The 72089-nt window shown below is 46.2% G+C and overlaps 4 protein-coding genes across 4 annotated transcripts; all 4 read right to left on the bottom strand.

The window, feature by feature from the left end:
• Positions 1-17045: 17045 nt before the first annotated feature.
• On the bottom strand, positions 17046-18005 carry LOC146041460 (free fatty acid receptor 3-like). Its single transcript, XM_083161437.1, has one exon. The coding sequence runs from the start codon at positions 18003-18005 to the stop codon at positions 17046-17048; it is 960 nt and encodes a 319-aa protein (XP_083017563.1).
• An 18379-nt stretch (positions 18006-36384) lies between these two features.
• LOC146041459 (free fatty acid receptor 3-like) lies at positions 36385-37365 on the bottom strand. The gene has a single exon (XM_083161436.1). It carries the CDS (start codon positions 37363-37365, stop codon positions 36385-36387), a length of 981 nt encoding a protein of 326 aa, XP_083017562.1.
• An 18838-nt stretch (positions 37366-56203) lies between these two features.
• Positions 56204-57187, bottom strand: LOC146041457 (free fatty acid receptor 2-like). Its single transcript, XM_083161435.1, has one exon. It carries the CDS (start codon positions 57185-57187, stop codon positions 56204-56206), a length of 984 nt encoding a protein of 327 aa, XP_083017561.1.
• A 2041-nt stretch (positions 57188-59228) lies between these two features.
• On the bottom strand, positions 59229-60212 carry LOC146041456 (free fatty acid receptor 2-like). Its single transcript, XM_083161434.1, has one exon. It carries the CDS (start codon positions 60210-60212, stop codon positions 59229-59231), a length of 984 nt encoding a protein of 327 aa, XP_083017560.1.
• Positions 60213-72089: the final 11877 nt, after the last annotated feature.

The following is a 72089-nucleotide window of genomic DNA, read 5'->3' as shown; positions in this document are numbered from 1 at the left end:
AACTCAAATCGCTTTCAGCCTTCAATCTGATACCAAACTGGTCCATGTGGGTTAATTGGATGTTGCGGTTAAACCGATTTTTTCATTTCTGAAATGTAATTTCATGGCTGCTCATGTTCTTTGAGGGAAGATTTCTCTGGATCAGAGACCAGTTTCACGGGAATAAAATCATTCGGAGCCCACTCAAAAGTTCGTCACTATGATACTGGTTTAATGTAGATGGGTCAGTTGGTTCCGAAGATATAGCCGGTTAATGCCCCTTTCCCACTGCAGCCTTAAAACGGTATTTTGCCGATTTTTGAGGGCAAAATACCGTTTAAGGCTGCAGTGGGAAAGCGCCAGAGTTGAAATACCGTTTAAAGTTAAACGGTATTTCAACCCGTTTTCAGAGCAGGGTTTTGCACGGTAATCTACCGTTTAAGATGCAATGGGAATGCATCTTTAAACGGTAGAGATGATTGCTGATTTTTTTCAGCAATCATCTCAGTGTGTGTACGCTGCCGGGCTGAAAGATTAACCACTTTCAGCCTGGCGGTACGCCCCGCTGCCCCCCGCCCCCCCCCTCCCCCTCGCCCCCGTCCTGTTATACCCCTTTTACATGGGTCCCGTGTAAATGGCGGTGTACATGGTCCCGCTGCGGGTGCAGGCACCCACAGCGTGTCCACAGCGTGCAGCGCTGGGCAAGATGTGCCCAGGTGCTGCGGGAGGAGGGGGGTCCCTGCTGCTGCTGAGGGGAGAGGGGGTACCTGTCAGCCTGACACGGCGCTGCTGTATCTCCCCCCCGGCGGCCGCTGCCGCTGCTGTATCTCCCCCCCCGGCGGCCGCTGCCGCTGCTGTATCTCCCCCCCGGCGGCCGGTCCTTGCGGTGGATGTACAGTCAGTGTCGGCGGTCCCTCTGGCGCAGGGGAAATAGTACTTATTTCCCCTGCGCCAGAGGGACCGCCGACACTGACTGTACATACGCCGCAAGGACCGGCCGCCGGGGGGGAGATACAGCAGCGGCAGCGCCGTGTCAGGCTGACAGGTACCCCCTCTCCCCTCAGCAGCAGCAGGGACCCCCTGTAGTTCAAAGGCAGCATATGAGCCACAGGTTGCCGAGGGGGCTGTTAGCAATGCGGCACCCGGGCAGGTCATACCCTCTCCCCAGTGGACCCTTACTTGGTCTTGAACTGTACAGCGGGGGCCGCCATGCTTTATCCCGTCTACTAGCCGCTGTGTCCCCGGCATACAGTCCTTACACACGCGGATATATAGTACTTATTTCCCCTGCGCCAGAGGGACCGCCTGTACATACGCCACAAGGACCGGCCGCCGGGGGGGAGATACAGCAGCGGCAGCGCCGTGTCAGGCTGACAGGTACCCCCTCTCCCCTCAGCAGCAGCAGGGACCCCCCTCCTCCCGCAGCACATGGGGACAGCTTCCCCCCTCTACCCCCACAGCACCAGGGGACAGCTTCCCCCCTCTACCCCCTCCAAGCTGCCTGTCTATCCTTGTTGATAGATATATATCTATCTATATATATATAGATCTATATAGATATATATATATCTATATAGATCTATATATATATATATATATATATATATATATATATATATATATATATATAGACATAGATCTATAGATCTATATATATATATATATATATATATATATATATATATAGATCTATATATATATATATATATATATATATATATATATATATCTATCAACAAGGAAAGACAGGCCTGACCCATTGTAGTGCTGACCCACTAAACGTTTTGAAGAGCTAAAACGTTTTACCTGCAATGGGAATGGTACTTAAATGGCATTTGAAACTGTAATCTGCTGCAGTGGGAATGCTAAATACCATTTAAGAATACCTGTAAACTAAAACGGGTCTGCAGTGGGAAAGCAGCATAAGATATATAGCTGGTTAAAAAAAGAGAAAGGGGGGGGGGGGGGGGGGTTTCTCTCCCTCTCACACCAGAAAATACAATACATTGACTAGGCTGGTGTAAAAGGGGCCAACCTTGTCTCTGCATGATCCTGGGACCATATTTCCGGGTAAGTCCCTGCATTTCCTGGTGTGAAAGGGGTATTATTTCAAATAGCCAGGAACGTCAGTGCTCTGAATACAGCTGGGCAGCCTCCCGCTCTCTGCCTGGCTGTCAATGGCTGTCACTTCTGCCCGGTGGCGGCTGTCCCCAAGTTACCGCGAGCATGTTTTCCCCCTTGGCAATGAGCATGTAATCCCACATGGCAGTGAGCATGGAACCCCTGGCAATGAGCATGGGACCCTTGGCAATGAGCATGTAGATAAGCAGCACTTATGTAGCTTCATTTTTAATAGGCATTAAGGTGTTTGGCATGATACGTAATGGACATTAAGTTGCGGAACCTTTGCAATGTCCCTTTTTTATGAAGCATTTTGTGAATGTTGGCTCAATCAATTTGGCATCATGTGTAAGGGGCAAGTATAAAAGGGGTCGCCAAGGTGAGCCTGTGTACTTTAGTCGCCAGGGCCTATTTTCCGCCTTCTCTCTGCTCTCCTCCGCTCTCTTAATGGCACCATTAACACCCCCCTCCCTCTCCCAAACCCTCTACTATTATGGTGCCCCCCCTGTCATTTTCTTCTGGGGGCGTGCAAGAAACTTTTTTGGCAAGGGGGTGCGATATTTCTAGTTACGCCACTGCCTGAGACTGTATAATTACATAATGATCTACAGTAAAGCTGTAACGATGCACACACATTGTGCCCAGCATGTACGCACAGTGATGATGGAGACAATCACTCAGTGCATACACACTGGGGGTCATTCTTCTTCACACGCTCCCCTGTACGTTCGCACGGGGAGCAACGTTTTTTTCCAGCACAAGTGCATAATGTTTTATGCGCATGTACAGGGTCCCTGGGCGAACGGACTCGGCAATTTACATAGTCACAGGCCTGTGGGACCGTGGGGGGCCCAGGTGTCGCCCATGGGAACACCCAGCGTTTCATGGGCATCCCCATGAAAACGCTGGGCATCCCCATGGGGGTTCCGGTGGGAGGAGGTGTGCCGGGGCGGATGGCTGACATCACGTGACGCCCCGGACTTCAGCAAAACGGCTGCAAATATAAGTCAGACTCCACTGACTTAAATTTAAGTGGCCGGAAGGAATGATTTCTCCAGCAGCGGGACATGGGAGAAGATATGGTGGCGAGGGGGAGGGGTAGGGGTGAGTCGGCAGGCGGCAGGGCCGACCCTCTGGGACTTGGTAAGTACTCACCGTACACTCTGGGCGGATTTTGAGGTGAAAGCCGCTCAAATGGCCCAGTGTGTATTTACCTTTACTGTACGGTGCTAGATCATGGCATACAGCTATTATGTAACCACACCTCAGCACTGCATGCAGGTATTGTGTAACCACACCTCAGCACTACATGCAGGTATTGTGTAACCACACCTCAGCACTACATACAGCTATTGTGTAACCACACTTCAGCACTACATACAGGTATTGTGTAACCACACCTCAGCACTACATACAGCTATTGTGTAACCACACCTCAGCACTACATACAGCTATTGTGTAACCACACCTCAGCACTACATGCAGGTATTGTGTAACCACACCTCAGCACTACATGCAGGTATTGTGTAACCACACCTCAGCACTACATACAGGTATTGTGTAACCACACCTCAGCACTACATGCAGGTATTGTGTAACCACACCTCAGCACTACATGCAGGTATTGTGCAACCACACTTCAGCACTACATACAGGTATTGTGTAACCACACCTCAGCACTACATACAGCTATTGTGTAACCACACCTCAGCACTACATACAGCTATTGTGTAACCACACCTCAGCACTACATGCAGGTATTGTGTAACCACACCTTAGCACTACATGCAGCTATTGTGTAACCACACCTCAGCACTACATGCAGGTATTGTGTAACCACACCTCAGCACTACATGCAGGTATTGTGTAACCACACCTCAGCACTACATGCAGGTATTGTGTAACCACACCTCAGCACTACATGCAGGTATTGTGTAACCACATCTCAGCACTACATGCAGGTATTGTGTAACCACACCTCAGCACTACATGCAGGTATTGTGTAACCACACCTCAGCACTACATGCAGGTATTGTGTAACCACACCTCAGCACTACATGCAGGTATTGTGTAACCACACCTCAGCACTACATACAGCTATTGTGTAACCACACCTCAGCACTACATGCAGGTAATGTGTAACCACACCTCAGCACTACATGCAGATATTGTGTAACCACACCTCAGCACTACATGCAGGTATTGTGTAACCACACCTCAGCACTACATGCAGGTATTGTGTAACCACACCTCAGCACTACATGCAGGTATTGTGTAACCACACCTGAGCACTACATGCAGGTATTGTGTAACCACACCTCAGCACTACATGCAGGTAATGTGTAACCACACCTCAGCACTACATGCAGGTATTGTGTAACCACACCTCAGCACTACATGCAGGTATTGTGTAACCACACCTCAGTACTACATGCAGGTATTGTGTAACCACACCTCAGCACTACATGCAGGTATTGTGTAACCACACCTCAGCACTACATGCAGGTATTGTGTAACCACACCTCAGCACTACATGCAGGTATTGTGTAACCACACCTCAGCACTACATACAGGTATTGTGTAACCACACCTCAGCACTACATGCAGCTATTGTGTAACCACACCTCAGCACTACATGCAGGTATTGTGTAACCACACCTCAGCACTACATGCAGGTATTGTGTAACCACACCTCAGCACTACATGCAGCTATTGTGTAACGACACCTCAGCACTACATACAGGTATTGTGTAACCACACCTCAGCACTACATGCAGGTATTGTGTAACCGCACCTCAGCACTACATACAGGTATTGTGTAACCACACCTCAGCACTACATGCAGGTATTGTGTAACCGCACCTCAGCACTACATGCAGGTATTGTGTAACCGCACCTCAGCACTACATACATTGGATATGCAGAATATTTACATAAAACTACATTTATCTCTACAAAGTTAATTATTGTCTACTTCAGTAGCATCATTGTTCTAGTTATCAGCACTGAATCTTCGCAGCCTTGCGAGTCCATCAGGTGCCGCCTGCAGTGCCGGATACCCTAACCTCTCACACGCGCGGCCCCCGCACACCTGCGAATGGCCCCCCCGCACACTGTGCGAAGACAGGACAGGCAGCTGACATCCTATGATGCATGAAATGCTGGGCGTTCCCATATGCTAATAGGGCTGCCTGGCACCCCACCCCCGCCCAGGGCCGGATTTGTGCCTAGGCCCGTGAGGCACGGGCCTCAGGGCGGCACCAATTTAGGGCGGCATGGCAGACAGTGAATAAATGAATAGCTGGCGGAGCTGAGCGGTCAGCGGCGAGTGACGAGCAATGTCGCCGCCGACATGATTGATCATATGTCGGAGGCAGTGCCTCTCATCACCCGCACTGTCATCAGGGGCGTAGGGAGGGAGGAGCACACGCTCCAGGTGCCGAGCCATCAAATGGCGCCGGAGCCGTGCAGCCCTCCCCCCCCCCTCACCCGCTCTGCCCGGGGGGTGCAGAGTCGTGATGCTGAAATGTGAAAGCCTGGAGGCAGGCTGAGGCTGCTCTCGTTGCCACTCTGCTCCAGCCTCCCCCCTCCCTGCCAAGCCTGGCAATAGGGGAAGTCAAGGGGGACTGACGGTCCCCAGATGCTGAGCATGGCTGTGGCAGAAGTGACGTGCACCCGTCTATTGTGTGGTCCCGGCTGGCTTTCTGTGCCCCGCTGCCACTTGGCTGTACTGTACTGCCTGTGCCAAGGCCGCCGGGGCCGGCTCACTCAACTGTCTGTGCTGTGGCTGCGTGCGCTTCTGGCCGCAGGCTCGTCCGTCTGTACTGCTCCCCGGCTGCCTATACTGGACGTGCTCCCAGCCGCAGACTCGGACATATGTTCTGCACCCTGGACATCTTTTCTTCAGGCAGCAGAAGTCCTGGATCTGGAGCCAGGTGGGGAGGTGAGGTGGTGTGGCCGTGGCTGTAAGGTTAGAGGTGGGGTCCAAGGAGGGGAGGAGAATAGGGTTGAGATCTTTTATTAGTGAAGTGAGAGCAGGGTGAATGTAATTAGATTTAACAGGGAGTATGTATGCAATAAAAAATGTTTTTCACTTTGTTTGACTTTTGCCAATAGCCTAACACAAGCTGGGGACACCCTCCATTCTTCTCTCACTCTATTTTTTCCACCCCCCTCTGTCTCTCCATCCATCATTGTCAATCTGTACTTTCCCCTCTCTCTCTACCACTCTCTCCATCCATCACACCCCCCCTCTCTCCCTCTCTCTTAATCTCCTACCCATTTACTACCACCTTCACATGTATACTCTCTTTCCCTCCTTCTCCCCTCTATTTCCATTTCTCCTATTTTTTATTTTATTTACTACCTGGTGAAGTATGCCTAATGTTCCTAAGGTGTGCTCAGCACCTGTCTCATGAGCATCAGGAGCAGCAGCATCAGGCCTCAGGCTGTTTGTCCCTCTGCGCTCCCCTTTCCTTACAGTGTCTCCGCACAATGTGTCAGTTGTGCACCAGCACGCCTTTAGTGGGTCAGCGCACCCAGTGTGAGGAGACAGCACACCTTAGCAGAGTGTGTCCTGCGCTTTGTTGAGGTGACGAAGATCGCAATGCTTATAAGGAGAGGATGCCGCTATAACCATGCAGCACGTCCTGAACCCCGGCTGCTATCTCCGCTCGAGGGAGCTGGCAATCACCAGCTGAAAGTTATATATTATGTAATGGGCATTACATTTTGTTATATAGTACGTAATGGGCATCAGTTGTGGGCTTATGTGTAATTGGCATTACAAAGTTTGCTAAAATGTGCAATGGGCATTACGGTGTGTGGTATAATGTTAGGCCTGCCCCCTTTTCGCTGCGCAAGAGCCCCGCCTACTACAAATCGGGGGGCGCAAACATGCCCTTGCTCCGGGCACCTGGCACCTAGCTACACCACTGACTGTCATGCACATTACAGCATCTTTCGGAGTGATCCCACTGCGCATCCAGAGTCCGGAGGGCTCCGCCGCTGGGTGTGCTGAATGGCTGAGCTCATGCTCACTGCTGCTGGCACCCATTGGCTACTCTATACACACCGCCTATTGGCTGCTGTGTATACATTGGGGGGGTACAGCAGCTGAGCAGCGTGCCCGTCCCTGCACTGCTGCAGTGTGACAGACTATCCGTGTGTGCTAAGCTAACTCCTCCACCTCCCGGCCTCCCTCCCTCCAGGTCCTTGAAAAAAATATTGAGGTGGGCTAAAGTTTAATTTTATTTATATATATATATATATATATATATATATATATATATATATATATATATATACAGTGGTCGAAGTGGAAATTTTGAAGTGGGGGTATGGAAATTTTGAAGTGGGGGTATGGAAAAGTAAAGAGTGAATATAGTGCGCACCTTCGGACACCCCCCTGTCCATCAACGTCCCCTGCCAGACTGCCCCGTTGTACAGGGGTATTACAAAAGCACAATATGTGCTGCTGAGTGATCAGAGAGCATCCTGAGGGGGAAAAAAAACTTTTTTTTTTATCTTCAGATTAAAGTGGGGGTATGCCATACCCCCGTATACCGCCCCACTTCGACCACTGTATATATATATATATATATATATATATGATGTGAGGAACAATGTTTTAGGGCTAGTATGCCCTTTTTCAAGACAACTTGGCAAGTTAGGACTTATCATTTAATAATGATTATATTAAAATAGGGGGGGGGGCGGCCAAAAATGTTGTGCCTAGGGGCGGCCTGACCCCTAAATTCGCCCCTGCCCCCGCCCGCTGTATGGGTGCACATACCCTGCATCTACACACATAGCGTGCGCAGCACATTTCATTAGGGGGTGTCTTACACTACCATCAGCTATTCGCACTCGCTACAATATAATACATCTCTCAGCCACACCATAATCTTCTGCCTAGTTCAGTTTTAATCTTCTAATTACTCTGTGTAACGGTGCATGCAAATACAGTCATACACATATATGAATGACGCAGGTATGTAGGGATATGTATGTAGTGATATGTATGTAGTGATATGTATGTAGTGATATGTATGTAGTGACATGGGTGACGCAGGTATGTAGTGATATGACAATGGTCTAGTGCAAGTAACAATGCAAAATTCACATACTTGATTGATGGGCGCTTGTTTTATTGGAATACCAGTTCTAAAAAGCAAAAGTATATAAGGGTGGTCACAGCATTAGGTGGTGCCTGTGCACCCCTAACACTCCTGTGCATTATCCCATGCCCGCTAGCACCATCCCGCCAGTATAGAGATGTCAGAGATAGTGGCTGCTCCTGTGCATTATCCCATGCCCGCTAGCACCATCCCGCCAGTATAGAGATGTCAGAGATAGTGGCTGCTCCTGTGCGTTATCCCATGCCCGCTAGCACCATCCCGCCAGTATAGAGATGTCAGAGATAGTGGCTGCTCCTGTGCTTTATCCCATGCCCGCTAGCACCATCCCGCCAGCATAGAGATGTCAGAGATAGTGGCTGCTCCTGTGCATTATCCCATGCCCGCTAGCACCATCCCGCCAGTATAGAAATGTCAGAGATAGTGGCTGCTCCTGTGCGTTATCCCATGCCCGCTAGCACCATCCCGCCAGTATAGAGATGTCAGAGATAGTGGCTGCTCCTGTGCGTTATCCCATGCCCGCTAGCACCATCCCGCCAGCATAGAGATGTCAGAGATAGTGGCTGCTCCTGTGCGTTATCCCATGCCCGCTAGCACCATCCCGCCAGTATAGAGATGTCAGAGATAGTGGCTGCTCCTGTGCACTATCCCATGCCCGCTAGCACCATCCACCCCAGTATAGAGATGTCAGAGATAGTGGCTGCTCCTGTGCGTTATCCCATGCCCACTAGCACAATCCCACCAGTATAGATATGTCAGAGATAGTGGCTGCTCCTGTGCGTTATCCCATGCCCACTAGCACCATCCCTCCAGTATAGAGATGTCAGAGATAGTGGCTGCTTCTGTGCACTATCCCATGCCTGCTAGCACCATCCCGCCAGTATAGAGATGTCAGAGATAGTGGCTGCTCCTGTGCGTTATCCCATGCCCGCTAGCACCATTCCGCCAGTATAGAAATGTCAGAGATAGTGGCTGCTCCTGTGCACTATTTCATGCCCGCTAGCACCATTCCGCCAGTATAGAAATGTCAGAGATAGTGGCTGCTCCTGTGCACTATTTCATGCCCGCTAGCACCATCCCGCCAGTATAGAAATGTCAGAGATAGTGGCTGCTCCTGTGCACTATCCCATGCCCGCTAGCACCATCCCGCCAGTATAGAAATGTCAGAGATAGTGGCTGCTCCTGTGCGTTATCCCATGCCCACTAGCACAATCCCACCAGCATAGAGATGTTAGAGATAGTGGCTGCTCCTGTGCGTTATCCCATGCCCGCTAGCACCATCCCGCCAGTATAGAGATGTCAGAGATAGTGGCTGCTCCTGTGCACTATTTCATGCCCGCTAGCACCATCCCGCCAGTATAGAAATGTCAGAGATAGTGGCTGCTCCTGTGCACTATCCCATGCCCGCTAGCACCATCCCGCCAGTATAGAAATGTCAGAGATAGTGGCTGCTCCTGTGCGTTATCCCATGCCCGCTAGCACCATTCCGCCAGTATAGAGATGTCAGAGATAGTGGCTGCTCCTGTGCGTTATCCCATGCCCGCTAGCACCATTCCGCCAGTATAGAGATGTCAGAGATAGTGGCTGCACCTGTGCATTATCCCATGCCCGCTAGCACCATCCCGCCAGTATAGTGATGTCAGAGATAGTGGCTGCTCCTGTGCATTATCCCATGCCCGCTAGCACCATCCCGCCAGTATAGAGATGTCAGAGATAGTGGCTGCTCCTGTGCGTTATCCCATGCCCACTAGCACAATCCCGCCAGCATAGAGATGTTAGAGATAGTGGCTGCTCCTGTGCGTTATCCCATGCCCGCTAGCACCATCCCACCAGTATAGAGATGTCAGTGATAGTGGCTGCTCCTGTGCGTTATCCCATGCCCACTAGCACAATCCCGCCAGCATAGAGATGTTAGAGATAGTGGCTGCTCCTGTGCGTTATCTCATGCCCGCTAGCACCATTCCGCCAGTAACAAGAATTCAGAGATAGTGGCTGCTCCTGTGCGTTATCCCATGCACCATCCCGCATAAACACTGGTATCGTGTTGACTACTTTGGGTTCGGGTAGAAAGGGAAATTGCCTCCGGCCACAAGCCTCCTGAAGACTTTCAGGTACTGTACAAGATTTTCCATGGTTCCAATTTAAGGGGTGATTCAGACCGGCTCATTGCAGGCCGAAATTGGTCCCCCGGCCAATGGCGGGGCTCTGTGTATGTGTTAATATGTGCATTGGCAAACCCCATGAGTGAACACCTTTTTATCAAGTATCACACGCGCTGTTGTGATTGCTCTATAGTGGGCGCAATGGGGGTGAGCACGGGACTGAAGCTGAGTAACGCCCAATAGTTTACGCCCAGGGCGTGCCCATAAAAGCGCTGGGCATACTCCTTAATATGCCGAGAGTTTGGGTCTCTGACTTTCCAGCTTTGGGTCTCTCCAATTCTAAACCTGACCCTGTGCCTTCCAATCACTGTACGATTACTTTTGCATACTGCACCTCTCGATTTTTTACATGCAGGATTAGAGAGATGGTTGGACCCTGGAACTAGGAGGGGTGGCTCGGGGGTGCTGGGGGCCCAAACTGAAGGTTAGTCCCGGGCCCCAACATCACTAGTGGCGGCCCTGACTGGTGGGGAGGGAGGTCTACCTCTCACCTTCTGAGCAGCATAGCAGAGCAGCATTGAACAGATGCTATTAACAGGAGGGACTGGGGTATCAAAGTATCTTGAAAAGCACTGGGTATGACCCCAGCATGACACACAGACATGCCTCATTCCTCCAGGTCGCAACCCCTGGAGTAGAACTCTCCACCTTTCAAACGTTGGGTGGTACACGCACGCCATGATATATGTAAACTCTTTAGTATACAGCACCATACACCAAACATAGGACATTTGAAAACTCCTAACAGACAACAAGAGGGAAACCATTGAAACAGATGCTTGGAATGTCTTTAAGGAAGTTGTAAAGAAGTTCTTGTGGATCAATAAAGATACCAATTGCAAGATCATAGTAGAAAACATGCAAGAGAAATACATTCTGTAGGTTGGAAAAACTTTTTTTTAAATCTTGGAGCTATTAGTAAGAAACAAGAAGAAATATTCCACAATGACTTAAAGGAGATGGAAGACAGTACCATAAAGATGGGACATTACTGTTGGCTGCTGCACAGAGAAGATCAGAAAGCAGTGTACTGTATATAACAGTGGTCTTCAACCCATGGCCCGCGGGCCACGAGTGGCCCGTTGAGCTGATCTCAGTGGCCCCCTGCCCGCCGGCCCGCCATGCACAGGATTTTTTTTTTTTAAGTAAAAGAAAATGCTTCCGAGGGAGGCAGTGTAATGGAGTCCCCTTGGGTGCCGCCTACCCGATTTCCATTGGCTGCAGGCAGGGCAGAGGAGTTTATCCAGCGCGGCTGAGGGAGGAGGAGGCACGTCTGGTCACGAGCTGGGGAGTTGGGACCCGGCGAAGCTGCGGGAGGAGGAGACGCAGCTGGCGGGAGCAGGGGACCCGGCACTGGAACTGCAGGAGGAGGAGGCACAGCAGGCGGAGGGGACCCGGCGAAACTGCAGGAGGAGGCATGGATGGTGGAAGCAGGTGACCCGTCAAAGCTGCAGGATGAGGAGGTACATCTGGCGGGAGCAGGGGACCTGGCAAAGCTGCAGGCATTACTGGGGGCATTGTGTGTGGGGCATTACTGGGGGCATTGTGTGTGAGGGGCACTACTGGGGCATTGTGTGTGAGGGGCACTGCTGGGGCATTGTGTGAGGGGCACTGCTGGGGCATTGTGTGAGGGGCACTGCTGGAGCATTGTGTGAGGGGCACTGCTGGGGCATTGTGTGTGAGGGGCACTGCTGGGGAATTGTGTGTGAGGGGCATTGCTGGGGCATTGTGTGTGATGGGCACTGCTGGGGCATTGTGTGTGAGGGGCACTGCTGGGGCATTGTGTGTGAGGGGCACTGCTGGGGCATTGTGTGTGAGGGGCACTGCTGGGGCATTGTGTGAGGGTCACTGCTGGGGCATTGTGTGAGGGGCACTGCTGGGGCATTAGGTGAGGGGCACTGCTGGGGCATCATATGTATAAGCAGGAGTACTGCTGCCATTATGGTCTGTGGCATAATGGGCATCAGTGTGGGGCATAATGTGCAATGGGCATAATTTTGTGTGGATTAATGTGTAATGGTCATCACGGTGCGGCATAATGTGTAATGGGCATTATGGTGTATGACATAATGTACAACAGGTATTACGGTGTGTGGCATAATGTCTAATGGACACTATGGTGTGATGCACAATGTGTAATGGGCATTACGGATAAACAGTGTAACAGTGTATATTGATTTAAGTAGCCTTTCATTGTTTGGGTTTGATCTGTGAGGCATACTATTTCACTGTGTGGGCCTTCATGTTTATATGTCATTGTGCAGCCTTCAGTCAACTTAAGCGTGAGGACAACGACCATTCCTGCGGTAACCAATGTCTGGTCATGCACGTTGCAAAAGAGGTGTCAGGTAATTGTTTTCCTGCTAGTTCACACTCGTTATAATTAGACCACACCCCTTATAATTAGGTCACACCTGTTTTTGGGAGCGCGCCTACGGCGCGTGCAATTTATTCAATATCACATTATATATGGGGGAGGGGCACATATTTTACTGTTTGCACTGGAACCCAAATTGGCTGCTGATAACTATTAGGGTGTGTGTGTGTGTGTGTGTGTGTGGGGTTATGTGCTGAGTATGGGCGGCTGTGCCAACTATCTATGAAGGACTGTGCTGACGTTATAGGGGAGCTGTGATTCTATGGGGCTGTCCGAAATTCCGTAGGCGATTTTAGTGGCCCTCGGGCTTCACTGGATTTTTTTAGGTGGCCCGCGCTGTCTTAAAGGTTGAAGACCCCTGGTATATAAGAAAATGTCATAAAGGGAAAAAGTGTAACGCAATATGATAAATTGTGAAAGTAAGCAGCATTGTAAAATATTTACATTTTATGGACATCAGAATATTTTTGTAACTTTTGTTACTAAAATTAACATTTAATTAGACTACATTGACCAGGCTAATTTCCCATATGAATAGAAGGGGATTGACTTGCAAAGACGCAGGTCACAAAAAAGCAAAATGTGCTTTTTGGGCGCACTCTTTGTATATGATTATGTAATGTAGTATTGATTCATTAAAACGTAACTTTTATTAAGACTTTACCTAAAAGAAGGATGACTATCTAACTCTTCTTTGAAAAGAAAAATTCTCACTTGAAAGAGAAAAAGATTAATGATGGCGCTGGACTGACGAAGCCTACCGGCGAAACATGTTTCCGCGTCCTCCGCAGGCTTAACTCCCTCCGTTTGTCCTGAACTCCGGCTGCCAGGCTTAGAGTGACATGCCAGTAGCGTATAACAGACGCTACACCTCTTGATGTGAACTGAACAGCCGGCTACCTCGGACCCCCTCCCGACACGGCTATCCAGCCTGCCGGGTCAGGTACCACGCAACTGATCTCTGATTACAGAGTCAGTAGACATTCTGAGGCAGGAATCGTTTATATGCTTGTGGTTAGATAATAGCCTGGTGGTATATGCACACCATATCCATGTGTACACAGCACCTTTTTCGCTCTGTAGATAATTAGTTTTTTTATGTGAATTTGCCCCAAACAGCTGATGTCAAACAGCGATATTTGATAGGAGACTACAGGTTGTAGCCTGAATACAGCGATGCTAACTGTTTGATGTGACAGCCCAGTGGTGGATATCTGTATATGGCACAGGTGGCTGTATGGTTATAGCACCATTTCTGTGCAAATTGACATATACAGAGTATTTGACTTCTGGTGCTGCTTTATTTCTTAAAGTGGCAATATTGATCCAATCATCTCATGATGTGTATGCGCTGCAAGTAACCAACCTTGTATGTAAATCTACCCTAACAGCTGCAATCAAATAGCAGTAGTTGGTAGGGGATCACAGGCTGTAGCCTGACACAGTGGAGCTATCTGTGTACCATTTCTGTGCAAATTGACATATACAGAGTATTTGACTTCTGGTGCTGCTTTATTTCTTAAAGTGGCAATATTGATCCAATCATCTCGTGATGTGTATGCGCTGTAAGTAACCAACCTTGTATGTTAAATCTACCCTAACAGCTGCAATCAAATAGCAGTAGTTGGTAGGGGATCACAGGCTGTAGCCTGACACAGTGGAGCTATCTGTGTAGTGTGATAGCCCAGCAGTGAATAGATGTATATGATACAGGTGGCTATAAGGCTATAGCACTAATCAGTACAACGTATGTATGCAGAGCGTTTTATTACAGGTGCTGTTTGATCTCCAAAAGGTGGTGACATCGATCTAATCATCTTTTTATGTGCACAGAGGAGTTATAAGGCAGCTTCAAATAAGGAATACGTATTATTGTGGTAAAAGACTGTTATGACAAACGATTAAGTTTACTAAAAAATCTATGTGCACACTGGGAATATACCCAAAAAAATTACCCATGTATGTATGTGCACTGTTTGAGAGTATCTAATAATTCCCGGGATCAGCAGGTGACCAGCAACAGGCTCTCTCATTGGGGATTCGATGTATTAATACAGATCCTCAAAAGCAGAAGCCTTGGTACACAAGCAACCCGACTATACTCCAGTAAACTGTGATCTCTTCAACACTCTCTCATCCGGCCAGGTTATATGAATAGTTTCCCTGCACTGCTAGACGCATCAGGGATGACATATATCTGACCCGACAGCAGAAGTGTTCTATTTTTTCCCCACAGCAGTCAACCTGACATCGTATAACGGTGACTACAACACACAGTGTACCTGTATACCCCTAAATACTTCTATATAACAATAGAATATATAGGGGGCCAGACAAGTAATCAGAGGCCAAGTCCCTGGTGAACACCTGGTATGGTACACGCATGGTTGGTCATGACATGATGCCAAGGAGAAACCTACTGCAGGGAATATTTCCATCTGTGTGTGAGATTCCTTTAATGAATGCGAGCCAAGACTCCCACATGGCTATTTTGATTGTCCGTTGCACAGCGAATAATTAAACTAATGGTTCAAATACTTAGACCTATTAGACCATCAATACATAACCACAAGCGTTGAACACAAGGAGCAACCTGACAGTGACCACAATAGGACATATATTCCACTATTAGTCACAATAAAATTGTCAGCACTTGCCCTGAAAAATAATCAGAGGGAGTGAGTAATCACGGTTACACAACGCCTCAATAAATAGGCAGCGTTACAAAAGGAATGCCTATGACCAGTAACGTTAACTGCATGCCTGACCAATTTATGCTCTGACTCATTCATAGCAGAGCAAAAACTGGCATTTGCGGACATTTTAATCTTTTTCTCTTTCAAGTGAGAATTTTTCTTTTCAAAGAAGAGTTAGATAGTCATCCTTCTTTTAGGTAAAGTCTTAATAAAAGTTACGTTTTAATGAATCAATACTACATTACATAATCATATACAAAGAGTGCGCCCAAAAAGCACATTTTGCTTTTTTGTGACCTGCGTCTTTGCAAGTCAATCCCCTTCTATTCAGTTGTATTCTCTGAATGTTTGGGCGCACCACCAATTGATGACTAGGAGATTTTTCGTCAATAGTTTCAAATATTGGTCTTTCAAATTAGTCTAACATAATTACTTGATATGAACCATAGTCTGTGCGGATCCACCCTCCACTTACATTACAGTAATTTCCCATATGTTCATATCCATTTAGAAAAAAAAATTCTTACAGTATTTCTGAAGTTCGGAGCGGTCAACATTCACACCAAGTCATTATTCTCCTCTTGAAGATCTATCTGATACAGATGGACGAAACGCATTGAGGCTTCTCCTGTTATTGGGACCCTCTAATCTTGTTAATGTCTTCTTGACTCAGATAACCCATATTTGCACTGATACATTCTGTGCAATATTTTAATGTACGTTTAATATTTTTGGGAGATTTTTTGTAATAAATGTCACCTTTTAAAATATGACGCTATGGGCCAAACGTAGTTTTAGCCTCCTAAAAAAAATCGCACCAAATCACACATGTTAAATGTGTCATTTGCAGCTGAAAATAACACGTATGCTGTAGTAGGGTGTGGTTTTCTCAGAACAAACCAGAAATCGATTGCAATTTCTGGCAAGTTTTCCGTAACGGGTATGCGTGATTTTTTTAGGCAAGGTGCAATTTATTAGAAACAGGAATGTGAATTCTGTTCATATAACGTTAAAAAAAAATGTTGTCAACCCCCCCCCCTTTAGCACAACCAGCTCTAGGCTCTTTGAGTTGGTCCTGGTTCCAAAAATACAGAGGACAAAAGGAGTAAGGGTCCCTCATATATTTGCAACCAGTACCGGGCTCCAACAGCTATCAGGGTAATGCCACCTGTAGGACACCTTTTAATGCAAGGTTCCAAAAGCATTACCCCATGACTGGTAAGCCCTGGCCAGAGTCCCTGGTAGCCAGTCCACTCTAGACCAAGGCTGAAGCTCTGGGCTATCCCTCGACAAGCCTGGGAGCGGTAGGTGCCGGATTGATAGTCTTTTTGTCTAATATTGGTATTATGATGCACTGTGGTAAATTTACTTTACCACAGAAATTCTACCTATTTGGGATATAGGATCTGGATCGTGGAAGCCACTGGAATATTCCTGGAGTGTACCATTGAGAAAGAATTTACATCACTGTTTACATGAAAATACATTGTTCTGGATTCAAGCTGATTACTAATTTGAGCGTCAATTACCACCATTTTTAAAATCAGTATTATCATGCTGCACACATTTACTTTCAGCAAGAAGCTCTCGTCTCCTCATTCTCTTTTTCAAAATATGCAACACAATATTTATACAGACGAGTTCCAAAGTTGAGTTTTTTCATCAAGTGCAGTAGGCCCTCCAGAAATGCTTTTTTGAATGAGGCTGAAGAGTAGTAGAATATGATAGGATCCACAGAGGCGTTAAAAGTGCTGAGGAGCATAGTGTAGGTTCTCCATGAAGGATTGTCATTCTCTATAAAGCCCACCACATGTGATAAGTTATAGGGCATGAAGCAAATGATGAAGTTGATTAGAGTGCCCACCACCAGCCCAATGGCCCTCAGTTTTCTCTTCCTTTGTATGCGAGCCTGTGACATGATGATCTTGATAAAGCTTACATAACAGAAGACCGTGATGGCAAACGGGACACAAAAGAGCAGAAGACATATCTCCAGGCGTACCGGCAGTAGAATGGCCAACTGGGGTTTTGAAAATGCACCATAGCACACTGTCTTATTGGTTTCTGTCATGTTACTGGGCACAACGTTCTCTACAATGTAGACAATACTGCAGTGAATTATTGCCACGCACCAAATGAAAAAACTGGCCACCACGGAGTAGATGCGTTTTTGCATCACCTTGTACTTTATCGGGAAAGCGATAGCCAGGTATCTCTCTACGCTGATGGCCATGAGGAAGAGCGAGGTGATGTAGATGCTGCTGAAGTGCATATAATTGGTCAATGGGCAAAGGACATAGGACATAGTCCATTGCATACCAGATGCTGCTTCCACCATACGGAACGGGAGAAATGACAGAAGAATCAAATCTGAAATGGTCAAGTTTATCAGCAGAATGTCCACAGGGAGAAGATTTTGACGACATTTTTTAATAAGTGTGCAAAGGGCTATTATGTTCAGAGGAAGCCCTGTGACAAATGTAGTAATGTAAACAAACAAAAAGAGATACTCTGAGCCAGGAAAATCAATCATAATTCACTTCATTACAGAGATATCAGCGATGTGGAAATGATGCCGGTTCCGTTCGACTCGATGGCGAACTTGACTTTTTTGAAGGCACTGAAAAAAAAATTGGAAAATATATAAGAACACATTAGTAATAATAGGTTGGATTTAGAACATTTGTTGCACACAGAAGTGAATTATACGCAACGTCAGACAGATAAAAAACATATACTATGGACCTTGTGGTCCTATCTTGGGTGTTTTTTTTAAAGAGGCAATCATCCCTGGCACCTAATCAATGGATTCAGCAACGACTGAAGTTAGATTGGGCTGTGCAAAGATGGAAAGCTGCTTCTTAGATGAAGCCAGCTTTCTGCTTTTTAGCAGCCTGTTCTGAAAGTTCTGGAGGGAAGGAAAACTTCCCTATGGGACTGCCTTGTGTGTGTGTGTGTGTGTGTGTGTGTGTGTGTGTGTGTGTGTGTGTGTGTGTGACTGACAGGCAGGTCTTCCAATAGGAATTTACTACCAGCCACATTGAAGCCAGTGCAGCCTGCATCTGGTTTCACTGTGGGCTACATGCCAAAACAGCCAGGAACTTCATTAAATAATTAATGAAATAGCTAATTAGTTTATCATGTCTATCAAAATACATTTCTCCCATTTAAATTTCATTTTTTTATGTCATTCAACAAAACCTTACAATATTATCTAGCAACATGTTGTTTTCTAGTGTGTTATTGAATTCTATGTTACTATTAAACTGGTGTGGATTTCCGAATACAACTGCTGAAGAACTAAAGAGTCTCTAAAACTGAAGAGGCTAGAACCAGAGCTGAAGACTGAGGAATACAATTCCAGAGAATGACCAGCCTGACCGAACTGGAAGACTAAAAAAATAAATCCAGAGAATGACCAGGCTGACTGGACTGGGCTGAACAATGAAGAATAAATCCAGAGAATGACCAGGTTGACTGGACCGGGCTGAAGACTGAAGAATAAACCTGGAGAATGACCAGGCTGACTGGACCGGGCTGAAGACTGAAGAATAAACTCTGAGAATGACCAGGCTGACTGGACTGGGCTGAACAATGAAGAATTAATCCAGCGAATGACCTGGTTGACCGGACCGGGCTGAAGACTGAATAATAAACCTGGAGAATGACCAGGCTGACCGGACCAGGCTGAAGACTGAAGAATAAACTCTGAGAATGACCAGGCTGACCGGGCTGATGACTGAAGAATAAATCCAAGAGAATGACCAGGCTGACTGGACTGGGCTGAACAATGAAGAATAAATCCAGAGAATGACCAGGTTAACCAAACTGGGCTGAAAATGGAATAAATCTGGAGAATTACCAGCCTGACCGAACCGGGCTGAAGACTAAAGGATAAATCCGGAGAATGACCAGGCTGACTAGACTGGGCTGAATAATGAAGAATAAATCCGGAGAATAACCAGGCTGAATGGACCAGGCTGAAGCCTAAAGAATAAATCTGGAGAATGACCAGCCTGACCTAACCGAGCCAAAGACTGAAGAATGAATCAGGAGAATAGCCAGCCTGACTGAACCGGGCTGAAGACTGAAGAATAAACCTGGAGAATGACCAGGCTGACCGGACCAGGCTGAAGACTGAAGAATAAACTCTGAGAATGACCAGGCTGACCGGGCTGAAGACTAAAGAATAAATCCAGAGAATGACCAGGCTAACTGGACTGGGCTGAACAATGAAGAATAAATCTGGAGAATGGTCAGGTTGACCAAACCGGGCTGAAAACTGAATAAATCTGGAGAATTACCAGCCTGACCGAACCGGGCTGAAGACTAAAGGATAAATCCGGAGAATGACCAGGCTGACTGGACTGGGCTGAACAATGAAGAATAAATCCGGAGAATGACCAGGCTGAATGGACCAGGCTGAAGCCTAAAGAATAAATCTGGAGAATGACCAGCCTGACCGAACCGGGCTGAAGACTGAAGAATGAACCAGGAGAATTGCCAGCCTGACTAAACCGGGCTGAAGACTGAAGAATAAACCTGGAGTATGACCAGGCTGACCGGACCGGGCTGAAGACTGAAGAATAAACTCTGAGAATGACCAGGCTGACCGGACCGGGCTGAACAATGAAGAATAAATCCGGAGAATGAACAGGCTGAAGACTGAAGAATAAATCCAGAAAATGACCAGGCTGACTGGACTGTGCTGAACAATAAAGAATAAATCCGGAGAATGACCAGGCTGACCAGACCGGGCTGAACAATGAAGAATAAATCCAGAGAATGACCACGTTGACCGGACCAGGCTGAAGACTGAAGAATAAACCTGGCGAATGACCAGGCTGACTGGACCGGGCTGAAGTCTGGAGAATAAACCTGGAGAATGGCCAGACTGACTGGACCGGGCTGAAGACTGGATAATAAACCTGGAGAATGACCAGACTGACTGGACCGGGCTGAAACCTGAAGAATACATTCGGAGAATGACCAGGCTTGGGCTGAAGACTGGAGAATGAAGACTGGAGAATAAATCTGGAGAATGACCAGACTGACTGGACCAAGCTGAAGCCTGAAGAATACGTTCCGAGAATGACCAGGCTGACTGGATCGGGCTGAAGACTGGAGAATAAATCCGGAGAATGAACAAGCTGACTGGACCCGGCTGAAGCCTGAAGAATAAATCCGGAGAATGACCCAAGCTGGCTGGAACAGGCTGGAAACTGAACAATAAACTTCCAGAGAAGAAAGATAGAAGCTGGAGCATACACTGAATATAATTTAGGAGAACTGGAGCAAGTTCTGAATCACTGGATGGAGCTCAGGACACTGGTGCAGACTAGATGAGATGTTTTGAACTAGTGTCATTCTCTTGTATACTGAGCTCCTATATGCACGTTGTATGCTGTTAAATGGCTGCCAGGGGCTGCTGGCTGGCATTGGCCACTCAGGTCATGTGACCAAGAAACATGGAGCCGGCCAGGAGCGAGGACGCAGGTGCTAGTGGGGAGTAAGACGCAGGTCCGCTGGATGAAGATGCTTGCCCGATAGATCTTCCGGATGGGTAAGTGCCCCAGCCCCCGGCAGACCGTGACAACTGGTCAAAGTCATATTTTACAAAGGATGTAACATATGCCACATTTCATTTCCAAATATCCTGATTATGAATTATTGATCATTATACTGTAAAAAAGTTACTACCAAACTAATAAAACATCCCCTGATACATACACTTCCCTTATGTATAAACTCAACAACCCAAACATAATGGGGTATTTTTTTTTAAGAACATTCTACTGAAATGTGATGTTGCCGATAGCAACCATTTAGATTCTATCTATTATCTTCTAGAAGGTGCTAAATAAATATTAAGAATCTGATTGGCTGCTATGGCCAACATCCCATTTTCAATAGAACTCCTGTCTTAGTATATATACCCCAATGTATCTCCAGGACAAGGATTAATGTTGCAGTACAAATGAGTACAAAGCCAAATAAATCCCACACAAACACAGAAAACAAGAACACTTAAATAAAGAATAATAAAAAAAAAATGATATTAGGGGGGCGGATGTAATAGCGTCCGAGTTTGCTGTAGATGTGCGGGATGTCGGCCAATCATGTGTAGATGTGCGGGATGTGTGCCAATCATCTACAAGGCCAACCCTGGTTGGATTTGCTTTACATTTGTCGCTGGTGTTGGAATCATCCCCTATATCAGGGGTTCTCAAACTCGGTCCAAGTCACCCGGCAGGTGCACTCATTACTTGAGATGGCGCTAATTATGTCACTTGTGATTCTGTTAAGGGAACCTGCAAAACATGCACTGTGTTGGGTCCCGAAGACCGACTTTGAGAACCTGTGCCCTAAAAAATGTGTGTGTGTGTGTGTGTGTTTGTGAGCATGTGTGTATATATGTGTGTAAGTATGAATCCAGATAGATAAATATCGATAGATTTTATATATATCTAAATTTACTACAATTACTATTGTAAAGCGCAACGGAATCTGCTGCGCTATATAAGAACCTGTAAATAAATAAATAAATATATATATATATATTGTACAAAGTATATAGATAAGAAATACGACTAACCTAATACATGTATATGCCCTCCATTCCTCTCGCTCCCAGTCGCGGTCTGTAACTAATTTCTCTGCGCTCTGCATGACTCAGTTAAATAACCCTCCTCATCTATTACGGAGACATAATTAAATATAGTTTGCACATAGATTATCTCTTCTTTGTTTACAGAATGGTACCGTGTACGGTATATTTTAAACCAATCTATATATAAATATATATTGCATTTATCTATATAGTATATAAATATACGCTGTGTGTATCTAGGCAGACCTGTGCGTCAAGGGGAGGAAACGGCGACGGTCAATTTACTGCCGCTTAAACGTTAATGGGTAAAATTAAGAACATTTTAAAGGTGAATCTCACTGATATAGTGCATTAGAGAGATTTATTTCCCTTTTTAAATGTTTTAGGATTTCATTTTAAAGTTTTAATGTTTGCAATATTTGTATATTTGTGGGTTCCAAAAAAAAACAAAAAACATTTTTATTTTTTATTGCAAAGTTTGTATTGTTTAGTTTGATTTATTTTACTCAGTCTAATATAGTATAGTATAATTATTCATTTAAAATTAATTTACATGAATGACAAAAGCCAATAGACAATTCTATCTCTAAGCTCAGTAAGTTCGTCCCAGTTACCCAGAGGCAAGATAAATATTGCCCCCTGTCCTTTCATACACGCAACACCTTATATAAATATATGTATGCATGTGTGTATGTATGTTATCTATATTATGTTTAAAATAAAGAGAGAGTGTGACGTCTATGGTCCTGCTAGCAGTCAGCCACAGAAGCAATATCAATGGCTTTCAATTAACTGATTCAAGCTTGCAAGGGAGGAGATGTGCCCCCCTGGAAGCAGGAGCCCTGTGGCAGATGACTCCATTGTCTCCCAGAGTTACTGCCTATGCTGCATAAACTGTGTGTTATATAATTTTCAACAAATGTGGGGACAAATTCAGTAAAGCAAAAAATAAGTGATTTCGTGTCTGAAACAAACCATGTTGTCATGCAAGGGGAGCAAACACATTTATGCTGTTTCTGTGCAGGGTAAATACTGGCTGCTTTTTCATGTAACCCAACAGATGTTAGGCAGCTTTATTTTTACACTGCAATTTTGATTTCAGTTTGAACACAAATCTAACTCTCTCTGCACCCATAGGTTGGAGCTGAGCTCAGTTTGGACCTTGTAATACTAGTATATAGGTAACCAATGCTGAGCATTATTGTCCACTGCTTATAGTTGTAAATGTTATTTCATCCTCATAATATAAACGCAGAAGTTTGCCGAAGGCGCTCACAGCTGGATAATGCACATGCGCAGTGGCCAGACTATCGGTCAGCGTCCAAATTCAGATCTGGCCGAGAAGGGATAAATCCGCCCCTAAAACATTGTTACATTTTCTATATAAATAACGAAAATCAGCAAACTAAAATATAGACTTAGTAAAAATTCTGAATTAGACTGAAATGTTTGAATGCATTGTACTGCATCTTGTATTCCATTTGTGAGGGATTTAACACTGACCCCTGGATGAGATGAAATCAGTGGCGGATCCAGGGGTGGGAGCAGCACAGTCGAACCACACTCGCAGTAGTTTTTCTAAGTGCCGCTGCTTTGGGAAGGAAAAAGTCCATTTCAAATTCCAGGTGGTCCAATTAAGTGACGCGTTTCATTACTTTCTGAAGCTTTTTCAGAGTCTGATGTGAAGTTTAATATCCACTAGTTCCTTCATATGTCAGACCAACTGGACTTTGATTACGAACTGTAGAACTATAAAGTCCACAATTTTGACTCCTACCGTGTGACTTTCCATTCCACCGCGTCCACCGGGCTTCTAGTAAGAAGGATTGGCCTGCAGAATGACCTTTATCCTGCAGCGTTGAGAATTGTGGTAATTATGAACTGTGCATTTGTCATCAAGGAGCTATATATATATATATATATATATATATATATATACTCACTGAGGAGTTTGCAACCCATAACACCTGAATAATCAATAATAAACATGTATTGTATTCATTGACTGTACAGTATCCAATAAATATGTGATATTTCTTGCTACAGATAATCCCACTTATTTTACCTACTGAGCGCTGCTTCATACGTGTGTGTATAGATCTTTGTTGGACGATGGCAGTTAAAGATTGTGCTGAAATGTAGAAAACCTCTACAGGCGATGGGAGGACCTCCTCTCCCCCTACCCAAAAAACAATAAAAAAAAAAAAACATGGAATTTAGAGGGTCATGGTATAATAGCTAGACAATTTCTAGGCCTGGGGAAGCCAACTCCAGTCCATGAGAGCTACCAACAGTGCATGTTTTCCAGGTCTCCTCACAGAATCACAAGTGAAGTGATTAGCTCCACCTGTGGATCATTTATAATGTGTCAGTCAGTAATGAGTGCACCTGTGTACATGCGAGGTGAGCTGGAAAACGTGAACTGTTGGTAGCTCCCGAGGACTGGAGTTGGCTACCCCTGGTCTAGACAACGTGTACCACTAATGGTCGACAGTGATTAGGTTGACACCTTAAAATGGGTCGACACTGACAGAAGGTCGACACATGCTTATGGTCGACATGCGCATGGTCAACACCCACAAGGTCGACATGCGCATGGTCAACACCCACAAGGTCGACGTGCGCTTATCCCGATTTTGCTTGCCTGTCTTTGTTGACATATGCCAACATGGACATCGTATGGACATCGTATACTGTCTCCCCCCACATGGCTCGCTGCGCTCAGCACACTGATATAATCTCACTCAATGCCCACTTGGATAGTAAAGTATGAACCAAGTTCAAATAAACGTGAAAAATGAATATCGACCATACCCATGTTGACCTTAAGCTTGTGTCTACATTCTGTCAATGCCAACCTATGTCAACTATTTCAAGGTGTTCACCTAGTCACTGTGGACCATTAGTGATCAACCTAATGACTGTGGACCTAGACATTGTTGACCCAGCGACCGCATATCATACATAGAGGAATGTTGGGACATTGGAGAAGGTCTCTGCCTAAAAATGAAAGACAATGCTGGCCTGGATAAATGGGGGGGGGGGGGGGAGGGGGATGTGTGGACCACTCTGCGGAACAACCAGCACACAAGGGCACCTAATGCAAAGATGTATCCCTATATGCCTCCCACTGTACCTGCTGTGGCTACCAGCACGCCTGAGACCATTGCTCAGTACTGATACAATAGCATTGATACTGTACATTGGCCAAACCGGTCCTCGAGATCTACCATCGGTCCATGTTTTCAAAATCACCTAGCTGGTGCACAGGTGTAGTCATTACTAACTGTCACATCTTCAAACATGCTGCAGTCATTCCTACTATAGATCCACAGGTTGCCTGAGAAACATGAGCTGTTGGTAGATCTTGAGGACAGGTTTGGCCACCTCTGCAGTAGGTCATGTCCTGATGGATAATCTGCACCTACACATTGGACAGTAGAGCAAATTAAACATGCTTGGGATAGGCATATGAATATCCTTACAAAGAACAAAGGATCAAACAGTTGAGGTTACCTAAAGGATAATGGGCAGACTAGATGGGCAACTGGTTCTTCTCTGCCATCAAATTCACAGTTTCTATTTTTCTGGCGCAATCATTGATGGATTATCTGAACACACACATCTTTGGATTAGTACTGCAGCCAGTGGGCATCCTGGTAAGAAGTCCACCCGATGGAAGACAAAGTTGCCACTGTAGTAGTCATGGCTTCTACTGCGTCCACCTCCGGGCCTCTGTGCAATGGCTGCCATAGACACTTGATTTACATACATCTACTAGTAGTCCAACATTTACAACTGTGCCTCACACACGGCATATTGTAACTAATTATCGTTCCAGTTAATTATTAATTTCTCTTTTGTTGTTGCAGTAATCTGTAGTCATATAAAGCTTATGGTTTTGCGTATTTGTATATATCTGAGCATACACACACTTTGCTACAAATATTTTTGTTGGTTGGCATGACAACGGGATCCGCTTTAGCTGAAAATCTGTCTGCAACATAAAAAAATGGTCACTTGTGCCGTTTCACGGTGGCAGGCTATGCTACATTTTCAGCGTAGGCTAAGCTACATTGTCAGCGTAGCCCAACGACTGCCTAGTGTAGTCAGCGTAGTGTCCCCGCGGCAGCCCTGCGTAGTCAGCGTAGTGTCCCCATCAGGCAGCATAGTCACCGTACTGTCCCCGCAATCTGCAGCTCTGTCCCCGGCATCCCTGGCAAGCCTAGTGAGCGCCTCTCACACAGCGCCGGTAACCGCGAGATCCCCTGCGCTGACGGACGCTGGTGGAGAGGCGATCATGTGAGTGCCAGCGGAGAGGTGCTCCATCTGCCTGAGACACACGAGTGTCTCAGACACTCGTGCGTCTCAGTAATTCTTGTGGCAGGGTACAGCAACCCTGTTCGGGTACAGCAACACTACCCACGCCAGCCTGAAGCGTGGTGAGCGGACGCATCAAGAGGCCTCCCGATCGGTTCATACCACGCTATCAATGTCGGCAGGGAGTTGATTGTATAAAGTGTGGTGAGCATGAAGCGTGATGAGCGCACGCGGAATACACGGGCTCGGGCTTCGGGCTCGGTGGCTTGCTGCACTCGCCACACTTTATAAAATCAACTCCACGCCAACGTGGATAGTGGGGGTATGAACAGGTCGGGGCGCTTTGGGCTGGCGTGGATAGTGGGGGTGTTTCAGGAACACATTTACACCTGTCATGTCAGGCAGATTAAAATGGTAAATGGTTCCCACACTACTATAACTACGCTGGCGGCGGGAACACTACGCTGATTCTGACAGGGACACTACGCTGATTCTGACAGGGACGCTGACTTCGCTAACTACGCTGGCCGCGGGAACACTACGCTGATTCTGACAGGGACACTACGCTGATTCTGACAGGGACACTACGCTGATACTGACAGGGACGCTGACTTCGCTAACTACGCTGGCCGCGGGACACTACGCTGATTCTGACAGGGACACTACGCTGATTCTGACAGGGACACTACGCTGATACTGACAGGGACGCTGACTTCGCTAACTACGCTGGCCGTGGGACACTACGCTGATTCTGACAGGGGCACTACGCTGATACTGACAGGGACGCTGACTTCGCTAACTACGCTGGCCGCGAGAACACTAAGCTGATTCTGACAGGGACACTACGCTGATTCTGACAGGGACGCTGACCTCGCTAACTACGCTGGCCACGGGAACACTAAGCTGATTCTGACAGGGGCACTACGCTGATTCTGACAGGGACACTACGCCGATACTGACAGGGACGCTGACTTCGCTAACTAAGCTGGCCGCGGGACACTACGCTGATACTGACAGGGACGCTGACTTCGCTAACTACGCTGGCCGCGGGAACACTAAGCTGATTCTGACAGGGGCACTACGCTGATTCTGACAGGGACACTACGCTGATTCTGACAGGGACACTACACTGATACTGACAGGGACGCTGACTTCGCTAACTACGCTGGCCGCGAGAACACTATGCTGATTCTGACAGGGACACTATGCTGATTCTGACAGGGACGCTGACTTCCCTAACTACGCTGGCCGCGGGAACACTAAGCTGATTCTGACAGGGACACTACGCTGATTCTGACTGGGACGCTGACTTCGCTAACTACGCTGGCCGCGGGAACACTAAGCTGATTCTGACAGGGACACTACGCTGATTCTGACAAGGACGCTGACTTCGCTAACTACGCTGGCCGCGGGAACACTACGCTGATTCTGACAGGGGCACTACGCTGATTCTGACAGGGACACTACGCTGATTCTGACAGGGACACTACGCTGATACTGACAGGGACGCTGACTTCGCTAACTACGCTGGCCGCGAGAACACTATGCTGATTCTGACAGGGACACTACGCTGATTCTGACAGGGACGCTGACTTCGCTAACTACGCTGGCCACGGGAACACTAAGCTGATTCTGACAGGGGCACTACGCTGATTCTGACAGGGACACTACGCTGATACTGACAGGGACGCTGACTTCGCTAACTAAGCTGGCCGCGGGACACTACGCTGATACTGACAGGGACGCTGACTTCGCTAACTACGCTGGCCGCGGGAACACTAAGCTGATTCTGACAGGGACACTACGCTGATTCTGACAGGGACGCTGACTTCGCTAACTACGCTGGCCGCGGGAACACTACGCTGATTCTGACAGGGGCACTACGCTGATTCTGACAGGGACACTACACTGATACTGACAGGGACGCTGACTTCGCTAACTACGCTGGCCGCGAGAACACTATGCTGATTCTGACAGGGACACTACGCTGATTCTGACAGGGACGCTGACTTCGCTAACTACGCTGGCCGAGGGAACACTACGCTGATTCTGACAGGGACACTATGCTGATACTGACAGGGACGCTGACTTCCCTAACTACGCTGGCCGAGGGAACACTAAGCTGATTCCGACAGGGACACTATGCTGATTCTGACAGGGACACTATGCTGACTACGTAACTGCCGCCGTGAAACTACACAAGTACCGGAAAATAATTTTTTTTTATAGAAAAATTTGAGCAATTTTTCTATACTGTGTAAGTGTCTCGTTTAATTACCAACGGCGGTCATAATAAGTACTTGGATGCAGAGTGGTTGACAGACAGGGTACTTTAATGGGAGGTAACGGGGGGGTGACTAGTCAAATGTGGGCATGTTGCAAGTGTTTAGCGGGCGAGCGACTGCATCTGTGTATGGCCCCGACGGCTTAGTTCTGATAGATATGCCTGATGACGAGACATTAAATGTCTCGAAACGTTGCAGTGTGTTGCCAGTGAGCTTTATTGTGAGAGAGTCAAGTCCGTAGAGTGCCGGTCCAGAACTGATATTTATAGATATATATATAGCATGTAGCGATGTACGGTCCGGCACTCTCCTTTGACGGTGAATGTCCCCGGTGCCCTTCACTGGTAATGGTTAGTTGCAGAAAGAAAGAAAGATGGCACTCTGGGCCAGAGTGCCATCTTTCTTTCAGCAACTATATATATCATGCTATATATTTTGCAGATGAACCTGCTGAGAGGGCGGCATGCACTGAACTGAATTCGCATTAATAATCAATGTATACCATTTCAACAATTTTAAACAATGGAGGCAAACATTCCATGTTTTACTGTATTTCCCTAGTTCCATAATAAATGACAGGCAAATCCCCCCAAATCCTAGGATCACATGTAGTACAGTAAATCAATCGGTACTTCTTTACTTTCACGGCGCCACTCTAGATAGGACAGATAGGATACTAGATAGGATACGATTTGTATGCGATTTGACATAAGATATCGCATAAGTTATAGGATAGGACAGATAGGATACTAGATAGGATGCGATTTGACATAAGATATCGCATAAGATATAGGATAAGATTTACTATCCATTTCATTACCCCACTATCCACTAGGGCGTGGAGTTGATTTTATATAGCGTGGCGAGCGCAGCGAGCCACCGAGCCCGAAGCGTGGCGAGCGCAGCGTGCCCCGCGAGGGGACACGGATGTTGTTTGAAAGCAAGTCCCCAATATCGCATGCCATTTGCATGCAATTCCATAAAATACATTCCGTGTCCCCTCGCGGGGCTCGCTGCGCTCGCCACGCTTCGGGCTCGGTGGCTCGCTGCGCTCGCCACGCTATATAAAATCAACTCCACGCCCTAGTGCAGTGGTTCCCAAACTGTGTGCCGTGGCTCCCTGGGGTGCCTCAAGACACTTGCAGGGGTGCCTCGGGTTGGTCATCCAGGACCAACTCAAATTATTTATGATCAATTATTTCTGGACAAAACCAGTGCTGGTGGCTGCAATCATAAAATGTGTACAATCAGAACCAAATCCTGCCCTTTACCACATAACTGAACCTAAGAAGCACATATAAACACAATCTACTTCATTTGATATATATCTTTTGGGGCCTAGGGGTGCCGTGGAAAAATTCTGATACTCTAGGGTGCCGTGATTAGAAAAAGATTGGGAACCCCTGCCCTAGTGGATAGTGGGGTAATGAAATGGATAGTAAATCTTATCCTATATCTTATGCGATATCTTATGTCAAATCGCATACAAATCGTATCCTATCTAGTATCCTATCTGTCCTATCTGTCCTATCTGTCCTATCTAGTGGCGCCGTGAAAGTAAAGAAGTACCAATCAATCATTTTGCTCATCTGCTTTAGAAAGAGACATCACGGTCTAATAATACAAGGCTTTGAAAACAATAATAACTGAAATACTTTATAGCTCTCATAACCCAAAACATCTAGAAATACATTAATGCTGCCATCTTGTGGACACTTAATTGAATTGCAAAATATATTTCAACCTATTAAAAACCAAGGTTCTCTTAATTTTCTACTGCAAACAACTAAGATAGTACATAAATAAATGACTAAATAAATAAATGTATACAGGGATCTAGATAAATAATTAATTGAAACCGATACACTGCAAGTACCCCCCCCCCCCCCCCCCCCTCTTATTGCTGCAGGAGACAATACATTGTATATGTACAGTATATAGCATTGCCTACTGTAACTATATGAAAACTAGAGCTAACAGAAAATGTCTATGAACACAGAGAAATAAATCCAAGGTGACTTATAATATACACAATACATTACAGAGTGGGCTGCATTATGCTTTGTAATACATATTGTACATGTTTGTGTGCTGTAAAAAGTATATGTGTACTGTAATTACTTGTGTATTATAATAGTAGTAGCAGTAGACAGTGGCGTAACAATTAAGGGTGCGGATGGTGCAGTTGCTATGGGGAGGGTGTAACTAAAATGTACATAGCTGATGCTCTCTTTCCCCCTGTCTCTCGCTGACGCTCTCTCTCCCCCTGTCTCTCGCTGACGCTCTCTCCCCTGTCTCTCGCTGACGCTCTCTCTCCCCCTGTCTCTCGCTGACGCTCTCTCCCCTGTCTCTCGCTGACGCTCTCTCTCCCCTGTCTCTCGCTGACGCTCTCTCTCCCCCTGTCTCTCACTGACGCTCTCTCCCCGTCTCTCCTTGACACTCTCTCTCCCCCTGTCTCTCGCTGATGCTCTCTTTCCACCTGTCTCTCGCAAACGCTCTCTCCCCCTGTCTCTCGCTGATGCTCTCTCTCCCCCTGTCTCGCTGACGCTCTCTCTCCCCCGTCTCTCACTAACACTCTGTCCCCTGTCTCTCACTGATGCGCTCTCTCCCCCTGTCTCCCGCTGATGCGCTCTCTCCCCTGTCTCCCGCTGATGCTCTCTCACCCCCTGTCTATCGCTAATGCTCTCTCTCCACTTGTCTCTCGCTAATGCTCTCTCTCCACCTGTCTCTTGCTGGCGCTCTCTCTCCCCCTGTCTCTTGCTGGCGCTCTCTCTCCCCCTGTCTCTCACTAACGCTCTGTCCCCTGTCTCTCGCTGACGCTCTCTCTCCCCCTGTCTCTTGCTGATGCGCTCTCTCCCCCTGTCTCTCGCTGATGCACTCTCTCCCCCTGTCTCCCGCTGATGCTCTCTCACCCCCTGTCTATCGCTAATGCTCTCTCTCCCCGTCTCTGGCTGATGCTCTCTCACCACCTGTCTATCGCTAATGCTCTCTCTCCACCTGTCTCTGGCTGATGCTCTCTCACCCCCTGTCTATCGCTGACGCTCTCTCTCCCCCTGTCTCTCGCTGATGCTCTCTCTCCCCCCGTCTCTCGCTGATGCTCTCTCTCCACCTGTCTCTGGCTGATGCTCTCTCTCCACCTGTCTCTCGCTGACGCTCTCTCTCCCCATGTCTCTCGCTGATGCTCTCTCTCCCCTGTCTCTTGCTGACGCTCTCTCTCCCCCTGTCTCTCACTAACGCTCTGTCCCCTGTCTCTCGCTGACGCTCTCTCTCCCCCTGTCTCTCACTAACGCTCTGTCCCCTGTCTCTCGCTGACGCTCTCTCTCCCCCTGTCTCTCGCTGACGCTCTCTCCCCTGTCTCTCGCTGACGCTCTCTCTCCCCCTGTCTCTCGCTGATGCTCTCTCTCCCCCTGTCTCTCACTGACGCTCTCTCCCCCTGTCTCTCCTTGACGCTCTCTCTCCCCCTGTCTCTCGCTGATGCTCTCTTTCCACCTGTCTCTCGCAAACGCTCTCTCCCCCTGTCTCTCGCTGATGCTCTCTCTCTCCCTGTCTCGCTGACGCTCTCTCTCCCCCTGTCTCTCACTAACACTCTGTCCCCTGTCTCTCGCTGATGCGCTCTCTCCCCCTGTCTCCCGCTGATGCGCTCTCTCCCCTGTCTCCCGCTGATGCTCTCTCACCCCCTGTCTATCGCTAATGCTCTCTCTCCACCTGTCTCTCGCAAACGCTCTCTCCCCCTGTCTCTTGCTGGCGCTCTCTCTCCCCCTGTCTCTTGCTGGCGCTCTCTCTCCCCCTGTCTCTCACTAACGCTCTGTCCCCTGTCTCTCGCTGACGCTCTCTCTCCCCCTGTCTCTCGCTGATGCTCTCTCTCCACCTGTCTCTGGCTGATGCTCTCTCACCCCCTTTCTATCGCTGACGCTCTCTCTCCCCCTGTCTCTCACTAACGCTCTGTCCCCTGTCTCTCGCTGATGCTCTCTCTCCACCTGTCTCTGGCTGATGGTCTCTCTCCACCTGTCTCTCGCTGACGCTCTCTCTCCCCATGTCTCTCGCTGATGCTCTCTCTCCCCTGTCTCTTGCTGACGCTCTCTCTCCCCCTGTCTCTCACTAACGCTCTGTCCCCTGTCTCTCGCTGACGCTCTCTCTCCCCCTGTCTCTCACTAACGCTCTGTCCCCTGTCTCTCGCTGACGCTCTCTCTCCCCCGGTCTCTCGCTGACGCTCTCTCCCCTGTCTCTCACTGACGCTCTCTCTCCCCCTGTCTCTCGCTGATGCTCTCTCTCCCCCTGTCTCTCACTGACGCTCTCTCCCCCTGTCTCTCCTTGACGCTCTCTCTCCCCCTGTCTCTCGCTGATGCTCTCTTTCCACCTGTCTCTCGCAAACGCTCTCTCCCCCTGTCTCTCGCTGATGCTCTCTCTCCCCCTGTCTCACTGACGCTCTCTCTCCCCCTGTCTCTCACTAACACTCTGTCCCCTGTCTCTCGCTGATGCGCTCTCTCCCCCTGTCTCCCGCTGATGCGCTCTCTCCCCCTGTCTCCCGCTGATGCTCTCTCACCCCCTGTCTATCGCTAATGCTCTCTCTCCACCTGTCTCTCGCAAACGCTCTCTCCCCCTGTCTCTCGCTGATGCTCTCTCTCCCCGTCTCTTGCTGGCGCTCTCTCTCCCCCTGTCTCTCAGTAACGCTCTGTCCCCTGTCTCTCGCTGACGCTCTCTCTCCCCCTGTCTCTCGCTGATGCGCTCTCTCCCCCTGTCTCTCGCTGATGCGCTCTTTCCCCCTATCTCCCGATGATGCTCGCTCACCCCCTGTCTATCGCTAATGCTCTCTCTCCCCCTGTCTCTCGCTGATGCTCTCTCTCCCCGTCTCTGGCTGATGCTCTCTCACCCCCTGTCTATCGCTAATGCTCTCTCTCCACCTGTCTCTGGCTGATGCTCTCTCACCCCCTGTCTATCGCTGACGCTCTCTCTCCCCCCGTCTCTCGCTGATGCTCTCTCTCCACCTGTCTCTGGCTGATGCTCTCTCTCCACCTGTCTCTCGCTGACGCTCTCTCTCCCCTGTCTCTTGCTGATGCTCTCTCTCCCCCTGTCTCTCACTAACGCTCTGTCCCCTGTCTCTCGCTGACGCTCTCTCTCCCCCTGTCTCTCACTAACGCTCTGTCCCCTGTCTCTCGCTGATGCTCTCTCTCCCCCTGTCTCCCGCTGATGCTCTCTCACCCCCTGTCTCTCGCTGATGCTCTCTCTCCCCTGTCTCTTGCTGACGCTCTCTCTCCCCCTGTCTCTCACTAACGCTCTGTCCCCTGTCTCTCGCTGACGCTCTCTCTCCCCCTGTCTCTCACTAACGCTCTGTCCCCTGTCTCTCGCTGATGCTCTCTCTCCCCCTGTCTCCCGCTGACGCTCTCTCTCCCCCTGTCTCTCACTAACGCTCTGTCCCCTGTCTCTCGCTGATGCTCTCTCTCCCCCTGTCTCCCGCTGATGCTCTCTCATCCCCTGTCTATCGCTAATGCTCTCTCGCCACCTGTCTCTGACTGATGCTCTCAAACTCCCATTCTTCGCACCCCATGTCACTCATTCACTCCCACTAGCACCCTCCCTTTCTCTATTGATCCCCATCTCTTTCTTTCTTTCTCTATCTATCTACCTCTTTTTCTATCTGTCTCTTACTCTCTCACTCTTTCTTCAAATCGGATAAGTGTATGGGGGCCTTAAGGCCTGCCGACCTTCAGTGGTCAACCTAATGTTAGAAGTGTTGTGTTTCTGTAGCAGAGCAGACAGAGGAGGACTGACAGCTTGTCAGTAGGTTTCATTTTGATCTGTATCCTTTATAGGGCTCAGCCTTAATTGTGGAGGAGAAGCTTCAGCTATAGATCACACGGACCCCTTGGTGGCTTGAAAGCGCAGGGTCTGTGGGGGTTGTTGCTGGACTGCAGGCAAGATACTTGTCTGTGGCAGGGTTGCCTACCCTCCCGGAATGGCCGGGAGGCTCCCGAAAACCGGGTCCCTTGTCCGGCCCCCCGGAAAGGAGCGCAACCATACCAGATACCAAGAGACCCCCCATCTCCCTGGTGACAGTGTTAAAATTACCACGATTTTGCAGCGGTTTTCAGAGGAGGGGCGGGGCTAAATATGCAAATTGTGTCATTAAGCCCCTCCCTGTAGACCAGCAAATTGTGGGATTTGCATTACTGGGGGTGGGGCTTGATGATGTCTACATCAGGCCCCAGAAGTGCTGCTGACATTCTCCTCTCCGGGCTCTCGAGGAGACTTTAAATATAGGCAAGTATGGTCTGTGATCCTGTTGCACCTGCCTCCATTAAAAAAATGTCCCTCCCAAAATGTCCGATAATTTTTGGGAGGGACATTGTTAACAGACGCAGATGGACAGACTCCAGTGGCTGGCATTTGTAGGCTGGAAGGAGGGGGGGGGGGAGATCCCCTACAACTTCTTCCAGCAGGTGGTGGCACCGCAACACAACCGCCACAGTACATAGCTGACAGCACCATCACTGCCCCGTGACCCCATAATCAGCTTCCTACTGCCTTCAATGGCAACCTACAGCCTATTGTGCTGCCACAGAGCAGCCAATCAAACACAAATCAGTTTAGACCAGGTATGTCCGACCTTCGGCCCTCCAGCTGTTGTGAAACTACAAGTCCCATCATGCCCTGCCACAGTTTTGCTATTCGGGAATGCTAAAAGTATGGCAAGGCATGCTGGGATGTGTAGTTTCACCACAGCTGGTCGAACATGCCTGGTTTAGACAGAGTTCATGCTTTTACCAGCCCATTAATGTCATCAAGGACATAAGCAACACTTGGAGAGAAATAAAGAACCAACCAATCAGCTCCTGCCATTGTATAAACTGTGTTTAAAAAATGGCAGTTAGGCGTTGAATGGTTGATACTTGATTTGTCTCTCTACTTTGTTCTCTCTTGATAAATCTCTCCCTCTGCCTCTATGCTGTATGATTAGCTTACAATCCTTGTAACATTGGAGCAGATGGTATTAAGCCCTAAAAAGAGATTTACGCGGCATACAGTCATTAGGTTGACAATATTAAGGTGGTCATACATTGGGTCGACCACTGAAGACCACTGTTGACACATGAAAAAGGTTGAGGTGCTTAAGGTCGACAAGGTGAAAAGGTTGACACACTTATTAGTTTGACATTGGGAAAGTCGACAGTTAAAAGACCAACATGGGTTTTTCATGGTTTTTTTTGTGTGTGAGGTAGTGTTTCATACCCTACTGTCTACTATGGTGTGGAGGAATATCATAATGGACTGCTGAGCGTAGCAAGCCACCGCGCCCGAAGCATGGCGAGCGCAGTGGTGCACTTTTACAGTGTCCATGTCAACTGTGTTGACATTTTGACGGTCAACCTTTTCCGATGTCGACCCAAACGATTGAGTTGACCGTTTGACCCTGTCGACCTTACGCATGTCAACACTTTTTCATGTGTCGACATTAGGCCTGTTGACCTTAATTGGTCGACCCAATATATGTCAACCTTAATTTGGTTGACTCAATGAACCATACCCATAAACGTGAGGGTGATAAAGAGTGATAAACTTCCAGCCAATTGACTACCAAATGTCATGTTATAGGCTGTTTTTGAAAATGTCAGTTAGGCGCTGATTGGCTGGACATATCACTCATTATCACCGTCAGGTTTGTCTGTTTTTAAGGCTTAATACATCTGCCCCATTACAGGCTAGTTACTTCTTAGGACTGCGTTACAGGATTGGTTAGAAGCTCCCTCCCTTTCGTAGGCTGCCTGCGTATCACTGATCTGACTCATCTCCGTCTGAGGATCAGCCGTGCTCGTGATGTTAAGTTTCCTTTTCAAGTTTTGCAGGCATTTAATAAAGGCTCTCTGTACATCCGTCGAGGAGTAATAGAATATTATGGGATCAATACTAGCATTGAGCGTGCTCAGCAATAGAGCGTACACTCTCCAGCTTGGGCTGCTATTCTGTATGAATCCAACGATGTGGGAGATATTGTACGGCGCAAAACAGAGGGTGAAATTGAAAAGAGTGGCCACTGCCAATCGCGTGGCCCGGTACTTTCTCTTCTGTCGGATATTGGGCATGCCCATCAGCAATCTGACAAAGCTGATGTAGCAATAGGCTGTTATAACAAGAGGGATGCAGAACATCACAATGCTGCCCTCTAGTCTGACCGGCATTAAAATATTTGATTGTTCCTTGGAGAAAGACTGATAGCACTTTTCCTGGTGGCTCACGTTACTGGGCAACAACGTAAGGATGAAGACAGAGACACTGCCGTGTAGGGTGCTGAACACCCAAATGAACACAGAGATCCATATGGCGTAGGAAATCTTCTTCGTAGCTCTGTATTTGATGGGGTGAGCAACCCCCATATAGCGCTCAATGCTGACCACCATCAGGAAGAGTGTACTGATGTATATACTGCAGAAGTACACAACGACCACAATGGGGCAGAGGAAATAGGGCATGGGCCAAGTCATGTTTGAAGTAACTTCCACCATCTTGAAAGGAAGAAAGAAGAGGAGGAGCAAGTCAGAAATGGTGAGGTTGAGGAGGAATATCCCGATGGGAGACGGCTTCCGGTAGACCTTGACCATAAACGTATGAAGTGCCAGGAGGTTGGATGGGATTCCGGTTACAAAAGCCAGGATGTAGACAAATAGAACAATCGAAATCTCCATTGTTGAGGCCATAGCAGGAAGCTCTCTGCCTTTGAAAGGAGAAATATAAAAAATGACTGTCATTACTAATATTCTTATCATTATTATCCTTTATTTGTATACAGTAGCACCAACATATAAGGCAAAGCCGTACAGAGAAAATCGTAATCCTTCAAATAAGACAAAAAGTGGAGTAGGAGGAACAGAGGAATGGGGAGCAGAGATAACACCATGATCAAACCACCTGACCACAAGAGATCATGCAAAATCCATTCAGATTACAGTCTGGTTGGAATGGGTGCCGGATGACTCACGACAATCGGGATTCCGACAGTCATTTATCCGACATTGGAATCCCAACTGTCAGGAGTCTGACAGTCTGAATCCCAACTTATATGGGCTATTTTCCCTCGTGGGGTCCATGAACCCCATAGAGGTAGAATAGAATAGGCAGTCAGCGCAGCCACTGAGCCCGCAAGGGGCTTGATTGCACTCAAACCTGTCAGACTCCTGACAGTCCGGATTCCAATGTCGGAGAAACGTCCGTCAGAATCCTGATTGTTTTTTAGTTATACCATACACATTGGAATGGAAGCCACGGCCCCTTGTTGCAGCCACAGATATAAAAAAACTACCTCTGCAACTTGTAAAGTCAGCGAATATATATATATATATACTGTATACTAGGTGATTCATCGCGCCCTACGGGCGCTCTTCACACCGTCATAAGGGGCTGCGCCCCCTTAATTTGTGAACATTTGTATATGAGAAAGATGGTTAGAATTGTATGAAAGATGGCCTGTATTGCAACTTGAGTTATAGGTGAAATGTTTTAAATAGAGAGTATAAGATTTGGAAGGGGGTGTGTATTGTTTTGTTTAATTAAAAAGCGGTTACAGAGTAAGATGTACATTGATAGTGTGGATGGTACAGTGACATTTGTGGGTGTGGGGGGGGGGTGGGCTGTGTGTGCATGTTGTTTAGGTGTGTGTGTGTGCAATAGTATAGTAGGGTGTTTTTGAGTCAGCGGCTCCCCACTGGCGGAGGTCACGACACAGGAAAACAGGAGGCTGGGTAGTGATAGGGGTGTGTGGACATAAGGGGGACTAAAGAGGAGGGTGGGAGATACTGTGCAGCTTCTGCCAGTGGGTGAGGGTCCAGTGTGGCAGTACAGGAGTACAGGATGGTGGCCCTGAGTCAGTGTCTCCTCCTACTGGTACATGAGAGCAGGAGGCTGGGCTATGAGGCATGATAGGGGCATGTGGCCAAAATGCGTCAGCGACTCCCCAGTGGTGGAAGTTATGGTTCAGGAGAGCAGGAAGCTGGGTAGTGATAGGGGTGTGTGAGTATACGGGGGACTAAAGAGGGGCTTAGGGGTTCCGTGAATTGTGGGAGGGGCGTGGGGGGTGCCTTGAATCAAGGGAGGGAGGGGGCGCAGGTGTCCGCGAATCGCGGGAGAGGGCGGGGGTCCGCAAAGCGTGGGAGGGGGCGTGAATTGCGGGAGGGGGGGGTGTGCGGGGGGTGACGTGAATCGTGGGAGGGGGCGTGAATCATGGGGGGGTGAGCGTGGGGTCTGTGAATTGCGGGAGGGGGGGCACGGGGCGCGACAAATCACCTAGTTGGTTATATATTCTTGTAGAAGGATGGTAGGATGTTGCTGTCATTCAGAATTCATTTACATAAACAGTAATAGTAGCAGTAAAAGATCTGACTTAAAACACCTACAGTAAAACAGAACAGGTGTTATATACTATACAAAGAATTGGTTGATGATGTGTAGGTTGACGTGCACATAGTTGTCACTGTAAAAAAAAATTGCTACAAGAAAAAATCAACACAGAAAGGTCAACACATATAAATGTTGACATAACTGTGGCACTTCATTGGTCTCCATGTCGACACATGAGAATGAATATGAAAACATTCAAAAAAGAAAAATAAATCTTCAAAAACTCATGTCAACCTTTTTCATTGTCGACCATAGCCGTGTCAGTGTTTTGCATGTGCCATTTTATCCTGGGGTTGCCGTGAATCGCGAGTGGGGGTGGGGGGGGAGGGAGGAGGTGAGGTGTGTCCGCGAATCATGGGAGGAGGGGTCGTGGGTGGATGCCGTGAATTGCGGGAGGGGGGGTCGCGGGGGGGGGGGTGTGGGTGCCGCGAATCGTGGGAGGGGGACGCGGGGGGTTGCAGAGAATCGTGGGAGGGTGGGTCGCAGGGGCGGGGGGTTGCCGCAATGACAGGGGGGGGAATCGCGGTAGGGGGGGTCGCGGGGGGTGGGGGGTACCGCGAGGAAGGGGGGGCCTGGGGAGTTGGCACAAATCGTGGGAGGGGGGGGGTCGCGGGGTGCCACGAATCGCAGGAGGGGGTGTGTCACGGGGTGGGGCCGCAAATCGCGGGAGTCGCCGCAAATTGGGGGGGTGTGCTGTGAATCGCGGGAGGGGGGTCGCCGGGGGAGTGCCGCGAATCGCCACAAGAAAAAATCAACACAGAAAGGTCAACACATGTAAATGTTGACATAAGTGTGGCACTTCATTGATGTCGACACATGAGAATGAATATGAAAACATTTGAAAAAGTGAAAAATAAATCTTCAAAAACTCATGTCAACCTTTTTCATTGTCGACCATAGCCATGTCAGTGTTTTGCATGTGCCATTTAATCGTGGGGTTGCCGTGAAAGGGGGGGGGGGGGGAGGAAACATTGCTCTAATTCTGGACTTTCTTCTTAATTTATGGATTACCATCACCTGTGCTTAAACACCTTTCTTATCAATTACCCTGTTTAAAACAGGTGATGACAATCATAAATTAAGATGGAAGTCCACAAACAGCATTCTGTCCCTCCTGGAGAGGGTCATGTTGGGAGGTATGGAGGTGTGGGGCGCTCACCTGGTGTGTCTGGTGAGTAGCTGTGTCTTTTCTGTGTAACATGGAGAGGCAGAGGGTGTCTGGCACTGTCTCTGGGCTCACTGGGCTGGTTCTCTGTCGTGTGTGTCAGTCATGTGAGTCAGAGGCTCCACCCAACGTTACAGCTTCAGACACACTTTGAGTGACAGATGTAGCCAAATATATAAGATATATATATATATATATATATATATATATATGGTACTTATGTAGTAACTGGGCTGCCGATTTTGAAATCGGGTCCATCGCATCGCATCGCACCCGACCAAATCGCATGCGATGCGATGCGATGCGATGCGATGGACCCGATTTTTCCATAGGATTCAATGTTAAAATGGACTGAGTCCATTTTAACATGGAATTCAATGGGAAAAAGGGGTCCCTTTTCATACCCTACTATCCAAGTGGGCATGGAGTTGGATATAAACCTGTGGCGAGCGTAGCGAGCCACCGAGCCCGAAGCGTGGCGAGCGTAGCGAGCCCCGCGAGGGGACACAGAATACCGTCCCCTCGCGGGGCTCGCTTCGCTCGCCACGCTTCGGGCTCGGTATATCGCATCGCATCGCATCTGATTGTATGCCTTAACTTAAGGCATACAATCAAAAAATCGGCAGCCCAGATACTACATAAGTACCATATATATATATATATATTATATATATTTTATATATTTATATATTAAAGGCTAAATTATCCTCACCTGTGAAGTTACTGGATGGGCCAAATTTCACCTTAACAGAATGTGAAAGCAAAATGATCTGTTTCAAAGTTGCTGGATATGGGCCTTATTCAGATCTCATCGCAGTACAAATTTGTTCTCAAAATGGGCAAAACCACCTACACAATGTATAGTTAAAAAAAAAAAAAAAAAACCTGATCATTGCCACAATATTGAGCAAACCTCCTACTGATTCTTCTACACTTTCTGTAATGTAATTTAGCATTGACCACTTTGATAATACTGACAGGGTCCCCTACTGATTACACCCCATGGGATGGTGTGGTATTTTTTCATACAACATGTTCCAGTTATACGTAAACTATAACATACTTTTCCTTACAGACAAGGGGAAACCATTCCTACAGACAAGAAGAAAACCAAACTTACAGCCAAGGCAAAAACTGTCCTTATATTGAAGGAGACCCCCTCCTTACATACAAATAACCATCCTTACAGCCAATGACAAAGAAGAAGCCACAATTAAAGCCAAAGAGAAGATAACCTTACAGCCAATTCTAAACCATTCTTACAGTGAAGCGAACCACTCCTTACATCCAAGAAGTAAGCATCCATACAGCTAAAGAATAACCAACCTTACAAACAAAGAGAAGCCATCCCTACAGCCAAAATATACCCATTCTTACATCCAAGAAGTAACCATCCCCACAGCTAAGGTAAAGGCATCATTGCAGACAATGAGAAGACATCCTTAGAGCCAAGAATATGGTATCCTTACAATCAATGACAAGTCATCCTTAGAATCAAGAAGATAGTATCATTGCAGTCAATTGAAAGTCATACTTACAACAAAGGTGATGGTATGCTTCAAGCCAAGCAGCCAATGAGAAGCCATCCTTAAAGCAAAGAAGAAGCTATCCTTATAGCCAAGGAAACAAGGAGTTCTATACTTAGAGCAAAGGATAAGCCATTCTTATATACAAGGATACACCATCCTTACATCCAAGGAGAAGCAATCATCACAGCCAAGGATTAACCATTGTTACAACCAAGAAGAAATCATCCCAACAACTAAGGCTAAACTATCCTTACAGCCAAGGAAAAGCCAACCTTACAGCCAAGCTAAACTATACTTACAGTGATAAGGAACTACTCCTTACCTACAACATATAGTCATCCAACAACCAAACAAAAGTCAACCTTACAACCAAGAAAGCCAAAATGCACCACTCCAAGAAGTAGCTATCCTAACAGCCAAGGCAAGACATTCTTACAGAGGAGCACAAATAGGAACATTCCAGACTGCAAAGACAAAGATACGTTGGAGGTGGCCTTGGAGATAGTTGACTCTTGAGGTGACATAAAAACACAGGGGTCCAGAGTCTGGAGTGACACTGGGGCAGGGGCTAGTGACTGGTATGATACAGGGAGTAGGAGGCTGGAGTGACACAGAGGGCAAGAGTTTAACATAGGGCAGGAAGCTGGAGTGACAGTGGCAGAAGACTGGAAAGATAGTACACCCCTACCTCTGTAGTCCCACTTGCTGATCTTCCTGCCTCCATTGTGGCAGCAGTAATCCCTAGCAGTGAAGCACCAGCGGCACGCAGCACATGTGTCAAAAACACCGGAGACAATTACCTAGAATCCATGCTGGTCTTACCAGTCGATCTGGATAGCTAAGACTGCGGTTTCCTTGTGTTGCTGATGTAAGGTGGCTGGCTGCTCCTGGAAGCTCACCCTAGGAATTTTGCACACCCCTTGGTGCCCCTTTTGTGCTAGGACACCCTAGCCTTGTGCCTTGAGGCAATAGTGCTTGCCTAAAGTATTTCCAGACATTTTGTAAGATATTTTGAAGCAGTGCTGTTTTATTTTCTATTTCAAGTAATGTTTCTGCGTGCCTCTTATTAACACGCTGTATCTTTATTGGAAGTAGAGTATTTACTGGTTTCTAGATTATTAGTGAGCTACAAAGTTACTCTAATGTAATAAGTGCTACAGTCATGTTCAGATTGACCAACAGGGGTGCAGGGATGAATCCCAATGTGCCCCCCTGCCTCAGGGCACTACTCCTCTATTAATGTCCAGTTTCAGACAATACACTTAAATTATATATTGCAACTCTATTACTGGGTCTGTTACCTGGCTACAGTGACACTGCCTTAGGTAAAATATCAAATCTTGGTTCCTAGGGGGTATAAGCATTAAGGATAAGAACAATAATAATGAGCAATCCCTTTGGTGTGCTGCTTTGTATATAATCTTTAAGTGATTTGTTATTCTATACTATAATAAGAATAGTAGTTATAATAATATAATAAATTGCTCAATTCAGTTGTCGATATGTTTACAGATTGCATCAATGATATGCACTATAGTTTGATCTAACATCTAACAGACGTTGGACAGGATGGGGTTAATGCATCGGTGAAAGACAAGGAAACTACACTATTTAAAGAGTTATTGCTTCTTGAAATATGATAGCTGAAGGTCAAAGGTTAACACTAAGCCAACTTCCTGTTTTGAAGATGGAGAGGAAACGTTTCTGGCAAATGTTTGACAGCTTTTTAGGTTTATTCATTTCATTATCTTCTAAGAGGAATGGACATGTCAGAGATTGCAGAATGAGCCAAGATCCTTGCTGGATCCCAAATGCCACAAAATGGTTCAAGTGTCCCCAAAGATGTCTTCATCCTTCTGCTATTAATATAGATGATTATTATTAATCATCTATATTAGATGATTATTATTATTATTATTATTATTATTATTATTATTATTATTATTATTATTATTATTATTATCCCTCTCTCTCCAGGGGCATATTGGCTAACCGGGAAACCGGGCCATTTCCCGGTGGGCCGGCCCAAAACTCTTTAAAAAAGGGCCGTCCGCGCTCCCCTCTGGGCTGGCTGGGCCGCGTGTAGCGGCCGCAGCACTTTGCCAAAATCCGAAATGGCCGCGGGAGGCTGCTGTGCATGCGAGCACCTCCCAGGGCCTACAAGCGGCACAGCACCTCCCAGAAGAAGCTGCACCAGCAGGTGAGCCGCCCCCCGCGGATTACATAACAGCACCCCCACCCCCGCGCGCATAACATACTGCAGCACACCCCACGCGCGCGCATTGCATACTGCAGCACACCCCACGCGCGCGCATTACATACCGCCGCCATGCCCCCCTGTGTGCATTACATATGGCCGCCCCCCCTGCTCCCGGGCCAGAATCAAGTCCCAATCCGCCCCTGTCTCCCTGTCTCCCTCTCTCTCTCTCTCTCTTTAAGGCTAAATAATCCTCACCGCTATAAAGTGAAGTACCACCACTTCATTAGACTAAATTACTCCTTTGTGTGCTAAAAGATGTCATAAAAGAAAGTGAAAGCAATTTTAGCATGGACATAGATCTGCTTCAAACTTGCTGGATATGGAGAGAGGAGCTGTGAAGACTGAGATTGGAGGTAGGAGCAAATAGGGACTGGGGGTTGGGTGGAGAGTTTGTGGGCTAAAAACTGTCACAGCTCAAAGTGCAAGTGCATTGCAAAAGCCTCCATTATGATGGAATTTATCTAGTTAATAATAATGATAATAATAAAAATAATATAAATAACATTTCTTCTTTTACACACCTTTTATTGATCATTGTGTATAATTCAAAGTTGTCACAATGCTGATAGGATAACGTAGCCTGCCCCACTCCGCAGGCCAGTGAGGTACGATGAGGTCAGTGCCTATGGGGGCACGGGTTAGTATGACAGCTGCTTCACCTCTGGACTCCCCTTGCCAGCCCCTGTATTTCCATTGGAGAACTGTAAGTTTAGTGAGGTTTGACTGTAAAAAACTTTATATTAGAATAATGTAAAGATGACATTTCTAAGTTATCCCACAGCCTAATCTTAACCACCTGGACACTAACCATCACCTCCTGTAGCCGAATCCCCCCTCTAGTGCCTAACCCAAATCCCTCGTACCTACTGCTGGGGTCCATCCATGGTCCGGCCATTGGGCGCATGTTATCAGTATTACAACTGTCGGGATCCTGACTTTGACACTTATTCAGATCTGAGCTCAGTACAAATTTGTTCTCAAAATGGGCCAAACCATGGCCCTTATTCTGGTTGGTGCGGTAATATCCGCGTGCGTTCGCGCCGCCGATGTTTTGTGTCTGCGCATGTGCAGAGGCGTCTCTGCGCATGTGCGAGCGGGGCGTACGGCCAAATCCCGCATGATATGTGAACACTCCGAACAGGGGGTGGAGAGGGGCGTGAAGGGCTATTTGGGCTCATTACCATATGCATACGCCCCGCGTTTCATGGGCGTTCCCATGCAAACGCGTACGTATGGTAATGCGGCCGTGACGCACGTGTAGGGGGCGGACATATGACATCGCCGGATGTCAGCTGCCCGCCCAGATCCCTGCTTTTGCAGGGAAAAATGTCCGTGTGGTCTGAGGTTGCGGGAGCTGGTGGACCACTCGGTCCGGCATTCGATGGTCTGCGACCATCGAATGATGGGGGAGGTTCCCTGAGATGGAGGAGGCGTATTCCATGTAAAATACACGTGCGGTCCGTTCGGCCAGCTTCTTACCGCGTACGGACGGAGTTGGCGATCCGTATGGAAGGCGGGGTTTCGCACGCACGGTCCTGGCCGCATATTCGGATCCGGCCGCACCGATCAGAATAAGGGCCCATGTGGGTGGGGCAGATGTAACATGTATAGAGAGAGTTAGATTTGTGTGAGTTATTTTGTTTCTGTGCAGGGTAAATACTGCCTGCATTATTTTTACACTGCAATTTAGATTTCAGTTACAGCACACCCCACCCAAATCTAACTCTGGTACTTGTTTAGTTTCACGGCGCCCGATATATCGGATGCGTTATCTGCTGATAAATTATCGGCGGATATGATATCGTCCGATATATCAATGCGATCCGATGTGATTGTTTACCTGTTCATAACCCCACTATCCACTACGCATGGAGTTGATTTTATATAGTGTGGCAAGTGCAATTATTAACAGTTTCTTATATAGCGCACACATATTCCACAGCGCTGCACAGAGAATATTTGAACATTCCCATCAGTCCCTGCCCGAGTGAAGCTTACAATCTATATTCCCTACCACATGTACACGCACACACAGACATTCTAGGGTTAATTTGTTGGGAACCAATCAGCCTACCAGTATATTTTTGTATTGTGGGAGGAAACCGGAGTACCCGGAGGAAACCCACGCAAGTACAGTTAGGGCCGTGGTGGGAATCGAACCCAAGACCTCAGTGCTGTGAGGCAGTAATGCTAACCATTACCCCATCCGTCCGTGCTGCCCCATCATTCATTTATATGGTGCCACAAGTGTTCTGCAGATCCCAATACAGTACATAAACACAGGAGCAAATCTAGAAAACAAAGAAATATAAGACAATATAGGACAGGTACATGGTACATTGCGGCATCAGGGGACAGAACACTAACATAGTAGCAGAACCCGAGGGCTAGGTGCCATTGTAGGGCGTTTGGAGTAGATGATAGTCTAACACATGAGGGTAGAGGGCCCTGCTCGTCAGAGCTTACATGCTAAAGTGGAGGGGCAGACAGACAGAGGTGACACTGAGCAACTATGTTACTTGATGTGTTAAGCTTTACAGGGTTAAAGATGACCCACCCCCGTAAAACAGGCAAGTTAAAGTCTATTCAATGAAAAAAAAAAGTAACAAGATAGAAAATAATGACTTTTCTGTAAAGCTTAGGGGAATGTGCAAATGCTTTTGAAATATCAATTAATTAAATATTATTAGTCTAAGTAGCATTGAACACATTGGGGAGAGCGATACAATAAGAAAATGACAGTACTGTACCTGGTAGGAGATGGGACCGGCTGCTTCTTGGAAATCCCTCCAATACGAAATGACTAGGTAAAAAAAATCTTCAACGGTCTCTTGATTTTACCTCTGCGCGCTGCAACATCGAGCAACCTATCATGTACCGGTATTTTACATTTGATGAAATTGGAAAAAGTTATTCAAATATGGAAAACAAAAATAAAGTGTTTTTAAATTCTTACAGGAAACTTTTTTTTTTTTTATGAGAAAATGGTCTAGAAAATGATCTTACTTTTTTATGACTTTGTAATGATTTTGTGTGTGTGTGTGTGTATCATAAACTTGGTCAGCTGCCAGGCGCCGACAAAATATACACTATAGTTGGGTAATGGTTTTGGTACCAATGGAAGAGTTAAAGAAGGTTTTGACCTTGTCTGTGTCCTGTCCTTCTTTATGGTTCGTTGGCTCCTGTCTTACGTGGAAACAGTTTATATTTGTCGTTTAGTGACTTCGGAGACACAAACTATACGTCTGGAAGATGAACCTTCTACATTTAAATCTGAAAGGCTAAGTTTTATGTTCCGGGCATAAAAAGCACATTACATAGGCCTATCTTTAATATTAATTACCACTTTCATGACAATCAACTAAATGTATGAAGTGTATATCATGTGTATTACATTACATTTATTGCAACTGCATTAGTTGTTCTTTAAGTACTCTGAACATATTGAGCTAAATCAGGGCCGGGCGCCCTGCCGCTCACCTGCTCCCGGGGTGCTGATGCGGCGCCCGCTGCTGAGTCCGGGGGGGGGGATGTGTGTGTGTGTGTGTGAAGGAGTGAAGGGCCGTGTAGAGGGGGGAAGCCTGAAGCGGGGGCTGCCACTGCAGGATTGGGGGGGGGGGAGGGGGCAATGCCACCGAGTCCGGGGAGGGAGAGAGGTGCGGCCATCGCTGCCGAGTCCGGGGGGAGAGCTGCACCCATGGGGGGTTAGGTGTGGGGCGAGGGGGGGGGGGAGAGCTGCTCCCATGCCCTCCAGTGGCCATCACCCCAGGCAAATGCCTAAAGCTGCCTAGTGGTAGCGCCGGCCCTGGGCTTACTTCAAGTGATGGTTTGCTGCCCCCTGAGCACCTTAGCGCCGCCCTGCCATATAGCTGCCCCCTCCACACATGAATTCCTTCACTGCCATTCAGGGGGATGTGTTTGCTAACAAGAAGATTCTGATTGGTTGCCCATAGCAACATCCCATGTGACATAGAACTCCCATCTTAACAAATATTGGCCTCAGTGTCTCCTGACCTGGATTTCCGGTTGCTGCTAATGGCGTTACCTATAGTCGCTCATTAACCCCACGAGTCGCTCAAGTTGCAAAAGCTCTAATTACAAATAAAACAAAAGCCTCTTAAAATGAAAAGAGGTGACGTTGCCCGTAGCAACCATTCAGATTCTGTCTTTTGCATCATAGAAAATGCTAGACAGGATCTGATTGGTTGATTTTTTTTTTTTTTTAGAAGCGTTAGTGACTTGACCCCAACGTTTGGCATGTATACTTATATTGTAACATTCACGCTTGTTTGTTTCCTCATCAGATCAAAACAAAGGGGGTTGATGCCCGTTGGATCTGTAAGTATTTGTTTGCTCTGTAGAACCTGGCGGTAATAAATCTGAGTAATAAAATGACTTTGCTGCCCGTGTATAATGGATCGTCTTGTCTGTGAATCTCGTTGTAAATAACAGGTTTTCCATCGCCCCAGCATAACAAATTATTCCTGGGCAATTACACAATCGCTCTTCAGTCCTCCATAGAGGGAACATATTGATACTGGAAATAACGCAGTAGGTGACAACCCATACATACTGGTCGGTGGGGTAGGGGTTTATGGTAGGGATTAGGAATTTCAAGTGCTAGCTGCAAGGGGACATGGTCATGATAATGATTCCACTGTATACTCAGCAGAGTGACACAGAATGTGATGGCGTATAACATAATATACCGTATTTATCGGCGTATAACACGCACTTTTTTCCCCCTGAAAATAGGGGGAAAAGATGGGTGCGTGTTATACGCCGATATGCGTGCTATACGGCGGTAATTTCACCCGGCGGGTACCTGTAATGCCTGTAATGCCGGGTGTTGCTGTTATGCGCGTTGCTGTCATCCACGGGACGCCTACTAATCGCGCGTTCTCTGCTGCTGCTGCTGCTGCTGCTGCTCAGCGTCGGGTCCTCGCAGCAGCAGCACACTTAAAACTCCTCCCTGTCATCCACGGGGCGCCTACTAATCGCGTGTTCTCTGCTGCTGCTGCTCAGCGTCGGGTCCTCGCAGCAGCAGCACGCTTAAAACTCCTCCCTGTCATCCACGGGGCGCCTACTAATCGCGTGTTCTCTGCTGCTGCTGCTGCTGCTCACCGTCGGGTCCTCGCAGCAGCAGCACACTTAAAACTCCTCCCTGCACAGTGACTCCTTCCTCCCTGGCTACAGCAGCGTCATCAGCCTTCCCAAGCGCTGGCTGTAGCCTGGAGGAGGAGAAGGATGTCTGTGCTAACTGTGCTGCCCTGCTTCTGTTATTCAAGGTGGATTTTTTTTTTTTCTTTTACAGATAATCAATTATGTTAATAAACACTGTAATAAAGTTTTTATTTAGAAATCCCCTCTTAAAATGAAGGTGCGTGTTATACGCCGGTGCGTGTTATACGCCGATAAATACGGTAATAATAATCATTTTTTAACGTATATGAAATATTACAGTTTCGCACTAGCAGCCTTTGAATACATTGATGCGTAATATAAAGTTGGGGGCCGATTCAGGATCAGCGATCTAAATTTGGCCGCAGCCCTGGCGGTTGGGGTTTGCGCATGGCCATTTTATGGAATGGGCATTCCTGCCACGTCTTCGGCAATCGGCGGAGGAAACAAAAGTCAGTTTAGACTGACTATAATTCTTGAAGGCAGGAGAAATCATTCGATCATCGAATCCCGGGATTCAGGATTGAAAAATGCCCAATCACAGGGTTCCCGGGATCCCGGGATTGGCATCCCTAATAATAAAAAATGCCCTGGCCGCCCACTATTTACTTACAGTGGGAGCCGGGTGCAGCCGGGAGCCGGGTATGCTGAGTAGGCGGCGGGAGGGCTGCTGGCTGGTTTGCCGCCGGGTTCGTAGGCAGGCTTATGTGACGGGGTGGCCTGGAGGCGGAAAGATTGGGTGGGCGGGCTGCGCAGTGTGACCTCTGACCTCGTCACGCTGCGCAGTACAGCACTGCCGGCCATGGGAGAAGCCGGGCAACATCTGAGCGAGTGCTCAGACGCTGCCCGGAATTAGACTGCGCATGCGCAGTCTAATCCCGGGATTGGAAACTCCAATCTCGGGATTGAAATCCCGGCGTTTTGGGGGCCAAATTCCGGGTTCCCGCCGATCCCGGGATTGGCCACCCTAACAGCTGCCAATCAGCTCCTAATGTTTAAGTTACAGGCTGGGTTTGAAAAATGACAGTTAGGAGCTGACCGGCTGTTGTGTTATCACCTTCCACTTTATTGCTTCTCCAGGCTTGGAACTCCATGGCAATCCAGCACTGAAATGCATCACAAAACGAGAAGCCAGTAAGGGCATTATAACAGGTGACTTGTTATTACAGAGGGCTCAGCCCACAGGTTATCCGTGGTGGGTTGGGCTGAGCCCTCCAGGTTGACAGAGTCTAATTGACAGTCATTAGGTCAACACATGAAAAATGTTGACATGCAATAGGTCGACATCAGGGGAGGCTCCAGATGCGGGGCTGCAGCACAGTTCAAAAATCAAATAGGGGAGGCCAAGCCACAGCCACCAACTGCCATTCCAAACTGACTCACTGGCAGCCGCAGGGTCCCCTCTATTTGAAATTTGAACTGTGCTGCAGCACCAGCTCTGGAGCCACCACTAGTAAACATTGACACAAAGTTGACACAAGCACAATGTCGACATCCATTTTTCATGAAGTTACCGGGCATTTCTACCAGTAATGCATTATTCTATCTATCTATCTATCTATCTATCTATCTATCTATCTATCTATCTATCTATCTATCTATCTATCTATCTATCTATCTATCTATCTATCTATCTATCTATCTATCTAACACAACACTTGTATAATATATATACATCATTGTATAATTGTAAATAATTAATCTACAGTAATTAAAATGTATAACGCTTTATGTCAGCTCTGTTACCCTCAATTTAAATGTGACATTATTTGTACGGGTTGGGATCATTGGGTCTACAGCAAGTTGGTCGACAATCGTTAGGTCTACATGGGGATAGGTCCACATGGTTCTAGGTCCACATGGGGTTATGTTGACAGTCAAAAGGTTGACATGGGGGTTTTCACAGTTTTTTGGCCCGAATGTCAACACGGTCGACATGGGCACAGTTTCCCGTGCACCGCATCCCCTCGCTTCACTCGCGATGCTGCGCTCGGCACACTATTTTATTCTCCCACCACGCCCTAGTGGATGGTAGGGCATGAAATACCAGGGCAGCTGAGAGGTATGCTGGGCCCCGGTAACATTTTGGGGCGTGACCTAATAGTGGGAGGTGTGGCCACCTACTGCGATTAGGCCACGCCCACAAAATGTTTAGAGGGGGTTAAAAAAACTCTTGAAAGTCGAAGGGGGTATTATTCCCCCACCACCACCTCAGCGGCAACAGCAGTGGCAGCAGTGGCACACACCTACAGGATGTGCTGTGCTCACAGCAGGATGTGCTGTGCTGAGCTCATGCTGTCAGTGAGACGCTCATGCTGAGCCTGCTGTCAGCACAACACATGCTGCAGAGGTGTGTGCTGCCGCCCTGGAGGGTCAGAGGGGGTAGGGGGGTGGGCTTCGGTCCAGGGCCCCTCCAGCAAACCCGGGCCCGGGTAATTAGTACCTGCTCCCCCCTCCCCCTCTCGGCTGCCCTACCCAGTGCATTGTTTTGTCCATGGGCCTACACTTCATTTAAGAGGGTCCTATCTACATAAATTTGGTAAAAGTATGCTAATATGTGTCAAATGGTGGAGCCCCCATGGTCTCAGCTATCACAATTCTTCTAAGCCCGCCTCCATACTCCTGTGAAACTAACCAATGGGAGTCTGGGGATGGGCTTAGAAGGATTGTGATGCCTTATACAGAGTTCTAGGTGCCACAAGGCGCCTGAATCACACTGTGATACCGATCACTTGGGAACCAGCCAGCACATACAGTATATTACCCGTATGTTTGTATGTATGTATGTTCTATGGGATGACCCCAGCACTATATAGTTGGTGCCAACTGTCTTGTGTCAGGTGTCTCATATCATACGGTGTACTGAGGAAAGATGCTTGAGGACCCATCTGTAATGAGTTCCTGCTACCAAAAATAGTGTTATTCCAATACCAAACATGACAGGCTTGTAAAATGAGCTTGTGTTTAGAAACTTTGTTATAAAACTGAATTTTAAGGTAATTTCTCAGTTATCTTTCTGGTCATGGAAAAATATTTACTGTTATCCGTTTTAATTTAAACATATCACGGAGAGATTATATTTATGGCTGTTTAATTGCCTTATTTACATTTGATTAACCCTGATATTGAGATAATATGTGAAAAAATCAATCACCTGTATTTTCTTTGCTTTATATGCACATGATTGAAAGCTTGCCCATAATATAGTTATCATTCAGTAAACTAAAAACTAAACATCAGGCGCAAATAATTATAGCAGGATAATTTCAAACAAAAACAAAGTATTTAAAAGGCAGCTCCCAGTGGGAACCTTTAAGGGACCCAATAAAACAGAAATGGACTAATATTATTCAGAGATAATAATTATAGAGAACGCACTGAATTAAACACATAATATTTATTAAAAAACAATTATTTAGGAATGCATTAATCACAAAACGACAATGAATCTAAAATATGATTAGACACACATGGGCAACCACTTCAACCTAGCACAGTTCTGGTGATGAAATGAGGTCCAGTAACTCTTACCCACTAAATGGAAGATGGAATAACCAATTTACGGGGAGCTGGTATATTGTGATTAGGTGTACAGGAATGATGTCCTTAGAAAAGTCCATCCAGTTATGGTTATGGGCAAGATGATAAGTGGACTGATGAGGGGAGAATGGGGGGAAAACGGTTGGATGATAATGTGAAGCTTGCAGGGAACTCACTTGCTGGATTGATGATCCCGTGCTTCAACCGGCTGGTGATGGCAAATAGCCGGGAGCATGTCCAGAGCAAGCAGCGGCGCGGCTGGGTGAGCTCTCTTTAATTATTATCTCTGAATAATATTAGTCCATCATTCAGTAAACACTGATAAGGCCCCCATACACCTGAATGAGATTGCACCCAAGGGTACTCAAGGGGTTGGAAGACTGATTTCATGCAGATTGTTTGCACATCGTGTGCACACAATTGTGCAATGAGATGTCCTGCGGGTCAAATGTTGGTCTATGATCAGCTGTGTTGCAAGTTTGATCAGACATATTGGGACCAGATTGCATGTGATTTTGAGCACATGCAATTGGTTGTTTGACGGGTCCGATGCCTTACCCCATCACCACCTTCCGCCGCACTCTTCCATCTGCCGCCACCTTTCCCCGCACTTCTCTGCACGCCGCTGCCACCTTCTCCCACACTCTTCCACCTTGGAGGAGGCAGATGCTGGAGATCATATTCCACTTCTAGCATCTGACAGTTAGCACAACGCTATGCTCTCCGGGCACTTCTGGGTAATGCCACAATGCTGTCACCCTGTCAGATTCTAGAGGTTAAATTTGACCTCTAGTGTCTGTCTCCTCTGAAGCTTCTAGACCCCATTAACCCGTGGCAAGGAGTATTAACCTCTGTAAACAAGAATTAACCCTTGGCAATGGCCATTAACCCTTGGCAATGAGCATTAACCCCTGGCAACAAGCATTAACCCTTGGTAATGAGCATTAACTCCTGGCAACAAGCATTAACCCTTGGCAATGAGCATTAACCCCTGGCAATGAGCATTAACCCCTGGCAATGAGCACTGGCCTATTTGTTGTATGAAGCAGCTGGATTGTACGATGGATTGTGTGCACATTGTGCGTACATTGTGTGTCCAAAAACCATAATTTGTGCCTGGGAGTTGAAGGGAAATCTGGACACAATCATGATTGTGAGCAGGTCTTTCTGGTGTATGGGTAGCTTTAGTTTAATGCGCTCGCAATGACCATAAGATCTATTACAACAATAGGACACTTCAGATGACTAATAACGACAACGAAGTAAACCTATGTTGATTCTTATTTTTATGGAATTGTCCTATCTAAAATCATTAGCTTGTACAGATCCCAATGAATCACCTCATTGATAGGGCAAATATTTTTCAGATCACTGCCTACAAATATTGATTCCTACTTATATGATTTGTCATAGTGCAATCATTAAAAACTGTTAACAAAGAATACTATTAACACTGAAATAATCTAAAAAAACAGGTGTGAATTGCAATGGTCTTTTTTATCACATTAGATAACTATAAAACGATAAAAAAGTATCAATACAGCAAACAAACTATAACAGTAGAATTAAACCTGTTTAAATAACAAATACTAAAGAATGAAGCATCTTAAAACATATAAACCAGCTTATAACACCTTACTACTGATGCATTAACATTAGCACATTAATATGAGAAAATAACTGATTAATAAAAAAATATCCATATGTTTACACATTTATTAAGTATAAAAGTATCACAAAATGTAAATCATACCATAAATTCATAACTTCAATTTTATGTACACAAAACAATAGTACAATTCTAAAAAAAATTTTTTTCATTGAACTTAATTAAAATGTGTTCTGATTTTTTTAAGCTCTTGTCTAGATGGGTGTGGTACAGGGGCCTGACAGTCGGGATCCCGACAGTCATTAGCCCGACGTCGGGATCCCGACTGGCCGGACCCAGACAGCATGGTGAGCTCCACTAAGCCCCTTGTGGGCTCGCTGCGCTCGCCATGCTGCGGGCATGGTGTCTCGCTACGAGAACCACCTATTCTATTCTCCCTCTATGGGGGTCGTGGACCGTCATGAGAGAAAATAGCAGGTGGCCGTCGGGAACCCGGCTGTCCGGCACCCGTCTCGATATTAGTGACCCAAACAGGGCCAATAAAATCTTTGGTCCAGCATTACTCATTACATATGGTGAAATGTAATAGAATGAGATATTCAGAAAGTGAGAGATTTGGTAAGATATCTCCATTTACACTGCAAAAATGAAAGTGGTTTTGCAGTGTAAATGATTGCTGCTTTCAAAACAACTAGAGATTTCTTACCAAATCTCTCACTATTTGAATCTCTCATCCTATTAAATTTCACAGTTGATAACTTACCATAGTTTGTTTCGCTTAATGATTTGCAACATTGCCATTTCAAACTAATCCTTTAGGATTTTGCTGCACAAAGAAATATGTTTAATGGTTAAAAAAATAAATACATTTTTGAAATTAATTCTTGTAGTTTTGCTTATTAAATTTTTTTTTTAATTTAAATAAAAAACTGATTTTTAAATTTGAGAGTTAACAATTTATAAATGTGTCCTCATCCATCTAGCCTTAATGTGCCATGCAGAGACACTGGGGGAATTTAATAGGATTAGAGATTCAGAAAGTGAGAGATTTGGTAAGACATCTCCAGTTTTTTTAAAGCGGCAATCATTTACACTGCAAAACCAGTTTGATTTTGCATTGTAAATAATTGCCACTTTAAAAGAAGTGGAGATTTCTTACCAAATCTCTCACTTTCTGAATCTGTAATCCTAATATATTTCCCCCACTGTGTCTTAGCCACAACATGATACAACTAGGATGATTCGTTTGATATGCAACATTTGTATATCTGTGTGTGTATGTCTGAGTCTGCAACAAAACCCATAAATAAATCTTGGCATGGAAATAAACTTCAGCTACTGCACCGTGCAATGTCATATACAGATTCAGGGACTCCGTTGCACACAGATATACAAACGTCTTATAGTAAATTAATTATCACAGTCAAATTTTGTGTGCTAGTTGTGTCCACTCATGTGACTAAGATGCAATTTTGAAATTTTTGGCAAATGATATGCAAAAAATATGCCTGACGCTAGTAGAATTTCATGGGACCTTGCATAGCGGAAGGGGGCGGTTTGGCATGACTGCTGCAATGATGTATGATGTAAACAATCAGTTACAATATGACACTAAAAAAATTAAAACTGAAACCTACCATTAATGGTACCAACATAAAACAGCCACAAATGCCACTCCCAAAGTTAAAATAACAAAGGTAAAATTTGGGGAAAGGTTTTGACAGTTTTTTGAACATACAGTATATTGACAGGAAAGTTTTAAAAATCATTTTTGAAAATGATCATTTATTATTTTACTGTTCTTTTTAGGTCCGCAGTGCTTGTTTTTCAATACACATATCCTTGCTTATTCGGCTTGTAAAGATGCTGAAATAGTTTTTATACCCTGCGCCTTTGACTTGTCCGGAGGTTCCTTCATGAACACGGAAGAAAGTTTTCTCTTGGACATGCCGTATGTTTTCTGTAGTGACTTCCAGGCTTTGTAAAACCCTTGATCTACAGAAGAAGACAAGCAGTAGAAGATGAGAGGGTCTAGGAAGGCATTGCAGGTACTAGGCAACAGAGCCAATTTGCGCCATGACACGTTCGTATTTTGTACGAAGCCCACCACATGTGAAATGTTATAAGGAGCGAAACAAACAATGAAAACAATCAACGTCGTCACTGCGACGCGAATGGCTCTCTTTTTGTGCTTTGCATGCATGCAGCACCTCATTAGAATCTGGATACAACGGGTGTAACAAAAGATGGTGATCCCCAAAGGCAAGAAAAATAGGACTATGGCCATCTCCAGCCTGGCTGGTACTACCAATTCCAACTGTTTGTCAGTGAAGTTTTCATAGCAGACAACCCTATCTCCTTTATGGACAAGAAACGTTTCAAGATAGCCCTTTTGAGAGGTCTCCAAGAGGAAGACGAAAGCCACATGGCCAATGACAATCATCCAGAGAACTACACAGATCAGAAATGAGTACTTGGGCTTCTTGTAAATCCTGTACTTGATTGGGAAAGCCACACTCAGGTATCGGCCAACACTCACGGCACTCAGGAAGCACACGCTCGCGTATATGGTGCCAAAGTGAATTAAGTTAAAGAGGGGACATAAGATTTCAGGCAGGGTCCAGTCACATAGAAAAGTCTCCATTATTTTTATTGGTAAGAACATAATAAACACCAGGTCGGAGATACAAAGATTAATCATATAGATGAGATTTGGGGTCAGCCTGCTCCGAGCCTTCTTGCAAAAAATGTAGAATGCCAGGATGTTTGATGGCAAGCCCAAGATCATGGTCATCACATAAATTGCCAGCGATAGGGTATCCATATACATTTTAGAGGTAGCCAGTGATGGTCAGAAAGTATGTGGATGAAGACATCTTCGCTCTTCTTGGTTGACCAAAAAATAGGCAAAGCTGTCTAGTAGTCCCACTTCCAATGCAATGCTTGTGTATAGAATAGCGTCCTCCGATTGTGGTCACTCTGATGTATCAGGAACTACTGCTCAACTTGATTTGTCCAGCCTAGAAGAGAGGCTGCTGTAAATTTCAAAGCCAGTTTTGAGTGAATTATTAAACGCCTGGCTCGTAGCCAATCTGCCCTTTATTTTTGTTCTCTAAATGGATGGGAAATGGTCCAGAAAGATTGCTGATCACCCGTAACATGACATCCAACAAGCCTGTTTAACAAGCCTGCATTAGCTAACGGCTCATAAAGCAATAAATTCAGGACTGACTCTATAACGTGGGTTAAGATCAGTACTAAAATACTGCCAATTAAGTGATAAGCCTACGAGAGATTTACACCGTTGGTCATACAAAATATTTAATATTGCAGGATGGAGAGAGTGTTAGCTGGTACAGGATCCATGCCCACGGTTAACGGTTGGGTCCCATAGAGACTGTAACTAAGAGAAGATCATTTACAGCCATCACAGCCCTGACTGGACCTTTAGCAAAACAAACACTGTACAAACAAAATTAAATTGAATGACTACAGTTGACAAGCGATCAGATAATCTATTATGGTTGCATTGTCCGTTGGCGAAAAAAAGTGATGTCATGTTTAAAAAACCTTAAGTAAAGGAATTCTTTATTTCATTGAATGGGGTCCAGGCATGGTCACTACAACTTTTTTGGTTGACGTGCAAGATATCTTCTATCTATCTACAGGTTTCTATCTATCTATCTATCTATCTATCTATCTATCTATCTATCTATCTATCTATCTATCTATCTATCTATCATAGGCGAATCTAGGGGGTGGTCCGGGGGTGCACAGGACCACCCATTAGCTGAGGGATGGAGCTTAATGATTTGCAACATTGCCATTTCAAACTAATCCTTTAGGATTTTGCTGCACAAAGAAATATGTTTAATGGTTAAAAAAATAAATACATTTTTGAAATTAATTCTTGTAGTTTTGCTTATTAAATTTTTTTTTTTATTTAAATAAAAAACTGATTTTTAAATTTGAGAGTTAACAATTTATAAATGTGTCCTCATCCATCTAGCCTTAATGTGCCATGCAGAGACACTGGGGGAATTTAATAGGATTAGAGATTCAGAAAGTGAGAGATTTGGTAAGACATCTCCAGTTTTTTTAAAGCGGCAATCATTTACACTGCAAAACCAGTTTGATTTTGCATTGTAAATAATTGCCACTTTAAAAGAAGTGGAGATTTCTTACCAAATCTCTCACTTTCTGAATCTGTAATCCTAATATATTTCCCCCACTGTGTCTTAGCCACAACATGATACAACTAGGATGATTCGTTTGATATGCAACATTTGTATATCGGTGTGTATGTCTGAGTCTGCAACAAAACCCATAAATAAATCTTGGCATGGAAATAAACTTCAGCTACTGCACCGTGCAATGTCATATACAGATTCAGGGACTCCGTTGCACACAGATATACAAACGTCTTATAGTAAATTAATTATCACAGTCAAATTTTGTGTGCTAGTTGTGTCCACTCATGTGACTAAGATGCAATTTTGAAATTTTTGGCAAATGATATGCAAAAAATATGCCTGACGCTAGTAGAATTTCATGGGACCTTGCATAGCGGAAGGGGGCGGTTTGGCATGACTGCTGCAATGATGTATGATGTAAACAATCAGTTACAATATGACACTAAAAAAATTAAAACTGAAACCTACCATTAATGGTACCAACATAAAACAGCCACAAATGCCACTCCCAAAGTTAAAATAACAAAGGTAAAATTTGGGGAAAGGTTTTGACAGTTTTTTGAACATACAGTATATTGACAGGAAAGTTTTAAAAATCGTTTTTGAAAATGATCATTTATTATTTTACTGTTCTTTTTAGGTCCGCAGTGCTTGTTTTTCAATACATCATATCCTTGCTTATTCGGCTTGTAAAGATGCTGAAATAGTTTTTATACCCCGCGCCTTTGACTTGTCCGGAGGTTCCTTCATGAACACAGATGAAAGTTTTCTCTTGGACATGCCGTATGTTTTCTGTAGTGACTTCCAGGCTTTGTAAAACCCTTGATCAACAGAAGAAGACAAGCAGTAGAAGATGAGAGGGTCTAGGAAGGCATTGCACGTACTAGGCAACAGAGCCAATTTGCGCCATGACACGTTCGTATTTTGTACGAAGCCCACCACATGTGAAATGTTATAAGGAGCGAAACAAACAATGAAAACAATCAACGTTGTCACTGCGACGCGAATGGCTCTCTTTTTGTGCTTTGCGTGCATGCAGCACCTCATTAGAATCTGGATACAACGGGTGTAACAAAAGATGGTGATCCCCAAAGGCAAGAAAAATAGGACTATGGCCATCTCCAGCCTCGCTGGTACTACCAATTCCAACTGTTCGGCGGTGAAGTTTTCATAGCAGACAACCCTATCTCCTTTATGGACAAGAAACGTTTCAAGATAGCCATTTTGAGAGGTCTCCAAGATGAAGATGAAAGCCACATGGCCAATGACAATCATCCAGAGAACTACACAGATCAGAAATGAGTACTTGGGCTTCTTGTAAATCCTGTACTTGATTGGGAAAGCCACACTCAGGTATCGGCCAACACTCACGGCACTAAGGAAGCACACGCTGGCGTATATGGTGCCAAAGTGAATTAAGTTAAAGAGGGGACATAAGATTTCAGGCAGGGTCCAGTCACATAGAAAAGTCTCCATTATTTTTATTGGTAAGAACATAATAAACACCAGGTCGGAGATACAAAGATTAATCATATAGATGAGATTTGGGGTCAGCCTGCTCCGAGCCTTCTTGCAAAAAATGTAGAATGCCAGGATGTTTGATGGCAAGCCCAAGATCATGGTCATCACATAAATTGACAGCGATAGAGTATCCATATACATTTTAGAGGTAGCCAGTGATGGTCAGAAAGTATGTGGATGAAGACATCTTCGCTCTTCTTGGTTGACCAAAAAATAGGCAAAGCTGTCTAGTAGTCCCACTTCCAATGCAATGCTTGTGTATAGAATAGCGTCCTCCGATTGTGGTCACTCTGATGTATCAGGAACTACTGCTCAACTTGACTTGTCCAGCCTAGAAGAGAGGCTGCTGTAAATTTCAAAGCCAGTTTTGAGTGAATTATTAAACGCCTGGCTCGTAGCCAATCTGCCCTTTATTTTTGTTCTCTAAATGGATGGGAAATGGTCCAGAAAGATTGCTGATCACCCGTAACATGACATCCAACAAGCCTGTTTAACAAGCCTGCATTAGCTAACGGCTCATAAAGCAATAAATTCAGGACTGACTCTATAACGTGGGTTAAGATCAGTACTGAAATACTGCCAATTAAGTGATAAGCCTACGAGAGATTTACACCGTTGGTCATACAAAATATTTAATATTGCAGGATGGAGAGAGTGTTAGCTGGTACAGGATCCATGCCCACGGTTAACGGTTGGGTCCCATAGAGACTGTAACTAAGAGAAGATCATTTACAGCCATCACAGCCCTGACTGGACCTTTAGCTAAACAAACACTGTACAAACATAAAGAAATTGAGTGACTACAGTTGACAAGCGATCAGATAATCTATTATGGTTGCAGTGTCCATTGCTGAAAAAAAAGTGATGTCATGTTTAAAAAACCTTAAGTAAAGGAATTCTTTATTTCTTCGAATGGGGTCCAGGCATGGTCACTACAACTTTTTTGGTTGACGTGCAAGATATCTTCTATCTATCTACAGGTTTCTATCTATCTATCTATCTATCTATCTATCTATCTATCTATCTATCTATCTATCTATCTCTCTATCTATCTGCTGCTTGGGGGAGCAAGCGCCAGCGTGGCGCTGCCGGTGCACATCAGGTCACACTGCTCAGAGAAGCCCCCCTTACCCCTCCGCATGCCGCTGCCGCCACATTTCTGCCTGGTCCGGCACCGCAGATATCCTCCTGTCGTGTAATGAAAAATTTCATGGCAAAATGGCTGCCCCCATACAGCAGACAGTTTTTAGGAATGTTAGAGGAGAAAACTGTCTGCTATTAGGGGGCAGCCATTTTGCCATGCAATTTTTCATAACTGCAGGAGACGGAGCCAGGAGGATATCTGCGGTGTCGGAACCAGGAATGCGGTGGCGTCATGCGGAGGGGTAAGGGGGTCTTAACTTTACATGGGAGGGCGGGGGCTATGGGTGGGGGGCGGCGATGTCAATTTCGGCAAGGGGGGGTGGGGCTCAAAAATATTAATTACGCCACTGGGGGAGATGTAACATGTGCAGAGAGAGTTACATTTGGATGGGGTGTGTTGAAACTGAAATCTAGATTGCCATGTAAAAATAATGATGCCAGTATTTACCCTGCACAGAAACAAAATAACTCACACAAATCTAACTCTCTCTGCACATGTTACATCTGCCCCACCTGCAGTGCACATGGTTTTGCCCATTTTGAGAACAAATTTGTACTGTGATCAGATCTGGATAAGGGCCTCTACGCCTACATGGATGGTGAAGTATGAACAAGTTGGGTTTTTCCACAAAATCATAAAACACTCACAGCAATTTTTTCATGTCAACCCTTTGACTGTTGACCTTTTGACCACGTCAACCTTTTGACTGTCAACCAATAGTTGTCAACCTTTGGACTGTCAATCTAGACACTGTAGATCAAATGACTGGATATCGTATACATTGATGGTAACAAGCAACAGATAAGATCTATAACTATTGGACACTATACTTATTGCCCATATTTAAAGAGCTGATGGCACAGCCTTCGGCAGCTTCCTCTGGTATTATCTTCCTAAATGTTTTGGGGAAATAAGTTAAAATATCTTATACTTTCTAGATTTGCATTAAAACAAAGGCCCTTATTCTGATTGAGTCAGCTCTGCGTGTGGTCGGACGTCCGATGTTTGGTATTTGCGCATGTGCAGAGGCGTATCTGCACATGTGCGAACTCCTCGCACGTCCGAACACGGAGTGAGGTCCATGCAGAAACTGATTGTATGGAACCATCCGAGCAGGGGGTGGAGAGGGGCATGAAGGGATGTTTGGGCTCATTACCATATGTGTACGTCCCGCGTTTCATGGGCGTTCCCATGAAAACGCTGGGCGTACGTATGGTAATGCGGCCATGACGCACCTGTGGGGGGCAGACATATGACATAGCCTGATGCCAGCTGCCCGCCCATATCCCTGCTTTCATACGGAGAAATGCCCGAGTGGTCTGGAGCACTCGGTGCTGCCTGACTGCTCGGTCCATAATTCGATGGTCGGCGACCATCGGAGGATGGGGGAGGTTCCCACAGATGGGGGAGGTGTGCACATGAAACATCCACTCGCGGTCCGTTCGGTCGGCGTCTTACCGCATTCGGACGGTGTGAGCGATACATATGACAGACGGGGCTAAGAACACTCGGTTACTGTCCGAAATACGCATCTGTCCGAATCAACTAGAATAAGGGCCATAGTCTGCTCTTTACATTTTAGCAAGTTTCCAACAAGGCAAATCCTTCCTGTAGCACTCAATACCATTTGTTGTTTTATTAGAATTTAGTGATCATGATTAATAGATTCCTGGTCTAACAAGTGGAGATACCGCCTTCCTCTTATAGTACGATATGCAGTGCCAGATTAAGGTCTAAATAGGCCTAGAGCTGAAAATGATCAAGGGCATATGTGCCGATACTGTGGGTGCCCAAGGGGCCGAGCACCCACGAAAATTGATGAGCACCCATGGGCCCGAGTCCCGCTGCTGGGCTGCCATATTAACTTGCTAATTTGCGGCTGCAGCACCCACCTGGACCCACCACCTGGGAAACAGTATGCCAGGAACAGTGTATTCTGTCCACGGAGTACCTGCACTGTGGGGGCATTTATGTACCTGCACTGTGGGGAGCATTTATGTACCTGCACTGTGGGAGCATTTATGTACCTGCACTGTGGGGGCATTTATGTACCTGCACTGTGGGGGCATTTATGTACCTGCACTGTGGGGGCATTTATGTACCTGCACTGTGGGGGCATTTATGTACCTGCACTGTGGGGGCATTTATGTTCCTGCACTGTGGGGGCATTTATGTATGTGGAACTCTGTTGCTGTAATTTGAATATTGGAGACAACTGTGCTCCATAATATGAAGCCACCCCTTTTATATTGTTGGCTTGAGCACCCACCAGCAAAAACATAAATCGGTACCTATGATCAAGGGCCTATTTTGCGCAATAATAGGGGTTGTGGCCAGCACCTAATAATGTGGGGGGCGTGACCAGTGTTCTGTTTGGAGGGTATGTTCATGGGTGTGTCTCTATTTGTGTAAATACTTTCAACTAATTATATATGCCTGGAAAAGGCAGGGGGCTAGCATAGGAAGAATATTGGTGGGTGTCCTCCAAAAGTGCAACCGCAGGATGCCGATGTCCTAAGATACTTGCAGGCAGGCTCGGACTGGCCTGGCGGGGCCCCGGGGGATCCCCCGGTGGGCCCCGTTGGTTTGTAACCACGCCCCCTTGTGCAAGGGGGCGGGGGCCTACAGCAGGCTAGCCAGCATAGTAGTTATTGCCGCCGGATAGTCATCAGCTATTGACTGACCCGGCGGCAACAGGCTGCAGAAATTTCCGGCATTTTTCAGGCTCCATTCCCAGAGGAGCCTTGCGGATGTCTGCCGCATCATGATGTTGCGCGGCGGACCCGCTCGGCGCAGCACTCGGTAATCTGTGCTAGGAGTAGCTGGTTGGTCCAAGAAACAACAACCAGCCTCAGTCCCAGGACCACCCAGGTAGCAACCCGGCACACACCCACCCAGCAGCCGATTCAAAAAAAGAGACAGAAGAGAGGAGGAGAGAAGAATACTAATAAAGTAAGAAATGTGAAAAAAGAATGACAGGAATAACAGTGAGAGATGGGGTAACTTTAAAGAAGTATAGGGGTGAATACGAGGAATATGTGGAAAAATTACGGGGAGACAGGAGAAATAGATGAAGAGAGGAAGAATAGTGGAAAGAAGGAAGAATAGAGGAACTGGTAGAGACAGGAGAAATAGAAGAGAGTCTCAACAAAAATTCAAGTGGGGGGACCTATGTAATGTATTATATGGGGTGGTGGCTATGTGCTGTACTATTATCTGAGTGGGGGGACCTATGTAATATATTTTATTGGGGGTCTATGTGCTGTACTATTATCTGAGTAGGGGGACATATGTAATGTACTATATGGGGGGCCTATGTGCTGTACCATTATCGGAGTGGGGGGACCTATGTAATGTACTATATGGGGGCCTATGTGCTGTACTATTAACTGAGTGGGGGACCTATGTAATGTACTATATGGGGGGGGCCTATGTGCTGTACTATTATCTGGGTGGGGTGGACGTATGTGCTGTATTATATGTGGGGGGACCTACGTGCTGTACTATTATCTGTGTGTGGAGGACCTAATGTGCTGTAATATCTGGGGGGGGGGTATTTGCTGTATTATCTGTGGGACCTATGTGCGTTATTATCAGGATGTGCTTTATTATCAGGGTGGGGGATTTACGGATCAGATATCACACACCTGCGATTTTGCCCCGATTATGCCCGATTATCATCCCAAAGTGCCGAAATCGGATGAAATTGGCCCAAAATTGCATAGTGTATAGCCACTCCTCTCTGGTCAGATGGCCACACCCTTCAAAAAGACCACGCCCCTTGGTGGGCCCCTGTGAGTGCATTTCCCTGGTGGGCCCTTCATGCCCCAGTCCGACACTGCTTGCGGGGTGAGGCAGCACTCCAGTCATAAAAAAATTACTGAAAGCCAAAACTTGGTAGACAACATTTCAGCACCTTTTTTGTGGTCACCCAAGTTTACCACACCATATACCCCTTATACAAATCATGCAACACAATAGTAACCCCCTTACACTGTACTTGCCTCTTACACATTATGCCACATGGAATGAGCCAAAATTCACACCGACTGAGCCAATATTCACATTTTTCCACATGGATAGAGCCACAATACACACTATACCAAACAAACTGAGCAATAGTGCAAATTATGCCTCATAAACAGAGGCATTGCGCGCCAAAGGCGCTCATTAAAAATTGACACCATAATGCCCATTACGTTAAGCCACACACCATAATGTCCATTACGTATTATGCCAAACACCATAATGCCTATTTAAAATGATGCTATATAAATGCTGCTTATCCACATGCTCACTGACAGGGGTTCCATGCTCATTGCCATGTGGGATTACATGCTCATTGCCAAGGTGGAATACATGCTCGCGGTAACTGGGGGGCAGCTGCCGCCTTGCAGAAATGACAGCCATTGACAGCCAGGCAGAGAGCAGGGGGCTGCCTGGCTGTATTCAGAGCACTGCAGGTCCCGGCTATTTTAAATAATACCCCTTTCACATCAGAAAATGCAGGCACTTACCCGGGAATATGGTCCCAGGATCATGCAGGACATCCCCGGGCTGGCCCCTTTTACACCTGCCTACACCCTGCATTTTCTGGTATGAGGGGGAGAGAAAACCACCCCCCCCCCCCCTTTAAACAACCAGCTATATCTTTGGAACCAACTGATCCATTTACATGTGGGCTTCAAATGATTTTGGTCCCATGAAACTGGGCCATTTGGTTCCAGAGAAATCTGTCCTCAAACAACATGAACAGCCATGAAATTACATTTCAGAAATAAAAAAAATTGGTTTATCCGCAATATCTCTGGAATCAATTAACCCCGTATGGACCAACCTGATATCAGATTGAAGGTCCAGCAATTTTGGGTTCCACTGAGATCAACCTTGACCTTCTGTGATGCCGGAGGGGGAACTGGAAGCGGTTGGAACCAGGTGGGAGTCAGAATTATCCTATGGGAAAACGTTCCAGGTTTGCCTGACGGTATCTCTGGTCCTGGGGGGCTAGCCATGCGGGGCTGAGCTCATTGGAAAGCCCTGGCCCTCAGCTACAAAATGGGCCTATGGAGCTGTAGCTCCATCAGACCCATTGTTAATCCAGCCCTGAAGATATGTACCCTACAATGCCATGAGTACAGCACCAATATTAGGGCATTAATGATAATTACTTGACCTTAAAATACTGCAGTAATAAACAATATACTGTATGCATTTATAGGCGGTAGGCAAACATAAGACACTCATCTGTTAACAGTATGTAACCATCAGATATTTTTAGTTACCGTAAATTAGATAATAATTCTTAGTCATAAAGCCATAAACCACCTGGAACCTCACTGCATGTAGTCATAAACATTTCCTTGACGTCGATATAACCTTTGAAAGTGACTAAATCTAATGTGACCGGCAATCTGCCTACAACAGTAAATTTAAAAACAATCCTAAATAGAGAAATATGACTTGTTGGCATTCAAAACTGTAGAGAACCAGTAACCACAGTACTGTGGTGTACCTTAATAAGATCTGTGTTTGTTTGTTTATTTATGATGTTACCTTCTGTTGGCGTACCCATAGGAAGTGGATCTTCTTTCTTCTCATCATCAGTACACTTGTTGCATCTCCCTTTAAACAATAGCAGAGAGGCAAAGATTTCACCCCCCTGAGAAAGACAGCAATCAAACCAGAAATAGTGCCATAATAAATTAGGATTTACAGTAGTTTCAGCAACACTTTGGGAGGCATACAATCTGGGATTCCAACTGATGGAACATCCCGAAAGTCGGAATCCCAGGCTGTTTTCGGTCCTCTGGATTGTAATTTGACAGTTGGAATTCCATGTTCCGACTGTCGAAAATCCCAAAGTTTGTCAAAAAAAGGCAGCGGATTGTCGGAAAATGGCAGCGAATTTGACTCTGATGTTTATTGTCATGACAGTTGTAACGATCAGATCAGGTGGTAGGCCGAATAAAGCATGCCTCCTGTTATTATTATGTGTGAGATCAATGTATTGTTGGTATTTTTTTGTATAAGCATGCCTCCTGTTATTATTATGTGTGAGATCAGGGCATGTCTTGTAGTATGTGTGTAAACTTAATGTGACCTAAAGGGAGGTTGAGTCTGAATACCCTCAGATTGACCATCTGTAGAATTCTTTGGAGTTAGGATGTCAGATAAGATCTGAGACCCCTCATAAACCAGATTGGGGGTTAGAACCATAGTGCCTAGGCAAGGTCTCTTATCACGTGTGGAATGTGTACCAAACCACTTCAAAGCAGTGGACCAATTCTTCAATCAACCAGGGACATTCCCTAGTGATCAGCAAGGAAAGGGTTCAAATCCCAAGGGTAGGAGGGATGAGGGAGCCTGCAGATAAAACCCCTCTCCTGTCAAAATATGAGTGTTACTTCTTGGGGGACCAGCAAACTAGCTAGAAGCGACCTGTTTGATTTTATGTGGAGACCCCCCCACTACAGAATGAGTACTTGGGTGTAAGATACAGTTCTGTCATTTTTTAGTTCCCTTTTATTTCTGAATTGCATTTCTCTTGTGTGTACTTTTAAAATCATTGTAATATCTTGTAACCCTTTTTGCCACTTAAAGCTCTGTAGTATTTCTAGGAATAAATAATACATATTCCCTGTTCTGATTTTGTGATTCTTAGTAGCTTTTTAGCCAAAGAAGAGTGGTCAGCGTTACCTTATTTTTATACTGTATTGTGTGGTCAGGTGCGAGCAAGTCGTACCTTGCGCAATTTGTAAGCGCTAAATCAAGCCTGCTGGTGGCGCGGCGTACCTCATAGTGGGGACTCTTGTGTCCAAAATGAACCCCAGTCACAGCCGGAGCTGCTCGGATTGACATATCTGAACAGGCGACCGGTGGGTCCGTGACAGCAGTCATTAATATAGCTGCTCTAAATGCTTATCTAATTATACATCTGACATGCTAGAATTTCTAGAAGTCGTTAGTAAATCGTATTCATTCTGTCAACATGAGAAGTAGAGGGCGCTGTTTCCTTTGCCTAACTTGTTAATAAGCAAATAACCATTTATTTTGATGACCTCAGAAGTTTGTCAAGCATTAATAAAGTCTTTATCCATTGTCCGTGAGAAGCCAGGTGATAGCCTCTAGAAGAAACATTGTGGCCGATTCACACCCGTTCCTAAGGGTCAGAATGCGGACCCCTTTTTCATTGGCGGGGGTCTGCAATGGCAGGGGAATGCAGGAGAATGCTGGGCGTTCCCCTGCCAATGCCTGCTTTGGTTGCGGATGATGTCATTGTCCTCCCTGAATTCGGCCATCTTCGGCCAAGATAAAAATCAGTCAAGACTGCCTTTGCGAACGCGAAAAAAAATCCTGTAATGGTCTGCGAAAATGTGGGGGTTCACGCTGCGGCGAGGCGCGTTTGATCGCGAGGCGCCATTTATCTGTTCGCTAGGCTATGAACATACGCAGCCTAGCGAACAGGTCTGAATTAGGCCCATTGTATAATGCTTTGTAATTGTGAACACAACGAGAACATAGAAGCTTCTGATGGGAATGTGATAAAATATTTGCTGTACATGCTAATCCTCATCTATGTGAGTAATTTAAGCAGACCCATTATATAGAATGAACTCTATAAATATTGAGGGAAGAACGAGTGTCCCATGTCCAATCAGGTTAGGTTTTTCCTGGCCAGTATATCACCCTGTTGCGGTTCTTCCCAACCAAAAGTCTGCGAACAGGCAGAGACGGAGCTATAAAATACTATATCAGTGATAAAATTGAATCAAAATCAAATCGAATGGACATCAAACAGTTTTCAACCGCATTCAAAATCAAATAGAAGAAAAGACTGTGCAGACAAGACTACAGGTATATAGGGCCTGATTCTGATTGGCTCACAATGCAGCAGTAGCCATGTAACACCACCCCCTGGATGGGAATACCCGCCCCCCCAGTGGCGTAACTACAAATTTAGCTCCCCCCAGCTGAATATTTTGTGGTGCCCCCCCCCCCCCACTATGTAACCTCCCAACAATACAGCACTGCATTACATGACTGCACTAAATCACTGTTATAGACCCACACTACATCCCAGCAATATACATACCCAAACTACCTTACTGCATTACCTCCCCACACTACATATTACAGTATACCACTAAACTACAGCACTATCTCAGCACTATATGCCTGGACCACAACCCACGCTATAAAACTATACACAAACCTGGCTTTGCCTCAGACCCCGAAGCCATGTACCGTCAGAAAGTCAGCTCCCGGACACATCCCTGGACAACCACTGTCCACCTCCCACGACAAACTTTATGCTCCCGGAGGGTGCCCTGCCCGTTTTCCATGGCAGGCCTTCAGACACCTGAATGCTCCACTCGTGGCCGTCCCGCCTGTTCTCAACGGGACACTTCTTCTGTGGACACTTCTCCTTCAAGCTGACTCCTGAGTGTCACCTGCCCGCGGCCGCTTACCCAGCTCCCGGCATGCATTCCACCCATAGGCACCGCTCGTCTTCTGTGACTCCAGTGAGTCACAGCAGGTGACTCCTATCCCGATCTGGAGACCACGGCTGCTGCTGCTCCTCCTATGCCGGGCTGGCATACCACTCTGACGGATCTCTTGATGTTCTCCCGTGAGCGGCAGGTGCTGGGGGGGGGGTTGGCAGCATGTCACAGACAAGAGTCTGTTATGGCTCTCCATTTTCCTAATCACAATGTTAGGACGCATAGCGCAGGCAGCATTTGAAATCTGGCGCTGGCCAAACCGCTGCTGATTGGCTGCTGTTATGAACACGATTGGCTCAATCACAGCCGACGTCACTCATCATGGCTGCCTGGCGCCCGCTGCAATATATTGCTCTCAGACGCGTACGGTACGCGTTGTAATGGGTGAGTGGTCCTGCCCTGCTGAGTCCCCTAAATATCTATAACACAAATCCTGCGCCCCTGTGGGTCTGGCTCCCCCCCGCCACCGCGAGGGCTGCGGAGCGCTAGTTACACCACTGCGCCCCCCCCCCGCTACTTTCTGAATTTCCCCGCAGCACTGGGAATGGATGTTTTGCATAAATATCCATTTGCAGGCTTGCGTGCAAGCCCATAATCATGATTTCTGTAGCACTTGCTAATCCAAGTCATTCTGTGGTGACTTAGATTAGCGCACCCTGAAAATTGACATCACATCACATGGGCCATTTTAGTGCCTTGCCGTGCGATGCGATGCGTTGCGCTTTTTTAATGTAATTTATGCACTGTTCTGTATGCCATGGGGGATCGCATCGCACCTCCCACAGAATCGCATGCAATTTTATAGGGTATTACATTAGCTATACAGGTAGAGTATCCCGTATCCAAAATGCTCGGGACCAGGAGAATTTTGGATAACGGATTATTCCGTATTTCGGAATATTTTAATATTTCAATTATGTATTTTGAAGTATCTTGCATTTATGCTGTATAAACACATAAAATACACACAAATATATTTTATTACCACATAAAATACACACAAATATATTTTATTTGTTCAAAAAACAAGGTTTCAAAACATGAAACAAAATTTGTGTACTATCTCAGATACTGAATTTGAATGCCAAGCAATCACTGTCTTGCACATATATAGTGCCAGTTACATATCATGTCCTCAGTAGGGCTGTTACAAATGTCCCCAGTGAGTTTTTAGCAAAAAAAAAATATATTTTTTTCACTTTCTGGAATGTCTGGTTTTCGGAATAATTCGGATAACGGATACTCAGATACGGGATACTCAACCTGTACAATAATATCATTGTATGACATACCAAGAGGTTTTAGGCACCCCCCCCCCCCCCACTATCCACGCCACCCGACGCGTGGCGAGTGCAGTGGAATGCGTCCTCCGACCTTTTCATACCCCCACTATCCACGTCGGCGAGGAGTTGATATTATATAGTGTGAAGCCCGAAGCGTGGTGAGCGTAGCGAGCCCCACGAGGGGATGCGTAATACATGTAAAGTAATCCGTGTCCCCTCGCGGGGCATGCAACGTTGGACATTCAAATAAATGTTCCTTTTAACCATGCACATCTTTTGCACAAAGCATAGGCCAGTGTAAGTGTGCACCAAGGTAGATGTCTAGTAGCATGACCAAGCACACAAGTTCAGACTGGTTCTCTCCACGGTGCCTACAACAATGCATATGGCAAATATTCACATTTTTCTCCATTCATGCAATGAGCCCTCTGCATCAAGTCCTATATTGTCATAGTATAGGAGTAATAGTGGGATGCCCATGGTCAATTCATTACATTAAGAGGTCTGGTTGAGGTATTAGTTAGAAGACTTTAGGACAAACTCCACTGATCAAAAGTTCACAATGTTTGCAGCCAAAAGAGGAATGAGTCAGATCATTTACTGAATGAAGTATTTTCAAAATGATGAAAGAGGAGATTACAATGATGCTAGCAGTGAGCCTATGGCTCATGCCTAAGGAACATTCTTATTACCTCGGTATAAATGATTTCTAAAAATCACCTTTTTCAGATTTGGTAAACCTTCAAGGCTTCTGTTTTGATGCCCTTGTTCAGACTTGATCGTACTGCCGCAAATTCACGGGGCCAGTGTTCAGTTACGATGCCACCCCGCTAGAGTGAAATCCCGCCCTGCGACTTAATGAGCTTGATGTGTCAATGGCTGTGCATGGCTAAAGATCCATTTGCAGAGCGAATATGTCCAAAACCCATCGTAACAGGCTCACACTGGGCACAAGTCATCACAGGCTCAGAGACTTACTTGGCAGTGTGATGGAATGAGGCATATCCGGGCAGGAGATGATGTCACACACCCTCCCCTAAAATGCTCAGGCCTAGCGTCTTCCCGGACACTCCAAGCATTTTCCCAGACA

Source organism: Crinia signifera, chromosome 19 (genome assembly GCF_055691185.1).
Source record: "Crinia signifera chromosome 19, ASM5569118v1, whole genome shotgun sequence".
Lineage (NCBI taxonomy): Eukaryota > Metazoa > Chordata > Amphibia > Anura > Myobatrachidae > Crinia > Crinia signifera.
This window is presented reverse-complemented; position numbering and strand designations above follow the sequence as displayed.

Excerpts from the sequence above, each read along its gene's own strand:
- LOC146041460 (XM_083161437.1), bottom strand. The coding sequence starts at position 18,005 with ATGATTGATTTTCCTGGCTCAGAGTATCTCTTTTTGTTTGTTTACATT.
- LOC146041457 (XM_083161435.1), bottom strand. The coding sequence starts at position 57,187 with ATGTATATGGATACCCTATCGCTGGCAATTTATGTGATGACCATGATC.
- LOC146041456 (XM_083161434.1), bottom strand. The coding sequence starts at position 60,212 with ATGTATATGGATACTCTATCGCTGTCAATTTATGTGATGACCATGATC.
- LOC146041459 (XM_083161436.1), bottom strand. The coding sequence starts at position 37,365 with ATGGAGATTTCGATTGTTCTATTTGTCTACATCCTGGCTTTTGTAACC.